This window comes from Oncorhynchus kisutch, linkage group LG1 (genome assembly GCF_002021735.2).
Source record: "Oncorhynchus kisutch isolate 150728-3 linkage group LG1, Okis_V2, whole genome shotgun sequence".
Taxonomy (NCBI): domain Eukaryota; kingdom Metazoa; phylum Chordata; class Actinopteri; order Salmoniformes; family Salmonidae; genus Oncorhynchus; species Oncorhynchus kisutch.
The window spans coordinates 62,974,232-63,046,320 of NC_034174.2; the positions used below are offsets into that span (position 1 = coordinate 62,974,232).

Sequence of the window (72,089 nt, forward strand, 5' to 3'; positions counted from 1 at the left end):
TCAATCAGCCTGACTAACCGGTGTCTGTATGTAGCCTCGCTACTTTTATAGCCTCGCTACTGTATATAGCCTGTCTTTTTACTGTTGTTTTATTTCTTTATCTACCTATTGTTCACCTAATACCTTTTTTTGCAATATTGGTTAGAGCCTGTATGTAAGCATTTCACTGTAAGGTCTACTACACCTGTTGTATTCAGCGCACGTGACAAATAAACTTTGATTTGATTAGAATCTAACACAAGGATCCAATGACGGGTGAACAATCCCAGGAATGAGTCAGGTGAACTCTAAATGAACTCCGGTGATGTAATAGGCGTATTACCCAATTCCCTTCTAAAGTCTCCAGTTGGGGGGGAGAGAGGAGAGATATTGGAGTCTGTTAGTAGACTCATGCTTGAAGTGACTTGATGTTGATTCCCTTCATTCGCACCCTGTGGATATCATAATGTCTTACTGCCTTCCTCGCTGCCACAGGATGGAGCATTACAGGCCTATCAAGCCTGCCTCATTAGCTCAATGTGAGGGGGAACTGAACACCATGAACAATGTGGCGTAAAGGAAGTTGACTCTGAATAGGGGCCTTTTTAAGCCTGGTTCACACTGCAAGCCTTAATGATCAAATCCATTTTGGAATATTGACTGTCCAAACAGCAAGTTACCAAATCAGATTTGTGTGTGTTCAGACAGAAGTAATTTGCTGACATGGCTACGCTAGTTGTCATAGTAACAATGGGTGTGTGTGTGCAGTGGTGTAGGCTGATTGGCGGTGGTGCTCCTACTGCCGATCACTCAGAAGTAATGTAGCAAGTTAAAGTGACAGCCATGGATGTTTCCCAGTCGCTTTGAATGTTCAAAATCATAGTGTGAGAACATGATCCAACTTTCAAAACGAGTCCTTTTTAGTTAACCACAGCAGTCAACTAGCTAGCGGTTTAGCTGTCTAGCGCATTCACTCATTTGTTTGTAAACAATTAACTAGCTAGTTGGCTACATGTTCTTGTCAAACTGTCAACAGAGTAGCTAGCAAGAAGCAAGATATTCCAAATAACAGTCTAAAACCCACTTGAGGGCAAATAAATCAGATTTGACCATTCAGACACAAGTCGCATGGCCAGGAATCAGATTTCTATCTGACTTCAAACCCCCTACAGAGGTGGTTAAAAATGTGGCCTGAACTATCCAATTCCATGTGCTTTTGGGCTGTTCGGGTCTTTAGTTTTCCAACACGTAAGGGAATTACATTTTCTCAAGATGCTGATCCAAGGTAAGTTTAGCATTTTATCCCCTCATGTTTAAGGTTAAGATTTTGGTACGCTGACGCTAGATCTGTGCCTATGGGCAACATCTACATGGGAACTTGCCATACACACAGTCCTCCACAGAAGTACATGATTAATAGGTAGACTCATAAACAACAAGACATAGCCTACAGTGTGATCTCATCTCTATTCGTGGACACTGATGACAGTCTTTATGGCATTAGATAAGATATAACACAAATGCTTTTATGTAATATACCTAATAGGTAATACTTCATAATGGTGTAAATTAGTTAATACCAACACAGCGTCCCAGAGCAAAATCAAAAATAAACTAAACACTCAATAAAGACAATGTACGTTTGATTGAAATAAATCTACTATTTACATTGATTGGAATGTTATTCATGAAAATGAGTTCAGTATTTCCATACATCCCTGTACTTATTTTCAATCTACAAAGGGTTAGTATTTGGATATTTACTAATAGTAAGAGTATGGCAGTGGGTCAGATAATAGTACAAACATACAGGTACACCAGTTCCCTCCAATACAAAGACCACAGAGGATAGATAGATGAGTATCACATAACAGTTGGAGAGAAGGATTAGAGTTACAAAATTCCAGTAAGTTTACCAAAATTCCCCGGTTTTAGAAGAACATTTGCTATCTAGGACCGAAAAGGGTTCTTCAGCTGTCCCCATATGGGAACCCTTTGAATAACCCTTTTTAGTTCCAGGTAGAACCTTTTGGGGTTTAATGTATACTGAACAAAAATATAAAACGGAACAATTTCAACGATTTTACTGAGTTACAGTTCATATAAGGAAATCAGCTAATTGAAATAACTTCACTAGACCCTAATCTATGGATTTTACATGACTGGGGCACAGGCATGGATTGTCCTGGGAGGGAATAGGCCCAACCACTGGGTAGCCAGACCCAGCCAATTACAATGAGTTTTTCCCCACAAAAGGGCTTTATTACAGACAGAAATACTCCTCAATTTCATCAGCTGTCCAGATGGCTGGTCTCACACGAATCTGCAGGTGAAGAAGCCGGATGTGGAGGTCATGGGCTGACATGGTTAGATGTGGTCTGCAGTTGTGAGGCCAGTTGGACGTACTGCCAAATTCTCTAAAACGTTGGAGGCGGCTTATGGTAGAGAAATTAACATTAAATGATCTGGAAACAGCTCTGGGGGGACATTCCTGCAGTCAGCATGCCAATTGCACACTTCCTCAAAACTTGAGACATTTGTGGCATTGTGTTGTTTGACAAAACTGCACATTTTAGAGTGGCCTTTTATTGTGTCCAGCACAAGGTGCACCTGTGTAATGATCATGCTGTTTAATCAGCTTCTTGATATGCCACATCTGTCAGGTGGATGGATTATCTTGGCAAAGGAGAAATGTTCACTAACAGGGACGTAAACAAATTTGTGCACAACCTTTTAGAGAAATAAGCTTTTTGTGCGCATGGAACATTTCTGGGATCTTTTATGTTCATATTTTTTATTCAATATAGAACCCTTTCCAGTTCTACCCGAGTTCTACCCGGAACCAAAAAAGGGTTCTGCTACAGCCAAAACAACTATTTTGGAACCCTTTGTCTAAGTGTAATCAGAATATTTAAAGTGTATTGAAAGTGTATAGCACCAGTTACAATGGCAAAACCCCTCAAGTGAGTTTTATCACTTGACAACATCAAAACAACAAGATATGAATACCATTTGTTGAGGGGTATGCAAAACACTATCATGTATCACAAAAGCATTGCTACTAAAGGTCTGTAGGTCTTTCTGTAGTCTTTTGTAAATGGACTTATATTAGCTTTACCAAAGGTTTTCGTAATAAACCTTAGGTAAGGTCCCATTTCTCCTCCACATCCAAACGAATACAGACAGCAATTTGTTATACCAAAGAAAAGAGCACACTCCATCATATGAACTATGACCTTTCAATATGGAAGATGGTCTGGGTTTTGTAGCGGCATCAATGATCCTGGGTCTTGTGCTGTCCAGCTGTTTCCTTTACAGTTTTGTGAAGTCTCCTGTATCCTTCCAAGTTCAGAGATGCGTTCCAACTCTCACACGGGAGTCGTTCTCCTGTTCACACCCTCCTTCAGATCTTTCTGGAAGCAGTTGTGGACCTGCAGGAAGCTTGAGTCACGCTCTGGACTACAGTACCCAGCTACCCCACTTTTCATAGTGTCCCTGCTGAGGGCGTACATGGAGATCCCACCCATGGGCATCCCAAAGCTTGCTCCACTTCCTACGCCTGCTCCTCCTCCTCCTCCCATCTTCACCCCGACAGGTGAGGTCTCTCGGGACGGGTCGGTGGAGCGGGAACTGGAGCGTCGCCGGCGGTAACGGTAACTAGGGATACGGGAGTAGGGCGAGGTGGTTTTGATGAACTCCCGCCTCGCCCGGCACCGCGTCTCCTTGTTCTTCTCGATGTAGATGTTGACAGCGAGAACGCCGACGGACTCGGCCACAATGAAGGACAGAGCTCCGAAGTAGAAAGACCAGCCGTATCCATAGCTGCCCTTATTGTTCTCGTCCTTCTTGTCGCTAGGGTCACCGGCATTACTGGAGATGTAGACGATGATGCCGATGATGTTGCTTAGACCTGAGGAGATACATAGAGAGGTAGAAATGAGAGGTGCTTGGAGGGCCTTGCCCATAGAGTAGCTTAGTGTTTTCAAAAGTACATACAGTATATGTAAAATTAGTGGGTAATGTCTACTCCAAGGCAATGCTAAATATGCAGGGAATCGCCACCATTGCAATATTATTAATAGCTGTGTGACGTCACCTACCTGCAGCCACAAACAGGATGCCGGCGCTGAGCAGGATGTTGTTCCTACTGCTGTAGATCCTCCCAGCCCCGACACACAGTCCTCCCAGCAACAACAAGATGTTGCTCAGGATGGGGAAGAGGCTGGAGGCCCGCACTATACCTGTATAGTACACAGCAGTTAGGATGGTTAGCATGTTTGCAACGTTAGCAAGACTACAACATTAGTATGTTTAGGATGATTAGCATGTTTCAGCATTAGCACGTTCAGCATCGTCACAACTCTGTACATTTTCTGCTGTTATTGCATTATGGATGTACAGAGAAGTGCGCTAGTACTTAACATTGTTGTTAACGCACCAGTTTGGCTGCTATTACATTACATGCATGTAGCCAAATGTAAAGGACAAGACATTTTTGGCATCATCACTAACACACAGTTGAAACTATGACACAAGCCATTTTTTCTTAGTTCTTAGCATTGTTTTAGAAATATATATTTTTAAGGTTGTTGCCAATACACAGCAGGCCATGTGCTAGCAGCGGTTAGCACACCCTAAATTTCTATTTATTTTTGATACTTACGTACAGTATATTTAAAACCAAATGCTTTTAGACTTACTCAAGTAGTATTTTAACTGGGTGACTTTTACTTGAGTCATTTTCTAGTTATGTAACTTTACTTTTCCTCAAGTATGGAAATTGGGTACTTTTTTCCACCACTGATGGCTCTATATAAACCCAGCACTTATGCCATCGGTCTCTCTCTCCATAGCTCCAATTACTGTCATGACATCATGCTGTTATGGACCAGGGACAAGGGAGTATTGACAGATAAAGCACACCTTGTCCACCGACTACCATTGAGTATCTATGGGCAACTATTGAGTATCTACGGGCATTGTGTGCTTTTACACACAATGATAAAGGAGGAAAAGACATCTGGATGTGGTGGCGGGAGACAAGCACTTACGTAAGATGTATTCCGAGCTGTCTGTGTCATAGTTGTTATCTTCTGGGAAGTGATTGATCCGAAGACAGCTTCCTTTGTTGATCCCTGTGGAGTCCAAAGAACCACAGAAAGTCTTGTTAGAAAAGAGTGCACACTTCACAGAGAAGGGTCGAGACGTTGATTCCAGCTCATGCAGGTTAGTGGACATTTTTATACAGTACCAGTCAAAAGCTTGGACACACCTACTCGTTAAAAGGGTTTTTCTTTATTTTTACTATAATAGTGTAGACATTAAAACAATGAAATAACACATATGGAATCATGTAGTAACCAAAAAAGTGCTAAACAAATCCAAATATATTTGAGATTCTTCAACGTAGCCACACTTTGCATTCTCTCAACCAGCTTCATGAGGTAGTCACCTGGAATGCATTGCATTTAACAGGTGTGCCTTGTTAAAAATAATTTATTTCCTTCTTAATGCGTTTGAGCCAATCAGTTGTGTTGTGACAAGATAGGGGTGGTCTACAGAAGATAGCCCTATTTGGTAAAAGACCAAGTCCATATTACGGCAATAACAGCTCAAATAAGCAAAGAGAAATGACAGTCCATCATTACTTTAAGACATGAAGGTCAGTCAATGCAGAACATTTCAAGAACTTTAAAAGTTTCTTCAAGTGCAGTTGCAAAGAACATCAAACGCTATGATGAAACTGGCTCATGAGGACCTCCACAGGAAATTAAGACCAAAAGTTACCTCTGATGCAGAGGATAAGTTCATTAGAGTACCAGCCCCAGAAATTGCAGCCCAAATAAATGCTTCAGAGTTCAAGTAACTGACATCTCAACATCAACTGTTCATAGGAGACTGCGTGAATCAGGCCTTCATGGTCAAATTGCTGCCTAGAAACCCCTACAAAAGGACACCAATAAGGAGGAGAGACTTGCTTGGGCCAAGAAACCAGAGCAATGGACATTAGACAGGTGGAAATCTGTCATTTGGTCTGATGAGTCCAAATGTGAGATTTTTGGTTCCAACCACCCATGTCTTTGTGAGACGTAGCGTAGATGAACAGATGATCTCCGCATGTATGGTTCCCACCGTGAAGCATGGAGGAAGAGGTGTGATGGTGCTTTGCTGGTGACACTGTCAGAGATTAATTCAGAATTCAAGGCACACTTAACCAGCATCGTTACCACAGCGATACGCCATCCCATCTGGTCTGCGCTTAATGGGACTATCATTTGTTTTTCAACAGAACAATTACCCAAAACACACCTCCAGGCTGTGTAAAGGGCTATTTGACCAAGAAGGAGAGTGATAAGTGCTGCATCAGATGACCTGGCCTCCACAATCACCTGACCTCAACCAAATTGAGATGGTTTGGGATGCAGAGTGAAGGAAAGGCAGCCAACAAGTGCTCTGTATATGTGAGAACTGCTTCAAGATTGTTGGAAAAGCATTCCAGGTGAAGCTGGTTGAGAGAATGTCAAGAGTGTGCAGTGCTGTTATCAAGGCAAAGGGTGGCTACTTTAAAGAATATAAAATATATTTTGATTTGTTTAACACTTTTTTGGTTACAACATGATTACATGTGTTGTTTCATGTCTTCACTATAATTCTACAATGTAGAAAATAGTAAAAATTAAGAAACCCTTGAATGAGTTGGTGTCTCCAAACTTTTGACTGTGTGTGTGTGTGTGTGTGTGTGTGTGTGTGTGTGTGTGTGTGTGTGTGTGTGTGTGTGTGTGTGTGTGTGTGTGTGTGTGTGTGTGTGTGTGTGTGTATGTTAAACAATCTGCATCAATGCTCAGTTTGAGTTAACAGTCACATGTACAGAGTTGCAGGTGCGATTGCAGGGCACAGTGAAAATCTTAGGCTTCGAGCTCCAACACGCAGGGGAGCAACAGGAGAAAGAATGTCCATTGGGGGAGTAGCAGGTAAGGTAAGTGAGAGTTGAGACAACACTACGCAACACTATACTAATCCAATGGTTGTACATGAACAATGTCTGCTCATTAGAAACATATACACTGCTCAAAAAATAAAGGGAACACTTAAACAACACAATGTAACTCCAAGTCAATCACACTTCTGTGAAATCAAACTGTCCACTTAGGAAGCAACACTGATTGACAATAAATTCCACATGCTGTTGTGCAAATGGAATAGACAACAGGTGGAAATTATAGGCAATTAGCAAGACACCCCCAATAAAGGAGTGGTTCTGCAGGTGGTGACCACAGACCACTTCAGTTCCTATGCTTCCTGGCTGATGTTTTGGTCACTTATGAATGCTGGCGGTGCTTTCACTCTAGTGGTAGCATGAGACGGAGTCTACAACCCACACAAGTGGCTCAGGTAGTGCAGCTCATCCAGGATGGCACATCAATGCGAGCTGTGGCAAGAAGGTTTGCTGTGTCTGTCAGCGCAGTGTCCAGAGCATGGAGGCGCTACCAGGAGACAGGCCAGTACATCAGGAGACGTGGAGGAGGCCGTAGGAGGGCAACAACCCAGCAGCAGGACCGCTACCTCCACCTTTGTGCAAATAGGAGCAGGAGGAGCACTGCCAGAGCCCTGCAAAATGACCTCCAGCAGGCCACAGATGTGCATGTGTCTGCTCAAACAGTCAGAAACAGACTCCATGAGGGTGGTATGAGGGCCCGATGTCCACAGGTGGGGGTTGTGCTTACAGCCCAACACCGTGCAGGACGTTTGGCATTTGCCAGAGAACACCAAGATTGGCAAATTCACCACTGGCGCCCTGTGCTCTTCACAGATGAAAGCAGGTTCACACTGAGCACATGTGACAGACGTGAGTCTGGAGACGCCATGGAGAACGTTCTGCTGCCTGCAACATCCTCCAGCATGACCGGTTTGGCGGTGGGTCAGTCATGGTGTGGGGTGGAATTTCTTTGGGGGGGCCGCACAGCCCTCCATGTGCTCGCCAGAGGTAGCCTGACTGCCATTAGGTACCGAGATGAGATCCTCAGACCTCTTGTGAGACCATATGCTGGTGCGGTTGGCCCTGGGTACTCCTAATGCAATACAATGCTAGACCTCATGTGGCTGGACTTTGTCAGGTCTGGGAGGAGATCCCTCAGGAGACCATCTGCCACCTCATCAGGAGCATGCCCAGGCGTTGTAGGGAGGTCATACAGGCACGTGGAGGCCACACACACTACTGAGCCTCATTTTGACTTGTTTTAAGGACATTACATCAAAGTTGGATCAGCCTGTAGTGTGGTTTTCCACTTCAATTTTGAGTGTGACTCCAAATCCAGACCTCCATTGGTTGATAAATTTGATTTCCATTGATCATTTTTGTGTGATTTTGTTGTCAGCACATTCAACTATGTAAAGAAAAAAGCATTTAATAAGAATATTTCATTCATTCAGATCTAGGATGTGTTATTTTAGTGTTCCCTTTATTTTTTTGAGCAGTGTATTATATCTCATGCCATGTCACAGTGGAAGTGAAACTAAAATGGCTCCCAATACACAATGCACTTCTGTGTTGAGCTGTAAATCTTAAGAGATTGCAGTCATACATTGGGGTTTCTTAATTGTCATAATTAAAAATAACAATACAAATGTATTGCCAAAGAAGACATGCCTATTATAATGCAGACTATTTTGTTACCCCACTGATTTTCATACAAAACAAACAATTTAACCTGTGAATTATTAATTTATATCAAATGATTGTCAAATCTGCAAGGGACATTTTCTATCACTGCCAGGAAATGATGTATTCTAGTGGTTAGGGTGTACCACAGTTAGACAGTTCATTTTCAATATACACCTCCCACCACTAGGGGCAGCAGCGGCAGACCAGATGATTTTTAAGTGCCAACAGGGTTAAGAAAGAGTAATTGCTTACAGGCAGGGGTTGGAACCAAAACATTTTTTCCAACCATTTCGTTCTGAACAGAACCATATTTTTTTCCCCTTTCCGTTCCACTGTTCCACCCTGTAAAATAAAGTTCTGAACCGGTTCTAACCCCACACAAGTGATGGTTTATATTGTTCCTTTCTGTTTCCTTTTTAAACCTCTGATTTGTTTACATTTAGCTCAACATTAAATTAATTCACCAATCTGTGAGGATAAAGCAGCTTGCTATGGAGTGTGATGGACAGACAACTGTAGGGCTTGAGATGACAACTGAAATTTTGCGTATTGGGAAAGAGCGAGAGAGGTTGGAGGAGGCTTGGCTTGAAGAGCTTATTGACATGCATTATCTGAATTAGGCCCACAGAATTATACATTCAGAGGAGCGGCTTCTATGGAGGAACTTTGAATGTCTTTGAACTTCAGAGAGTTGGCTAAACGTTCAACCCGAGCTAGCTAAGAAGCTGTGTGTGCAGAGCGGCACCAGAATTAAAAACACAACTTATCTTTTTGAATGTTAATAAATCCAATGTGAAACGTGATAACATTAGTATCCTTAACTAGCATTGAAAAAGTTAATTCTAATTAAATAAATAACTTTACCCTAATTTCTGAATCCCGCTTGTAACGTCAGTAGGCTACAGTAGTTTAGGAAGGGGAGGGGCAGGTAGCCTACACAAGCACACACACATTGGCAGAAATGTTCAGATGGCACGTAGACACCTGAGTGACAGAGTAAGGGCTTTGTTGCATTTTTTTGTGGGACTGCAAAAAAATGCCCGGAACTTAAAACTGTGTTACATGCGCCAAATACAACAGGTGTAGACCTTACTGTGAAATGCTTAATTACAAGCCCTTAACTCTATTTTCTTAAAATTGCATTGTTGGTTAAGTAATTAAGTAAATATTTACTACATAAACTAAAGTTGAAAAAAAGTTGAAAAATAACTCAATAAAATAAGAATAATGAGGCTATATACAAGGGATACCGGTACCGAGTCAACGTGCAGGGGTACCGGTTAGTCAATGTCATTTTTTACATGTAGGTAGGAGTAAAGTGATTATGCATAGATAATAAACATCGAGTAGTATTGGGGATTTTCCAGTACCTATACTGTTTTCTTCAAATATTTCTACGACAGTGGCAGCAGTGTGAAAACAAAAGAGGGGGGTGTCAATGCAAAGATTTCAGGTGGCCATTTGATTAATTGTTCAGCATTCTTATAGCTTGGGCGTAGAAGCTGTAAAAGAACGTTCTTAACTGGTTCCCAAGCTTTAAAAAGAACGGTTCTGTTCCCAGAAGAGTATAGATCACTTTCGTTTTCGGTTCTGATTCTGTTACTACAAATGTTTTATTTTCTGTTCTGTTCCCTGAACTGGTTCCAACTCTTGCTTACAGGTACAGTTGAAGTCAGAAGTTGACATACATTTAGGTTGGAGTCATTAAAACTAGTTTTTCAACCACTCCACAAATGTCTTGTTAACAAACTATAGTTTTGGCAAGTCAGTTAGGACATCTACTTTGTGCATGACAAGTCATTTTTCCAACAATTGTTTACAGACAGATTATTTCACTGTATCACAACTCCAGTGGGTCAGAAGTTTAAATACAATAAGTTGACTGTGCCTTTAAACAGCTTGGAAAATTACGGAGAATTATCTCATGGTTTTAGAAGCTTCTGATAACCTAATTGACATCATTTGAGTCAATTGGAGGTGTACCTGTGGATGTATTTCAAGGCCTACCTTCAAACTCAATTCCTCTTTGCTTGACATCATGGGAAAATCTAAAGAAATCAGACCTCAGAAAAAAATTGTAGACCTCCACAAGTCTGGTTCATCCTTGGGAGCAATTTCCAAATGCCTGACGTTACCACGTTCACCGGTACAAACAATAGTACGCAAGTATAAACACGATGGGACCACGCAGCTGTCATACCGCTCAGGAAGGAGACGCGTTCCGTCTCCTAGAGATGAACATACTTTGGGGTGAAAAGTGCAAATCAATCCCAGAACAACATCAAAGGACCTTGTGAAGATGCTGGAGGAAACAGGTACAAAAGTATCTATATCCACAGTAAAACGAGTCCTATATCGACATAACCTGAAAGGCCACTCAACAAGGAAGAAGCCACTGCTCGAAAACCGCCATAAAAAAGCCAGACTACGATTTGAAACTGCACATGGGGACAAAGATCGTACTTCTTGGAGAAATTTCCTCTGGTCTGATGATACAAAAATAGAACTGTTTGGCCATAATGACCATCGTTATGTTTGGAGGAAAAAGGGGGATGCTTCCAAGCCGAAGAACACCATCCCAACCGTGAAGCACCAGGGTGGCAGCATCATGTTTTGGTGGGGCTTTGCTGCAGGAGGGACTGGTGCACTTCCCAAAATAGATGGCATCATGAGGACAGAAAATTATATGGATATATTGAAGCAACATCTCAAGACATCAGTCAGGAAGTTCAAGCTTGGTAGCAAATGGGTCTTCCAAATGGACAATAACCCCAAGCATTGTTCCAAAGTTGTGTCAAAATGGCTTAAGGACAACAAAGTCAAGGTATTGGAGTGGCCATCCAGAAAGCCCTGACCTCAATCTTATAAAACATTTGTGGGCAGAACTGAAAAAGCGTGTGAGTGCAAGGATGCCTAAAAACCTCACTCAGTTACACCAGCTCTGTTTTTTTATTTCACCTTTATTTAACCAGGTATGCTATTTGAGAACAAGTTCTCATTTACAACTGCGATCTGGCCAAGATAAAGAAAAGCAGTGCGACACAAAACAACTGAGTTACACGTGGGATAAACAAGCGTACAGTCAATAACAATAGAAAAAAAGAGTCTATATACAGTGTGTGCAAATGGCGTAAGGAGGTAAGGCAATAAAGACCATAGTAGCAAAGGAATGACAATTTAGCAAATTAACACGAGTGATAGATGAGCAGATGATGATGTGCAAGTAGAAATACTGATGTGCAAGAGAGCAGAAAAGTAAATAAAAACAATATTGGGATGAGGTAGGAAGATTGGGTGGGCTATTTACAGATGGGCTATGTACAGCTGAAGTGATCGGTTAGCTGCTCAGATAGCTTATGTTTAAAGTTAGTGAGGGAAATACAAGTCTCCAGTTTCAGCGATTTTTGTAATTCGTTCCAGTCACTGGCAGCAGAGAACTGGAAGGAAAGGTGGCCAAATTAGGTGTTGGCTTTGGGGATGACCAGTGAAATACACCTGTTGGAGCGTGTGCAACGGGTGGGTGTTGTTATCGTGACCAGTGAGCTGAGATAAGGCGGAGCTTTACCTAGCATAGACTTATAGATGACCTGGAGCCAGTGGCGATGAATATGTAGCGAGGGCCAGCCGACTAGAGCATACAGGTTGCAGTGGTGGGTGGTATAAGGGGCTTTGGTAACAAAACGGATGGCGCTGTGATAGACTGCATCCAGTTTGCTGAGTAGAGTATTGGAAGCTATTTTGTAGATGACATCACCAAAGTCGAGGATCGGTAGATAGTCAGTTTTACTAGGGTAAGTTTGGCAGTGTGAGTGGAGGCTTGTTGCGAAATAGAAAGCCGATTCTAGATTTGATTTTGGATTGGAGATGTTTAATATGAGTCTGGAAGGAGAGTTTACAGTCTAGCCAGACACCTAGGTATTTGTAGTTGTCCACATATTCTAGGTCTGAACCGTCCAGAGTAGAGATGATAGTCAGGAGGGCGGGTGCGGGCATTGAACGGTTGAAAAGCATGCATTTGGTTTTACTAGTGTTTAAGAGCAGTTAGAGGCCAGGGAAGGAGTGTTGAATGGCATTGAAGCTCGTTTGGAGGTTAGTTAACACAGTGTCCAGAGAAGGGCCAGATGTATACAGAATAGTGTCGTCTGTGTAGAGGTGGTCAGGGAATCACCTGCAGCAAGAGCGACATCGTTGATATATACAGAGAAAAGAGTCAGCTCCTGTCAGGAGGAATGGGCCAAAATTCACCCAACTTATTGTGGGAAGCTTGTGGAAGGCTACCCGAAACGTTTGACCCAAGTTAAACAATTTAAAAGCAATGCTACCAAATACTAATTGTGTATGTAAACTTCTGACCCACTGGGAATGTGATGAAAGAAATAAAAGCTGATTACAATTATTCTGACATTTCACATTCTTAAAATAAAGTGGTGATCCTAACTGACCTAAGACAGGGAATTTTTACTAGGATTAAATGTCAGGAATTGTGAAAAACTGAGTTTAAATGTATTTGGCTAAGGTGTTTGTGAACTTCCGACTTCAACTGTAGGTGCAAGTGATTGACAGGCAATGGTGGAGTGAGAGGTAAATTGAGTAGCCTCCCATCCCGGAAGGGTTTTCCTGTGTTTGTTTGGACACTTTTAATTTGATATGCCCGTTTGTAAAAAAATTTAGATTGCCATTTAGGTCACTATCGGTGAACATTGAAAAACTGCTTGGGCTGGCAGATCAAGCTTAACCTGAACCCTGGCGCGTACACAGTCTGCCATAAAGACACATGCATTGCTTAACCGACTTTCATGTGAAATGCACACATTTATATCAGATTATGAATGATTTAGGTAAACTTAGGTCCCCTAGACGTAGCAAGCTTAGTTTCACCTCCATATTTGAAACCAACCGGACAGGAAAGTCAGTCTGCACACCCACAAAAGAGTTCTGATGTTCTTCAGCCCCAAGGCACCTTCCATTGAAAGAGTTTGACTCTTGGTTAAGAAAATGTTCTCTGCACTTTTAAGGGAATAAAACATGGCGGTGACATGAATATTGAAACGTTTCTCAATTTTCCACTGAAACTGCTGCCTCAACCAGAGGTTGGGAAGTCAAGTGTGTGAATGAACAGAGACTTACTTCACGCTTGGACTTAATTCACTCTAAAACAGATAATCATTTATGAGACAAGATAGTAATGTAAACATGCCTTTTAAGTGGTTTATTTGTCTGTGTGTGGTGATTCTATTTTTCTATGACTGGTATCTCTAAGGCAGATTTGTATTCTTCCCCTCTAATCAGGAACTGATTCAGGACACCAGGTGAGTGGAATCTATGGGCAATCAGTGCATTTAATAGCTAACCGGACTATTGCATTGAACCTTTTTTACACTGCCTCATTGCAAACTCACTGTACTCTACCCACACTGACACACACAACACACTCTCCACATACACTGTTGCTACTTTGTTTATTATCTATCCTGATTGCCTCGTCACGTTTACCCCGACCTACATATTCCCATCAACTACCACTACCTAATTTGCTCCCAAGTGGCGCAGCGGTCTAAGTGCATCTCTTCTTTTTGTGTGTGTGTGTTTTTTGTTGTTGAATTTTACCCCTTTTTCTCCCCAATTTCGTGGTATCCAATTGCTGTCGTAGCTACTATCTTGTCTCATCGCTACAACTCCCGTACGGGCTCGGGAGAGACGAAGGTTGAAAGTCATGCGTCCTCCGATACACAACCCAACCAGCCGTACTGCTTCTTAACACAGGGCGCATCCAACCAGGAAGCCAGCCGCACCAATGTGTCGGAGGGTACACCGTGCACCTGGCAACCTTGGTTAGCGCGCACTGCGCCCGGCCCGCCACAGGAGTCGCTGGTGCGCGATGAGACAAGGACATCCCTACCGACCAAGCCCTCCCCAACCCGGATGACGCTAGGCCAATTGTGCGTCGCCCCACGGACCTCCCGGTCGCGGCCGGTTACGACAGAGCCTGGGCACAAACCCAGGGACTCTGATGGCACAGCTGGCGCTGCAGTACAGCGCCCTTAACCACTGCGCCACCCGGGAGGCCAAGGCAGTGCATCTCAGTGATAGAGGCGTCACTACAGACCCTGGTTCGCTTCCAGGCTGTATCACAAGTGATTGGGAGTCCCATAGGGTGGCGCACAGTTGGCTCCGCATCCTCCGGGTTATGGTTTGGCCGGGGTAGGCAGTCATTGTAAATAATAATTTATTCTTAACTGACTTGACTAGTTAAATAAAGGTTCAATAAATAAAATCAAAAATACCCCTGCACATTTATTCGGTACCAGGACTCCTTGTATACAGCATCATTATTATTATTTATAGTGTTACTATTTATATTTTTATTTGAAAATGTTCTTACTTTTTAACTCTGCATTGTTGGGAAAGGGCTCGTAAGCATTTTGCGGTACGGAGCAACTACCACCAAACAGTCTCCACTGTCACAATGGAAATCAATGAGAAAGCTACGACCAGGACACCCAACTTAGAACGCCTCGAAAATGGACCCCCTGGTCTGGGCACAACCCCCACATTGTGGACCACTGCCCCAGACACGCCCTGGGCCCAAAAGCAGCCAACACTCCAATTTGAAACGCACATAAAACAGCTGGAGTGCACCGCTCTCTAACACATTGTATAGCCCATGGGAGAACAGTGACACAGTCACCCAACAGCACTGGGAAAATAGAAAAACACCTCACAGGAACAAAACTCTGGGCTGGTTACAACCCCAACATAGGAGACTTCTACCTCCTATAGCCCCAGGACTCTAACTCACACTCACGAGGAACCAAGGCCAACAGAACACAACAAGAGCCCACCGCTCTCTATTGCTACAATGGAAGTCTATGGGAAAATCGATAACATAGACGGCTGAATTCACAGACATCCTAAGAACTTCAAAATATTTCCAAAATGGACCCCCTGGTCTGGGCACATATCTAACATGGTAAACCACTGCCCCAAACACCCCCTGGTCCTGTCTGTAGTCAGTGCTAATGTGAGTACCCCCAATAGCTGTCTGTAGTCAGCTCTGATGTGAGTACCTCCAATAGCTGTCTGTAGTCAGCTCTGATGTGAGTACCTCCAATAGCGGTCTGTAGTCAGCTCTGATGTGAGTACCTCCAATAGCGGTCTGTAGTCAGCTCTGATGCGAGTACCTCCAATAGCGGTCTGTAGTCAGCTCTGATGCGAGTACCTCCAATAGCAGTCTGTAGTCAGCTCTGATGTGAGTACCTCCAATAGCTGTCTGTAGTCAGCTCTGATGTGAGTACCCCCAATAGCTGTCTGTAGTCAGCTCTGATGTGAGTACCCCCAATAGCTGTCTGCAGTCATGGCATAGACTATTTCCCTCTGGCTCATAGTGAATGTCAGCTCAGGTGTTAATTACATTTACAAGTCAAGTATAATGCGTTTGTCGACAATCCCGGTCAAGCTGATCTCAAATAGCTGTTGTAATGACAGCCTGGCTACTGAGCATGGAGAGAGAGAGACCAAGTTACCCAGACTGCACTGGTCTCTCTGGGCCTCCCAACGCCTCTGTATTTGTCTGTCTTACTGATAATATGGGATTGAAGAGACACACACTCCTTAATGCTTGTAGTGGGTCAGAAGCCATTAATTGCAATTGAAATGACTGGTTAGGGTGTTCAACTCAGGGATGCAGACTGGTGAGGGCCCAAAAATAATACTTTTTTTTGCATGCAAAACATCTGTGTGAAGCTGTTAACATCTCTGTTAGCCCCGTCTCTCAGGACAAAAATCTGTCCCTGATATTCACTCCTATACTCAATATAACACATTTAACTTCACACCGTTTACTGTATAATACACACTGAACAAAAAATATAAATGCAACATGCAGTTACAGTTGATATGGAAATCAGTCAATTGAAATAAATAAATTAGGCCCTAATCTATGGATTTCACATGACTGGGAATACAGATATGCATCTGTTGGTCAAAGATACCTTAAAAAGGGTGGTGGATCAGAAAAAACAGCCAGTATCTGGTGTGACCACCATTTGCCTCAGAGTTGATCAGGCTGTTCATTGTGGCCGGTGGAAGATTGTCTCACTCCTCTTCAATGACTGTGCAAGGTTCCTGGATATTGGCGGAAACTGGAACACGTGGTTGTGCACGTCGATCCAGAGCATCCCAAACATGCTCAATGGGTGACATGTCTGGTGAGTATGCAGATCATGGAAGAACTAGGATACTTTCAGCTTCCAGGAATTGTGTATATATCCTTGCAACATGGGGTCGTGCATTATCATGCTGAAACATGAGGTGATGGCACGACAATGGACCTCAGGATCTTGTCACGGTATCTCTGTGCATTGCCAACAATAAAATGCAAGTGTGTTCATTGTCCATAGCTTATGCCTGCCCATTCCATAACACCACCACCACGAGGCACTCTGTTCACAACGTTGACATAAGCAAACCACTCGCTCACACCACGCCATGTGTTCTGCCATCTGCCCAGTTCAGTTGAAACCAAGATTAAATATGTGAACAGCACACTTCTCCAGCGCGCCAGTGGTCATCGGCGGTGAGTATTTGCCCACTGAAGTCGTTTACGAAGTCGAACTGCAGTCAGGCCAAGACCCTGGTGAGGAAGACGAGCACACAGATGAGCTTTGCTGAGATGGTTTCTGACAGTTTATGCAGAAATTCTGGATGTGGAGGTCCTGGGGTGGCGTGGTTACACATGGTCTGCGGTTGTGAGGCCGGATGGACGTAACAACATTGGAGGCGGCTTATGGTAGAAAAATTAACATTCAATTATCTGGCAACAGCTCTGGTGGACATTCCTGCAGTCAGCATGTCATTTGCATGCTCCCTCAACTTGAGACATCGGTGGCATTGTTGTGTGACAACACTGCACATTTTAGTGGCCTTGTATTGTCCCCAGCACAAGGTGCACCTGTGTAATGATCATGCTGTTTAATCAGCTTCTTCATATGCCCCACCTGTCGGGTGAATGGATTATCTTGGCAAAGGACAGACGCTCACTTACATAACTGTTAACAAATGTGTGCACAAATTGAGAGAAAAAAGCTTTTTGTGCGCATGGAACATTTCTGGGATCTTTTTATTTCAGCTCATGAAACAAACACGTTACATGTTGCGTTTAGATTTTTGTTCAGTATAGAATAGGCTATGCCTACTGCAGAAAATAGCTGATTTGCTCATATCCATAGGCAGGAGGAATGTAGTAAGGTCCGGAATATACAGTTGGAAGTCGGAAGTTTACATACACCTTATACATTTAAACTCAGTTTTTCACAATTCCTGACATTTAATCCTAGTACAAATTCCCTGTCTTAGAAGTAGTTAGGATGACCACTTTACTTTAAGAATGTGAAATGTCAGAATAATATTAGAGAGAATTCTTTATTTCAGCTTTTATTTCTTTCATCACATTCCCAGTGGGTCAGAAGTTTACATACACTCAATTAGTATTTGGTAGCATTGCCTTTAAATTGTTTAACTTGGTCAAACTTTTAACTTCGGGTAGCCTACCACAAGCTTGCCACAATAAGTTGGGTGAATTTTGGCCCATTCCGCCTGACAGAGCTGGTGTAACCGAGTCAGGTTTGTAGGCCTCCTTGCTCTCACACACTTTTTCAGTTCTGACCACAAATTTTCTATAGGATGAGGTCAGGGCTTTGTGATGGCAACTTCAATACCTTGAGTTTGTTGTCCTTAAGCCATTTTGCCACAACTTTGGAAGTATGCTTGGAGTCATTGTCCATTTGGAAGACCCATGGGGCGGCAGGGTAGCCTAGTGGTTAGAGCGTTGGACAAATTCATATCCCCGAGCTGACAAGGTACAAATCTGTCGTTCTGCCCCTGAACTGTTCCTAGGCCGTCATTGAAAATAAGAATTTGTTCTTAACTGACTTGCCTAGTTAAATAAAAGGTAAAATTTAAAACATTTGCAACCAAGCTTTACCTTCCTGACTGATGTCTTGAGATATTGCTTCAATATATCCACATAATTTTCTGTCGTCATGATGCCATCTACTTTGTGAAGTGTACCAGTGCCTCCTGCAGCAAAGCATCCCCACAACATGATCCTGCCACCCCCATGCTTCATGGTTGGGATGGTGTTCTTCGGCTTGCAAGCCTCCCCCTTTTTCCTCCAAACAAAACGATGGTCATTATGGCCAAACAGTTCTATATTTGTTTCATCAGACCAGAGGACATTTCTCCAAAAAAGTACGATCTTTGTCCCCATGTGCAGTTGCAAACCGTAGTCTGGCTTTTTTTAATGGCGGTTTTGGAGCAGTGGCTTCTTCCTTGCTGAGCAGCCTTTCAGGTTATGTCAATATCGGACTCGGAGCGGCAGGGTAGCCTAGTGGTTAGAGTGTTGGACTAGTAACCGGAAGGTTGCAAGTTCAAATCCCTGAGCTGACAAGGTACAAATCTGTCGTTCTGCCCCTGAACAGGCAGTTAACCCACTGTTCCTAGGCCGTCATTGAAAATAAGAATTTGTTCTTAACTGACTTGCCTAGTAAAATACATTTTACAGTGGACATAGATATTTTTGTACCCGTTTCCTCCAGCATCTTCACAAGGTTCTTTGCTGTTGTTCTGGGATTGATTTGCACTTTTCGCACCAAAGTACGTTCATCTCTAGGAGACAGAATGCGTCCCCTTTCTGAGCGGTATGACAGCTGCGTGGTCCCATGGCGTACCATTGTTTGTACAGATGAACGGATTTGCAATTTGGCAATTGCTCCCAAGGATGAACCAGACTTGTGGAGGTCTACAATTTTTTTTCTGAGGTCTTGGTTGATTACCTTTGATTTTCCCATGATGTCAAGCAAAGAGGAATTGAGTTTGAAGGTAGACCTTGAAATACATCCACAGGTACACCTCCAATTGACTCAAATTATGTCAATTAGCCTATCAGAAGCTTATAAAGCCATGACATCATTTTCTGAAATTTTCCAAGCTGTTTAAAGGCACAGTCAACTTAGTGTATGTAAACTTCTGTTCCACTGGAATTGTGATACAGTAAATTATAAGTTAAATAATCTGTCTGTAAACAATTGTTGGAAAAATGACTTGTGTCATGCACAAAGTAGATGTCCTAACCGACTTGACAATACTATAGTTTCAGTGGAACGACATTTATTGGATATTTCAAACTTTTTTAACAAATCAAAAACTGAAAAATTGGGCGTGCTAAATTATTCAGCCCCTTTACTTTCAGTGCAGCAAACTCTCTCCAGAAGTTCAGTGAGGATCTCTGAATGATTCAATGTTGACCTAAATGACTAATGATGATAAATACAATCCACCTGTGTGTAATCAAGTCTCCGTATAAATGCACCTGCACTGTGATAGTCTCAGAGGTCCTTTAAAAGCGCAGAGAGCATCATGAAGAACAAGGAACACACCAGGCAGGTCCGAGATACTGTTGTGAAGAAGTTTAAAGCCGGATTTGGATACAAAAAGATTTCCCAAGCTTTAAACATCCCAAGGAGCACTGTGCAAGTGATAATATTGAAATGGAAGGAGTATCAGACCACTGCAAATCTACCAAGACCTGGCCGTCCCTCTAAACTTTCAGCTCATACAAGGAGAAGACTGATCAGAGATGCAGCCAAGAGGCCCATGATCACTCTGGATGAACTGCAGAGATCTACAGCTGAGGTGGGAGACTCAGTCGTATATTGCACAAATCTGGCCTTTATGGAAGAGTGGCAAGAAGAAAGCCATTTCTTAAAGATATCCATAAAAAGTGTTGTTTAAAGTTTGCCACAAGCCACCTGGGAGACACACCAAACATGTGGAAGAAGGTGCTCTGGTCAGATGAAACCAAAATTGAACTTTTTGGCAACAATGCAAAATGTTATGTTTGGCTTAAAAGCAACACAGCTCATCACCCTGAACACACCATCCCCACTGTCAAACATGGTGGTGGCAGCATCATGGTTTGGGCCTGCTTTTCTTCAGCAGGGACAGGGAAGATGGTTAAAATTGATGGGAAGATGGATGGAGCCAAATACAGGACCATTTTGGAAGAAAACCTGATGGAGTCTGCAAAAGACCTGAGACTGGGACGGAGATTTGTCTTCCAACAAGACAATGATCCAAAACATAAAGCAAAATCTACAATGGAATGGTTCAAAAATAAACATATCCAGGTGTTAGAATGGCCAAGTCAAAGTCCAGACCTGAATCCAATCGAGAATCTGTGGAAAGAACTGAAAACTGTTGTTCACAAATGCTCTCCATCCAACCTCACTGAGCTCGAGCTGTTTTGCAAGGAGGAATGGGAAAAAATGTCAGTCTCTCGATGTGCAAAACTGATAGAGACATACCCCAAGCGACTTACAGCTGTAATCGCAGCAAAAGGTGGCGCTACAAAGTATTAACTTAAGGGGGCTGAATAATTTTGCACGCCCAATTCTTCAGTTTTTGATTTGTTAAAAAAGTTTGAAATATCCAATAAATGTCGTTCCACTTCATGATTGTGTCCCACTTGTTGTTGATTCTTCACAAAAAAATACAGTTTTATATCTTTATGTTTGAAGCCTGAAATGTGGCAAAAGGTCGCAAAGTTCAAGGGGGCCGAATACTTTCGCAAGGCACTGTAAGTACTGGAAAAATCGGCAATAGTAATCGCTGTTTATTATCTATGCATAATCATGTACTCCTTGATGCCCTTCTAGATATATATATACTTAAATTCACACAGGACACCGGATAAGACAGGAGAAATACTCCAGATATAACAGACTGACCCTAGTCTGTCTGCCTGTCTGTCTGACTATCCTGTCTGACTGTCCTGTCTGACTATCCTGTCTGACTGTCCTGTCTGTCTGTCTGACTATCCGGTCTGTCTGTCTGTCTGACTATCCGGTCTGTCTGTCTGTCTGACTATCCTGTCTGTCTGTCTGACTATCCTGTCTGTCTGTCTGACTATCCTGTCTGTCTGTCTGACTATCCTGTCTGTCTGTCTGACTATCCTGTCTGTCTGTCTGACTATCCTGTCTGTCTGTCTGTCTGTCTGTGGACCTGAGCCCTAGGACCATGCCTCAGGACTACCTGGCATGATGACTCCTTGTTGTCCCCAGTTCACCTGGCCATGCTGCTGCTCCAGTTTCAACTGTTCTGCCTGTGGCTATGGAACCCTGACCTGTTCACTGTGATTACTATTATTTGACCATGCTCTTCATTTATGGCCATGTTCTGTTATAATCTCCACCCGGCACAGCCAGAAGAGGACTGGCCACCCCTCATAGCCTGGTTCCTCTCTAGGTTTTGGCCTTTCTAGGGAGTTTTTCCTAGCCACTGTGCTTCTACACCTGCATTGCTTTCTGTTTGGGGTTTTAGGCTGGGTTTCTGTACAGCACTTTGATATATCAGCTGATGTAAGAAGGGCTATATAAATATATTTGAATTACTCCTACCTACATGTAAAAATTACTTCGACTAACCTGTACCCCCGCACGTTGACGCAGTACCGGTACCCCCTGTATATAGCCTCATTATTGTTATTTTATTGTGTTATTTTTTTAACCTTTAGTTTATGTAGACATTTCTGTCAATGTGTGTGTGCATGTGTAGGCTACCTGCCCCTCCACTTCCTAAACTACTGTAGCCTACTGACGTTACAAGCGGGATTCAGAAATTAGGGTAAAGTTATTTATTTAATTAGAATTAACTTTTTCAATGCTAGTTAAGGATACTAATGTTATCACGTTTCACATTGGATTTATTAACATTCAAAAAGATAAGTTGTGTTTTTAATTCTGGTGCCGCTCTGCACACACAGCTTCTTAGCTAGCTCGGGTTGAACGTTTAGCCAACTCTCTGAAGTTCAAAGACATTCAAAGTTCCTCCATAGAAGCCGCTCCTCTGAATGTATAATTCTGTGGGCCTAATTCAGATAATGCATGTCAATAAGCTCTTCAAGCCAAGCCTCCTCCAACCTCTCTCGCTCTTTCGCAATACGCAACATTTAGTTGTCATCTTGAGCCCTACAGTTGTCTGTCCATCGCACATGTAAACAACTATAGATTGCCCACTCCATAGCAAGTCACTCTATCCTCACTGATTGGTGAATGAATTTAATGTTGAGCTAAATGTAAACATTTCAGAGGTTTAAAAAGGAACAATATAAACCATAACTTTTTTGGGGTTAGAACCGGTTCAGAACTTTATTTTGCAGGTTGGAACAGTGGAATGGAACAAAAAAAAAATGGTTCTGTTCAGAACGAAATTATTAGAAAAAAATTGTTGATTCCAACCCCTGCCTGTGAGCAATCACACTTTCTTAACCCTGTTTGCACTTAAAAATCATCTGGCCTGGCCGCTGCTGCCCATAGTGGTGGGGTGTGTTTTTTGAAAATTGACTGTCTAACTGTGGTACACCCTAACCACTAAAATACATCATTTCCTAGCTGTGATAGAAAATGTCCCTCGCAGATTTGACAATCATTTCAAATAAATTAATAATTCACAGGTTAAATTGTTTGTTTTGTATGAAAATCAGTGGGGTAACAAAATAATCAGCATTATAATAGGCATGTCTTCTTTGGCAATCAATTTGTATTGTCATTTTTAATTATGACAATTAAGCAACCCCAATGTATGGCAAAACTGCAATCTCTAAGACTGAGTGAGTGCCTTCACAGCTCAACACAGAAGTGCATTGAATATTGGGAACCATTTTAGCTTCACTTCCACTGTTTATTTTATTTCACCTTTATTTAACCAGGTAGGCAAGTTGAGAACAAGTTCTCATTTTCAATTGCGACCTGGCCAAGATAAAGCAAAGCAGTTCGACACATACAACTACACAGAGTTACACATGGAGTAAAACAAACATACAGTCAATAATACAGTAGAAAAACCAAGTCTATATACAAAATGAGGTGAGATAAGGGAAGTAAAGGCAAAAAAAAGGCCATGGTGGCGAAGTAAATACAATATAGCAAGTAAAACACTGGAATGGTAGATTTGCAGTGGAAGAATGTGCAAAGTAGAAATAGAAATAATGGGGTGCAAAGGAGCTAAATAAATAAATGAATACAGTAGGGGAAGAGGTAGTTGTTTGGGCTAAATTATAGATGGACTATGTACAGGTGCAGTAATATGTGAGCTGCTCTGACAGCTGGTGCTTAAAGCTAGTGAGGGAGATAAGTGTTTCCAGTTTCAGAGATTTTTGTAGTTCGTTCCAGTCATTGGCAGCAGAGAACTGGAAGGAGAGGCGGCCAAAGGAGGAATTGGTTTTGGGGGTGACCAGAGAGATATACCTGCTGGAGCGCGTGCTACAGGTGGGTGCTGCTATGGGGACCAGCGAGCTGAGATAAGGGGGGGACTTTACCTAGCAGGGTCTTGTAGATGACCTGGAGCCAGTGCGTTTGGCGACTAGTATCAAGCGAGGGCCATCCAACGAGAGCGTACAGGTCGCAATGGTGGGTAGTATATGGGGCTTTGGTGACAAAATGGATGACACTGTGATAGACTGCATCCAATTTATTGAGTAGGGTATTGGAGGCTATTTTGTAAATGACATCGCCAAAGTTGAGGATCGGTAGGATGGTCAGTTTTACAAGGGTACGTTTGGCAGCATGAGTGAAGGATGATTTGTTGTGAAATAGGAAGCCAATTCTAGGTTTAACTTTGGATTGGAGATGTTTTATGTGAGTCTGGAAGGAGAGTTGACAGTCTAACCAGACACCTAGGTATTTGTAGTTGTCCACATATTCTAAGTCAGAACCGTCCAGAACAGTGATCCTGGACGGGCGTGCAGGTGCAGGCAGCGATCGGTTGAAAAGCATGCATTTAGTTTGACTTATATTTAAGAGCAGTTGGAGGCCACGGAAGGAGAGTTGTATGGCATTCAAGCTCGCCTGGATGGTTGTTAACACAGTGTCCAAAGAATGGCCAGAAGTATACAGAATGGTGTCGTCTGCGTAGAGGTGGATCAGAGACTCACCAGCAGCAAGAGCGACATCATTGATGTATACAGAGAAGAGAGTCGACCCAAGAATTGAGTGCTGTGGCACCCCCATAGAGACTGCCAGAGGCCCGGATAACAGGCCCTCCGATTTGACACACTGAACTCTATCAGAGAAGTAGTTGGTGAACCAGGCGAGGCAATCTTTTGAGAAACCAAGGCTATCGAGTCTGCCGATGAGGATGTGATGATTGACAGAGTCGAAAGCCTTGGCCAGGTCATCGATGGCGGTTAAGATATCGTTTAGGACCTTGAGCGTGGCTGAGGTGCACCCATGACCAGCTCGGAAACCAGATTGCATAGCGGAGAAGGTGGGGTGGGATTCGAAATGGTCGGTAATCTGTTTGTTGACTTGGCTTTCAAAGACCTTAGAAAGGCAGGGTAGGATAGATATAGGTCTGTAGCAGTTCGGCTTAAGAGTGTTCCCCCCTTTGAAGAGGGGGATGACCGCAGCTGCTTTCCAATATTTGGGAATCTCAGACGACACGAAAGAGAGGTTGAACAGGCTAGTGATAAGGGTTGCAACAATTTCGGCAGATAGTTTTAGAAAGAAAGGGCCCAGATTGTCTAGCCCGGCTGATTTGTAGGGGTCCAGATTTTGCAGCTCTTTCAGAACATCAGCTGACTGGATTTGGGAGAAGGAGAAATGGGGAAGGCGAGGGCGAGTTGTTGTGGGGGGGCGCCGTGCTGTTGAACGGGGTAGGGGTAGCCAGATGGAAAGCATGGCCAGCCGTAGAAAAATGCTTATTGAAATTCTCAATTATGGTGGATTTATCGGTGGGGACAGCTTTTCCTATCCTCAGTGCAGTGGGCAGCTGGGAGGAGGTGTTCTCATTCTCCATGGACTTTACAGTGTCCCAGAACTTTTGAGTTTGTGTTGCAGGAAGCAAATGTCTGCTTGAAAAAGCTAGCCTTGGTTTTTCTAACTGCCTGTGTATATTGGTTTCTAACTTCCCTGAAAAGTTGCAAATCACGGGGGCTGTTCGATGCTAATGCAGAACGCCATAGGATGTTTTTGTGTTGGTTAAGGGCAGTCAAGTCTGGAGAGAACCAAGGGCTATATCTGTTCCTGGTTCTAAATTTATTGAATGGGGCATGCTTATTTAAGATGGTGAGGAAGGCATTTAAAAAAATAACCAGGCATCCTCTACTGACAGGATGAAGTCAATATCCTTCCAGGATACCCGGGCCAGGTCGATTAGAAAGGCCTGCTCGCTGAAGTGTTTCAGGGAGCGGTTGACAGTGATGAGTAGAGGTCGTTTGACCGCTGACCCATTAAGGATGCAGGCAATGATCACTGAGATCTTGGTTGAAAACAGCAGAGGGGTATTTAGAGGGCAAGTTGGTTAGGATGATATCTATGAGGGTGCCCGTGTTTACGGCTTTGGGGTGGTACCTGGTAGGTTCATTGATAATTTGTGTGAGATTGAGGGCATCAAGCTTAAATTGCAGGATGGCTGGGGTGTTAAGCATGTCCCAGTTTATGTCACCTAACAGCATGTGCTCTGAAGATAGATGGGGGGCACTCAGTTCACATATGGTGTCCAGAGCACAGCTGGGGGCAGAGGGTGGTCTATAGCAGGCGGCAACGGTGAGAGACTTGTTTTTAGAGAGGTGGTTTTTAAAAATAGAAGTTCAAATTGTTTGGGTACAGACCTGGATAGTAGGACAGAACTCTGCAGGCTATCTCTGCAGTAGATTGCAACACCGCCCCCTTTGGTCGTTCTATCTTGTCTGAAAATGTTGTAGTTAGGGATGGAGATTTCAGAGTTTTTGGTGGTCTTCCTAAGCCAGGATTCAGACATGGCTAGGACATGGGGGTTGGCAGAGTCTGCTAAAGCATTGAATAAAACATACTCAGGGAGGAGGCTTCTAATGTTAACATGCATGAAACCAAGGCTATTACGGTTACAGAGGTCATCAAAAGAGAGCGCACTATGACATGGCATGAGGCATAATATATTTTTCTAATGAGCAGACATTGTTCATGTACAACCATTGTTGGATTAGTATAGTGTTGTTGCGTAGTGTTGTCTCAACTCTCACTTACCTTACCTGCTACTCCCCCTATGGAAATTCTTTCTCCTGTTGCTTCCCTGCATGTTGGAGCTCGACGCCTAAGATTTTCACTGTGCCCTGCAATCGCACCTGCAACTCTGTACATGAGACTATTAAACAATCTGAATCCATGCTCAATAATAATCAATAATTGAGATCAATAATCTGTCTGTAAACAATTGTTGGAAAAATTACTTGTGTCATGCACAAAGTAGATGTCCTAACCGACTTGCCAAAACTATAGTTTGTTAACAGGAAATTTGTGGAGTGGTTGAAAAACGAGTTAATGACTCCAACCTAAGTGTATATGTAAACTTCCGACATCAACTGTAAATGCATCTGTAAATGCATATTGATCTGCACATCATTGTGGCAGTAAGGGGAAAACACACCATCTTTAGCTTACCTTTCAGATAACTTTACGTGGTATATTTCCACACATACTTACTCTACCTCCCTGTCTCACACATATCCTCTCTCTCTTACACACAGACTCACATCACTCTCTCTTTCTTGACATGAATTGTAGCCCAATGTTCTAACAAAACCCTAAGAAGGTATCACTCAGCCTATAGAAGTCAGCTAAGCACACAGACTCATGATTTACCCAGGATATTTACAGGGAGATATCATTAGCATTGGTTCTGGTGTACGCTGTAGCATTGGATACAGGGCAGTACTCAATCTAAAATTGCCTCAAGGTCTCGCTCACACACACACGGCTCCCAACTTAGAAAAGTTAGGCACCAAACAGAATTGAAGGAACACCAGAAAAATATAGATTTTTGATTTAAGACACAGTTTAGAATTATTTATATAAGGCATATGCATCTTACCTTTGAAGCACCATCTCTTTGAGTAGGCTATCATTTCCTTTTTCATTCTTCCTGTGCAATCCACATTTGTGCATAGCCTATTGGTCAAGTTACCAGGTTGTTTAGGTAACAAGGTAGTTTATCAAAACAACAATCAGCGGCCTGAGTAGTTTAAAATGGCACGCAACGTGGTTTATGAAATTATATAAAACGTGAGACGTGGTTTTCAACGACATAAAAGGTGCAAGCATGACTGTCACTGTGCTCCGCTTTCCCTCTATGGCACTGGGGCTGCGTGACTAGCTTGACCTCATTGACTAGAGGTAACAAAATAAGCTAAATCCGGGACACTCAAATTAGTATATGTGACGTTTGGTATGGTTATATAAGACCGATAGTTACTTAAGGCAAAAACAAAAGTAGGGTGGTTGGGCGGGCATATAACGAACGTTCTAGCAAACCAAAGGTTGCGAGTTCGAATGTCATCACGGATAACTTCAGCATTTGAGCAACTTTTCAACTACTTACTACTTTTTAGCTACTTTGCAACTTCTTAGCATGTTAGCTAACCCTAACCTTAACCATAAACCCTAGCCTAGCTTCTGTTAGCAAGCTAGCTAATGTTAGCCACCTAGCTAGAATTTGTAACATATACACTGCTAAAAAAAATTAAGGGAACACTTAAACAACACAATGTAACTCCAAGTCAATCACACTTCTGTGAAATCAAACTGTCCACTTAGGAAGCAACACTGATTGACAATAAATTCTACATGCTGTTGTGCAAATGGAATAGACAACAGGTGGAAATTATAGGCAATTAGCAAGACACCCCCAATAAAGGAGTGGTTCTGCAGGTGGTAACCACAGACCACTTCTCAGTTCCTATGCTTCCTGGCTGATGTTTTGGTCACTTTTGAATGCTGGCGGTGCTTTCACTCTAGTGGTAGCATGAGACGGAGTCTACAACCCACACAAGTGGCTCAGGTAGTGCAGCTCATCCAGGATGGGACATCAATGCGAGCTGTGGCAAGAAGGTTTGCTGTGTCTGTCAGCGTAGTGTCCAGAGCATGGAGGCGCTACCAGGAGACAGGCCAGTACATCAGGAGACGTGGAGCAGCAGGACCGCTAACTCCGCCTTTGTGCAAGGAGGAGCAGGAGGAGCACTGCCAGAGCCCTGCAAAACGACCTCCAGCAGGCCACAAATGTGCATGTGTCTGCTGAAACGGTCAGAAACAGACTCCATGAGGGTGGTATGAGGGCCCGACGTCCACAGGTGGGGGTTGTGCTTACAGCCCAACACCGTGAGGACGTTTGGCATTTGCCAGAGAGCACCAAGATTGGCAAATTCGCCACTGGCGCCCTGTGCTCTTCACAGATGAAAGCAGGTTCACACTGAGCACATGTGACAGACGTGACAGTCTGGAGACACCGTGGAACGTTCTGCTGCCTGCAACATCCTCCAGCATGACCGGTTTGGCGGTGGGTCAGTCATGGTGTGGGGTGGCATTTCTTTGGGGGGCCGCACAGCCCTCCATGTGCTCGCCAGAGGTAGCCTGACTGCCATTAGGTACCGAGATGAGATCCTCAGACCCCTTGTGAGACCATATGCTGGTGCGGTTGGCCCTGGGTTCCTCCTAATGAAAGATAATGCTAGACCTCATGTGGGTGGAGTGTGTTAGCAGTTCCTGCAAGAGGAAGGCATTGATGCTATGGACTGGCCCGCCAGTTCCCCAGACCTGAATCCAATTGAGCACATCTGTGACATCATGTCTCGCTTCGTCCACCAACGCCACGTTGCACCACAGACTGTCCAGGAGTTGGCGGATGCTTTAGTTCAGGTCTGGGAGCCACCTCATCAGGAGCATGCCCAGGCGTTGTAGGGAGGTCATACAGGCACGTGTAGGCCACACACACTACTGAGCCTCATTTTGACTTGTTTTAAGGACATTACATCAAAGTTGGATCAGCCTGTATTGTGGTTTTCCACTTTAATTTTGAGTGTGACTCCAAATCCAGACCTCCATGGGTTGATAAATTTGATTTCCATTGATACTTTTTGTGTGATTTTGTTGTCAGCACATTCAACTATGTAAAGAAAAAAGTATTTAATAAGAATATTTCATTCATTCAGATCTAGGATGTGTTATTTTAGTGTATATTTGAGCAGTATATATATATATATATATATATATATATATATTAATTTGTGGATATCCCATTTTGTATGATATACACATTTTAATTTGTAACATATGTTACAAATTTGCAACATATGTTACAAATTAAAATGTGTATATCATACAAAATGGGATATCCACAAATGAATACATACCATGCAAAATGTAACATATCATACTAAATGGTGTGTCTCAGTTTTACATACAGAAGAATATACGAAATGCTCTGAGACCAGGTTGGCTTGATAGCCAGACTGGCCTGTATTCTTGGTTCTAACAATGAAAAGATACAATGTATCCACTTTGCTCCCACTGTGAGCTACTCCAATAATTAAACAAATGTAACACCAGAAGATTCCTCAATGTCTGCACAACCACAGCTCACATCATCATTTCATTTGTTTCATTTTTTGGTACTTTTACAACCTTTTTCTCCCCAATTGGTAGTTACAGTCTTGTCCCATCGCTGCAAATCCCGTAAGGACTCGGGAGAGGCGAAGGTTGAGAGCCATGCGTCCTCCGAAATATGACCCTGCCAAGTCACACTACTTCTTGACGGACTGCTCACTTAACCCAGAAGCCAGCCGCAGCAATGTGTCAGAGGAAACACCATACAACTGGCGACCGTAGGTCAGCTTGCAGGCGCCCGGCCTACCACAAGTAGTCGCTAGAGCGCGGCGGGATAAGGAAAATCCCAGCCGGCCAAACCTTCCCCTAACCTGGACGATGCTGTGCTGCCTCATGGGTCTCCCGGTCACAGCCGGCTGTGACACAGCCTGGGATGGCACTCGGGCTGCAGTGACACCTCAGGCAATGTGATGCAGTGCCTTAAACCGCTGCTCCACTCGGGAGGCAATTATTGACTTATTTTTTACTGATGGAGATGTGCAGAAAGAGCTAACAGAGAAAAGCAGGTGAATAATGGCTGGTAGGGGATGCGGCTGGCTAATCACAGCTGTCACAGGTGATACTGGATGAAGCACTCATTCTGATGACATATCTGTCATCACCCCCCCCCCCCCCCCACACACATATTTTCAGATCACTGATCAAAGAGATTGTCTAAGATAGGAAGCCATCTTAGACAATTGGAACACAGCTGATATGTTTGACCCGTTGGCCTAATAAAGTTGGTGATGAGAGAGATAAACAGTCATTACTAGTTACCACAGCCACAAAGTCATAAACCCTGCCTATTTCTAGAATTTCTCGTCATAAAATGTGATTTTAAATCTAAACACACTACTAACCTAAGCTTACATTTTTACGATATAGACCATTTTGACTTTGTGCCTGTGGTTACTAGTGGAAACTCTGTCTGTCTGCCTGGGAGACAACAGTGCATCCTTTATTACTCAGCATAGCTTTGCCATGGCAACCTCCTCCTGGTGCCCAAGAAGCACATTTCATGCCTACATCTCAGAGGAGCCCTTTGACATCCTACTAACTCATTCATACAGGGACTGGCGGGTGTTCGCATAGACGTGCGTACACACAGCACAATGTTTTGAAACCCCCAAAATGTGTTTTGCCAGCTATAAACAGTCTCTCACAGCCCCCCTTTGCTTATTACAAACATCATTCAACGATTACCTCACATTTCAAAACACCCAACAAGACCCATGTACCATCTTCATTATCATCAAGAAGTCTTTCTTATTCAGTCTGGCAAGCAACAATAGCCATTCAATAACACAAAGAAAGAACACCTCAGAGCGAGATTGACAGTCATTCAACAGGTGTCTATCTACTTAGACGGAAGGAAATAAGACCCCTCTCACTCTCTTTGAAGCACGTCATCTCGTCTCCCGTCGACACAGGAAGGAAGCGCTAGTTAGGTGGGAGTTCTTGTTTGATTTAAGGCGAGCTGGGAAGAAGGCTCAAATTGTTCCGTGCGCGTCTTAAACGCCTCCCCTATGCTCTCACGCAGCGAAGAACATGTTTTTCAAGGCACTAAATAAAGAGCTTTACATTTGGAACACTTCGTTAAAGAGGAGAGTAGTGTGAGGGCAATTTAGTAACTTATGGTTTGCTACATACATGTTGTGTCACGTTAGGGGTTGGAGAAAAGGTAGGGAAAGTATAGATGGTTGAGAAAGGGAAAGCGGATTGGGTTGGTAATGTTGCCACTTGACATTGTGTTGCCCAGCTGTGGACATGCATGGAATAGCAATGATTGAGAAATGTATTTTTTTGGTCCATCTTGACTTCTCTCGCTCTCTCTCTCTCTCTCTCTCTCTGTGTGTTAGTATTCTTCTTTTCCAATGAATAATTTCATTTAGCAGTCTGTAGCTTGTAATTCACGCTGTTAACTCAAAACATATTGACGGTGGAAGTTGAAATGGTCTTCTCCAGTTGCGTTAGTTCTCTCATCGCTTTCCGCCGCGCTTTCTGAAGACACGTTTCAGCGCCACGCACAATGGACAGCACCAAATCAGCCGGCTAGACTTTCAGACACTTCATGCGCACTTGATTCGACTTTGAAGAAACGCGTTTTATGCAATGCTTCACTTACTAGCCTACAGAATAAACAACGCCAAATAATATTTACCTAACAAATCACTTTTGTATCATATAGCAAGGTTTGATAATAAAAATCTTAAGTGGAAGTGTCCATTATACCCCGGCACTTCACTTCGCTAGAGAATAATTTCTCAATCTCAACACTACAGCGGTTAGCTGCGGCATATTTATTAACGTAGTTGATACGCAAGTAACATGGAAGAGCTGGCTAGTGGCTACTTCAATGGAGAATAGTAAATAATTGGGGTTTGGTAGGGAAAAGTAGAGACCCAAAATCCAATAATTATCCATCATGTCATTTATATGCTATATTGATCTGGATGTGACCAAATCGAAGGACACCACTTAACAGATGGATCGTATTGATTAAGATGTATTGATAGATACAAAGCTCAGCACCTGGCTCAAATGGATAGACATGATTAATTTTAGCAAAGATTTGAATTTGATCAAAGTTAAACCTATTTGCAGATAACTCTATTTCTAAATCTCACCCGTGTTTCCATAGCAATGTCTTAGGTGTAGTTGCCAAGCAACAGCCTCACATACACTGAACTGGATGGACAAAGAACCGCCGTTTGGAGAAGCGCATCTAAACAATCTGAAGTTGAACTCGTAGTTGTGCACTCTTAAAAGTAACAGACATGGATTATAAACGGGTTGAGTAGGCTATGAACTAGTTCTATTGCACATTTCCATACAGCCATGCATTATGCGTGTACAGTATAGGGTAACGAGGCCACGTCATATCCCAAGCAAAACCAAAAAGTAGGTCTAATACGTTGCATTACGCACAGGGATACATAATGGTATAACGCGCCCACAATTATAGCCTACATCTCCAGCTATACTACGCGCTCCAAGACCTCTGTTCTATCAAAACGTCCTAACAACTTTTCACTCTGTGCATGGACAGTTTATTTCAGTATAGGCAAGGTTGTTTTTCCTCAAACGCCCCCAACAAAGTCTTATCATAATACACTATGTTAACTAAAAACTGGTTTCACAAACTAAACATGTACTACTTTTACGCACTTCAATGATTCATTCATAAGATACTTTCCTATATTAACCAAATGAAAAACTCAAAAGTAAAGACCAGAAAGCTGACAAAGTACCTTCTATACAACAAATCCGCCACAGCCCGGAGTGCGTCAGGTCGCCTCTAGTTTTCTTGGATTGCATGTCCTCCGTGGTGACATTGGTGGCGTTACATATGTACGCCCGAGAATAGAGCCAGTAGTCGGTCCCAATAGCTATTGTCATCAGACTGAAAGCTGCAAAAGCGCCCACGATGGTCAACAGTATCTGACACCCACGGTCACACCACGCCATGGCGCCTCATAATAATCCACAACGGGCTACAAACACACTAAAGAGGCACGCAGCAGAATATGGCTATCGTTTGTGGTTTTTTTTCTAGAACATCACTTTCATGTAAACTTCAACTGGAGTGCTTCTTAATGAGTAAGTTCAGTAGCTTTTTTCTTTGCACGCTTCTCGAGGATTTAATTCCCCAAAGTTCACATTGCAGAAGTCGTTGATTCCTCCACAGGTTGAATTTGATAAACTTGCACGTTTCTTGACGAAGGATGTTTTTCGATGTGCGATTAGTTTTCACTTCTCAACTGAATTGATTTGCCAAGAGCGCAAGATCTTCTACCAAGACCACACCTTCTATTCAACTAACCAATGAGCGACGACAATGATCGGTCTCGAGTCGACATCAGAAAGATACTACATAACAACTGATATCTAATAAGGCAAACACCCATATCCCATTGAAGAAGAAAAAATGAAAATATACTGAAATAAATAAACGCAACATGCAGCATTTTCTAAGATTTTACTGAGTCACAGTTCATATAAAGAAATCTGTCATTTTAAATACATCAATTAGACCCTAATCTATGGATTTCACATGACTGGGAATACAGATATGTGTCTGTTAGTCACAGATACCTTTTCAAAAATGTAGGGGCGTGGATCAGAAAACCAGTCAGTATCTGGTGTGACCACCATTTGCCTCATGCAGCACAACACCTCTCCTTTGCATAACGTTGATCAGGCTGTTGTTTGTGGCCTGTGGAGTGATGTCCCACTCCTCTTTAATGGCTGTGCGAAGTTGCTGGACATTGGCGGGAACTGGAACATACGTCGATCCAGAGCATTCCAAACATGCTCAATTGGTGACATGACTGGAACATGAACTGGGACATTTTCAGCTTACTGGAATAGTGTACAGATATTTGCTACATGGGGGCGTGCATTATCATGCTGAAACATGAGGTGATGGCAGCGGATGAATGGCACTACAATGGGCCTCAGGATCTCGTCACGGTATCTCTGTGCATTCAAATTGCCATTGAAAAATATGCAATTGTGTTCGTTGTCCGTAGCTTATGCCTGCCCATACCATAACCCCACCGCCACCATGGGGCACTCAGCAAACCACTCGCCTACACGACACCATACACGCGGTCTGCGGTTGTGAGGCCAGTTGAATGTGCTGACAAATACTCTAAAACAACGTTGGAGGCAGGTTATGGTATAGAAATGAACATTCAATTCTCTGGCAACAGCTCTGATGGACAGTCAGCATGCCATTTGCACACTCCTTCAAAACTTGAGACATTTTAGAGTGGCCTTTTATTGTCCCCAGCACAAGGTGTACCTATGTAACGATCCTGCTGTTTAATCAGCTTCTTGATATGCCACACCTGTCAGGTGGATGGATGATCTTGGCAAAGGAGAAATGCTCACTAACAAGGATGTAAACAAATTTGTACACAAAATTTGAGTTAAATAAGGTTTTTATGTGTATGGAACATTTCTGGGATCTTTTATTTCAGCTCATGAAACATGGTACCAATATGTTGCATTTTATATTTTTCTTCAGTGTAGAAATGGTCAGAAAATGACCATAAATTTGACCACAAAAAATGTGAGATTAATTCACAAAAAAAGAGTGCAGATAATTCACGGCTGAATTTAAGCTTGTCATCAAACCTCCAACTCCCATTTATTGGAATTGTGGTCTGCAGACTTGAGACCACTTTTGAGAGTTATGTCCAATTTAACTGTAATTTCAGGGGGTGAACAGTCTCTTTAAGGTCCGGGCGTTTCGCCTTTTGCAGAGCGTTTCCCTTTCACAGACACACAGAGCGAGAGAGAGCCTGCTGGGCTTGGCTACCTCGCTGTCGTTTATGTCCCATCCCTTTGAAAGAAAGCCCCCAGCCGCTCTCTGATTCACTTCCTGTCTGTGTGTGTGTGTGTGTGTGTGTGTGAGAGAGAGAGAGAAATGGGCCACTTGATGGGGTTGAAGCATATCCTGAACTGCTCCAGTGAATGGGAGTGGGGACATCCTCTGTGAGGAGACATTACAGTGGGAGACATGTCGGTGTTGTTTAGATAGGACATGAAGGTACTCAGGGTTGAGTTGTTTTCTCTTTGTAAGTATGTTAGTGGGTTTATCTCAGTATGATTACAGTTTTAGAACATAGAGCATTAGAGAAAGCCTTGTGGTTTTAGTTCATCACTTTCCTCTTAATAGCTAACTTTGTATTGCACAGAGGGAAAGACAAAGACCAGAAAAAACAGAAATGTAATGTGTGAGACAAAGAAGAGGGAACAGCAAAAGGTTATTTTCATTACTGCTAGTCTTTGGCATCTTGAACTCATGCAGACAGCAATATTAGAGACAATCTGCATAACCCCCTCCAAGGGGATTACGCTGGTCGGCAATGAGCTTGAACTGAAATGGCATGGATGCCATCTGTTTCAATCATAGGCCTCCTTGGTATCAGTATGACGTGTTACATACAAATGTATAGTGCATTCGGAAAGTATTCAGACCCCTTGACTTTTTCCACATTTTGTTAAATTACAGCCTTTTTCTAAAATGGATTAAATATGTTTTTCCCTCATTAATCTAAACACAATACACCATAATGACAAAGGAAAAACAATTTTTTAGAATTGTTTGAATTAAAAAAAAATCTTATTTACATAAGTATTCAGACTCTTTGCTATGAGACTCAAAATTGAGCTAAGGTGCATTCTGTTTACATGTATTATCCTTGAGATGTTCCTACAACTTGTTTGGAGTCCACCTGTGGTAAATTCAATTTGACATGATTTGGAAAGGCACACACCTGTCTATTTAAGGTCCCACTGTTGACAGTACATGTCAGAGGAAAAACCAAGCCATAAGGTTGAGGGAATTGTCCATAGAGCTCCGAGACAGGATTGTGTCGAGGCAGAGATCTGGGGAAGGGTACAAAATAATGTCTGCAGCATTGAAGATCTGCAAGAACACGGTGCCCTCCATCATTTTTAAATGGGAGAATTTTGGAACCCCCAAGACTTCCTAGAGCTGGCCGCCTGGCCAAACTGAGCAATCAGGGGAGAAGGGCCTTGGTCAGGGAGGTGACCAAGAACCCGATCGTCACTCTGACAGAGCTCCAGAGTTCCTCTGTGGCGATGGGAGAACCTTCCAGAAGGACAACCATCTCTGCAGCACTCCACCAATCAGGCCTTTATGGTACAGTGGCCAGACAGAAGCCACTCCTCAGTAAAAGTCACATGATAGCCCGCTAGGAGATTGCCAAAAGGCACCTAAAGGACTCTCAGACTATGAGAAACAAGATTCTCTGGTCTGATGAAACCAATATTGAACTCTTTGGCCTGAATGCCAAGCGTCATGTCTGGAGGAAACCAGGCACCGCTCATCACCTGGCCAATACCATCTCTATGGTGAAGCATGGTATTGGCAGCATCATGTTGTGGGGATGTTTTCAGGGGCAGGGACTGGGAGACTAATCAGGATCGAGGGAAAGATGAATGGAGCAAAGTACAGAGAGTTCCTTGATGAAAACTTGCTCCAGAGCACTAAGGATCTCAGACTGGGGTGAATGTTCACCTTCCAACAGGACAAAGACCCTAAGCACACAGCCAAGACAACGCAGGAGTGGCTTTGGGATGGGGAGCGTATACCAGCTAAATTGCTTACTGACTATACGCTAACGTTACTGCATGATTGTAGCGGGTTTACTAACACGTTAGTCCTTGAGTGGCCCAGCCAGAGCCCGGACTTGAACCCGATTGAACATCTCTGGAGAGACCTGAAAATAGTTGTGCAGCGACGCTCCCCATTCAACCCGACAGGGCTTGAGAGGATCTGCAGTGAAGAAGGGGAGAATCTCTCCAAATACAGGTGTACCAGGCTTGTAGCGTCATACCCAAGAAGACTTGAGGCTGTAATCGCTGCTAAAGGGGCTTCAACAAAATACTGAGAAAAGGGTCTGAATGCTGATATTTCAGTTTTTTATTTGTAATAAATTTGCTAACATTTCTAAACACCTGTTTTTGCTTTGTCACTGTGGTGTATTGTGTGTAGATTGGTGAGGGGGGAAAAACAATTTAATCAATTTTAGAATAAGGCTGTAACGTAACAAAATGTGGAAAAAGTCAAGCGGTCTGAATACATTCCGAGTGGACTGTATCTGTGAGCGTAGCACTTCCAAGAATGCTATGTGCAAGTGGATATCTTAAAGATGGCTTCTTTTGAAGCTAATATGATGTCCAGTTATTTGAAATAATGACATTGATTTTGTTGGAGTGACTCCAATAATTTGTAGAACTTTCTTCTGGTACATCTCACCTAAAAATCATATTATTTACACGCTTAGAAAAAAAGATGCTATCTAGAGCCTTAAAGGGTTCTTCGGTTGTCCCCGTAGGAGAACCATTTGAAGAACCTTTTTTGGTTGCAGGTAGAACCATTTTGGTTCCAGGTAGAATGCTTTTGGGTTCCATGTGCAGTAGAACCCTACAGAGGGTTCTAGATGGAACCCCAAATGATTCTACCTGGAACCAAAAAGGATTTTACATGGAACCAAAAAGAGTTCTCCTATGGGGACAGCCGAAGAACCTTTCTGGAATCCTTTATTTCTTTACAAGAGTCGAGGGAATAGGGTGTCATTCAGGTCCAGTATGGTCCTGGGTATAGAGATGGCTTCCCGCTATGATGCCTGAGGAGATAGTGAGTGTCTAGACGGGGCTTGGAGCAGAGGAGAGGAGGGGAGGAGAGAAAGAAAGAAAGGAACAAAGGAAGAGAGAATAAAGAGAACAAACCAATCCCTCAGGCTGTGGTAAGCTGCTTAGAAACAGAACTCTGTACTCAAACTTCACTAATGTAGCCTTGTGTGTTGTTAATGATGGACACCTCCACCATACAGGAAAAAGTGTCAAGTTGCAACATTTAGGATCTTTTGAAGGGAAACTTCACCACTTCACCATATTCGTTAAACGTGGTGACGTTTCCCTCGACCATTGACATAAAACCGTGCAGGAAAGATTACCCTCGGTAGGCGATTGCCTTTGAAAAAGTCCTGCTACAGAGAGACTCAGTGATGTGCTATTATTTAGTCATAGTGTTTTGGAGGTTTGAAGACGAATGGGGTTGAAGTGGAAGCCTGATTTTCAAAGGGCTGAGTCTCCACTCCCCAGAGTTGAATCAGCTTGAATCCTGTAGAGGTACACCAATGATTAAAAGCAAGATGCTCTTTTTAAATATTTCAAGCAGGTACCCAAGCTGTTATACCTTGATACAAATTAGCTTTTTGATAATTGCCCGGGCAACAGACAGGGAAGGCAGAGGGAAGGAGGCACGGATGAACACGCACGCACGCACGCACACACGCACACACACACACACACACACACACACACACACACACACACACACACACACACACACACACACACACACACACACACACACACACACACACACACACACACACACACACACACACACACACACACAAATACAAACAAACATTTTGTTCACAACATTCTATATGCATCAAGTTTTTTTCTTCATTTCCTCAGTTGTATTACACACTATAACACGCAGGACATGAATTGTATTCCAATGTTCTAACAAAGCAGGAGGCATCGCTCGGCCAATAGAAATCTCAATAGAAATCTCTCTGTGCATTTCAGCTTAGGATACACAGGCTCATGATTCACCCAGGCGATTTCATTTGCCCGTGTGCTGATGTGCATCATGTTGGAGACAGGGCAGTACTCTGAAACTATTATGCTGGCTGTCTGGCTGGCTGTCTGTCTCCCGCTCTCTCTCTCTCACTAACAAGAGGGATAGGAAACAGAGGAATAGAAAAACAAAGGAAACAGATCAAACCGTTTTCTGCCAAGTTCCCAAGGTATGAGAGGGAACGGCTAACCTGATATAACATTATTATATTGTAGCTATGGTTTGTGCCATTTAATTCTGTGGTACACACAACGTCTGGGTGTCTGTGTGGATTAGGAGTGAGTGCTATTTGGTTGATGTTGTAATTTCCTGTCAATTTCCTGTCAATCATTTCACAATTTCCAAATCAGTCAATTGTTATGTACGCACCATTTGGATTTGTTATCAGTGAGTCACTTCGTAATGCACTTAACCTACGCCAAGCTACCGACTGGGGTCATTTTTAAAAATCATAGCCCAAAGGTAGTTTATTAATTAAATTCTTTTTCATAACTTTGTCAATCAACCTGTTCTTAAAAAATCTGAATAATTTCTCTATCAATATGGACTTAAAAAAGAAAACCCAATTCTGGTCCTTTGGGGTCTTGACCCCAACCACAAACACCAAATTCCGCCTATAGTAATTTGATAAATACACTTAGTATACCAAAAGTGAAGGACACCTTCCTAATATTGAGTCATACTGGTCCTCCATGGGAATCACACCCACAACCCTGGCGTTGCAAGTGCCATGCTCTAGCAACTGAGCCACGCGAGAGACATGGGGTCATTTTAACAAGTGACAATAAGCGATCATGGCTTTCACCTGGATTAACCTGGTGAGTCTATATTAGCGTTTCCGATAATGGACAAAATTGCCTAGGACATATGCTTAGTTGCAGTCAAAACAGCTCATAAAAGTCTCAGTGGTATGAATACTTGGTAGAACCGTACAACAAATACCCTCTGATTGTACACATAGTGCTGTATTTGTGTGTATTATATGAACAAATATACAGTGCCTTGCGAAAGTATTCGGCCCCCTTGAACTTTGCGACCTTTTGCCACATTTCAGGCTTCAAACATAAAGATATAAAACTGTATTTTTTTGTGAAGAATCAACAACAAGTGGGACACAATCATGAAGTGGAATGACATTTATTGGATATTTCAAAAAAATTTAACATACCAAAAACTGAAAAATTGGGCGTGCTAAATTATTCAGCCCCCTTAAGTTAATACTTTGTAGCGCCACCTTTTGCTGCGATTACAGCTGTAAGTCGCTTGGGGTATGTCTCTATCAGTTTTGCACATCGAGAGACTGACATTTTTTCCCATTCCTCCTTGCAAAACAGCTCGAGCTCAGTGAGGTTGGATGGAGAGCATTTGTGAACAGCAGTTTTCAGTTCTTTCCACAGATTCTCGATTGGATTCAGGTCTAGACTTTGACTTGGCCATTCTAACACCTGGATATGTTTATTTTTGAACCATTCCATTGTAGATTTTGCTTTATGTTTTGGATCAATGTCTTGTTGGAAGACAAATCTCCGTCCCAGTCTCAGGTCTTTTGCAGACTCCATCAGGTTTTCTTCCAGAATGGTCCTGTATTTGGCTCCATCCATCTTCCCATCAATTTTAACCATCTTCCCTGTCCCTGCTGAAGAAAAGCAGGCCCAAACCATGATGCTGCCACCACCATGTTTGACAGTGGGGATGGTGTGTTCAGGGTGATGAGCTGTGTTGCTTTTACGCCAAACATAACGTTTTGCATTGTTGCCAAAAAGTTCAATTTTGGTTTCATCTGACCAGAGCACCTTCTTCCACATGTTTGGTGTGTCTCCCAGGTGGCTTGTGGCAAACTTTAAATGACACTTTTTATGGATATCTTTAAGAAATGGCTTTCTTCTTGCCACTCTTCCATAAAGGCCAGATTTGTGCAATAAAGACTGATTGTTGTCCTATGGACAGAGTCTCCCACCTCAGCTGTAGATCTCTGCAGTTCATCCAGAGTGATCATGGGCCTCTTGGCTGCATCTCTGATCAGTCTTCTCCTTGTATGAGCTGAACGTTTAGAGGGACGGCCAGGTCTTGGTAGATTTGCAGTGGTCTGATACTCCTTCCATTTCAATATTATCGCTTGCACAGTGCTCCTTGGGATGTTTAAAGCTTGGGAAATCTTTTTGCATCCAAATCCGGCTTTAACTTCTTCACAACAGTATCTCGGACCTGCCTGGTGTGTTCCTTGTTCTTCATGATGCTCTCTGCGCTTTTAACGGACTTCTGAGACTATCACAGTGCAGGTGCATTTATACGGAGACTTGATTACACACAGGTGGATTGTATTTATCATCATTAGTCATTTAGGTCAACATTGGATCATTCAGAGATCCTCACTGAACTTCTGGAGAGAGTTTGCTGCACTGAAAGTAAAGGGGCTGAATAATTTTTGATTTGTTAAAAAAGTTTGAAATATCCAATAAATGTCATTACACTTCATGATTGTGTCCCACTTGTTGTTGATTCTTCACAAAAAAATAAAGTTTTATATCCTTATGTTTGAAGCCTGAAATGTGGCAAAAGGTCGCAAAGTTCAAGGGGGCCGAATACTTTCGCAAGGCACTGTATGTGCAACTTGTTATGATATTGTTTCACTAGAAGCGATGCTGATGCTGGCTGTGGGGTAAGTAAATAAAGAAAACGAAGGCATGTTTCTGGTCAATGTCTCTCAGGATCACTTTCTTAAAGTGAATTGAATCACTTTTTGCCAGTAAAATTAAGAATTTCAAATGTTGGTGTACTGCCCCCTTAATGGAAGTTTATTTTACCACATAAATATTACAGGCTGATATTTACTTCAAATTGATCACTAACAGGGATGTAAACAAATTTGTGCCCAAGATTTGAAAGAAATACATATTTTATACATATATACATACATACATAACATTTCTGGGATCTTTTATTTTAGCTCATGACACATAGGATCTTTACATGTTGCATTTATATTTTTATTCAGCATAGTACTAATGTAGAGTGTACTTTAGAAAACAAAGTTCACATTACATTAGGAAAAATGTGTATTTGTATTTGACAGAATGTGCTAATTTGTGTAATTTTGCAAAAATAAGTCTGTTTGAGTCATGCTTTGCTACGACTGTTGATTTCCCCAATAGTTTCTTCTTGGGGTCAAAATTACCCCAGTTGGTAATAGATGTCAAATATGTTGGTAGCTTGATGGTTAATCAACCTTACCCTCTTTCACAATGTTCCCATTGCTGGAAGTTCTTACATTCAAGTATGTAGCTTTAGTTAGCCTGTAACATATAGTCTCAGGGCCTTCACGTACAGTGATATACAGTGGGGTTATGTAAGGCTATTGAGGAAGAGGGCATCCAGGGCCATAGTAATCATAATAGTCCTTGTCTAATGAGGTCTATCTCAGCGTTCTTATTTTTCTCCCCAACGGGCTCAGGAGAGGCAAAGGTGGAGTTATGCGTCCTCCGAAACATGACCCGCCTAACCTCGCTCCTGAACACGCACGGCACCAATTTGTCAGAGGAAACACTGTTCAACTGGCGACCGGGGTCAGTCCGCAGGCACCCGGCCCACCACAAGGAGTCGCTAGAGCGTGATGAGCCAAGTAAAGCCCCCCCCCCCCCAGCTAAACCCTCCCCTAACCCGGACAACGCTGGGCCAATAGTGCGCCTTCCTATGGGACTCCCAGTCACGGCCGGTTGTGGCACAGCCCGGGAAGGAACCCAGGTCTGTAGTAGCGCCTCGAGCACTCGGTAGGCCTCTATCTCAGAATTCCTGATCAATAGCTGGTTTGGGCGAAGTAGAGTTGAATAATGCACCCGCCCTCTCCTTTAGCCATCCCTCTCTCTTCCTATCTTCCCTCATCCCCCTCTATTTCTCGCCCCCTCTCCTCATTCCCTCACTCCCTCTGCAGACTGTTCTGAGACCTGTTAGCTCACCTCGGCAGACTGTTCTGAGACCTGTTAGCTCACCTCGGCAGACTGTTCTGAGACCTGTTAGCTCGCCTCTGCAGACTGTTCGGAGACCTGTTAGCTCACCTCGGCAGTCTGTTCTGAGACCTGTTAGCTCACCTCGGCAGACTATTTGGAGACCTTCAGTTCACCTGTGCCTTTTGGTGTTGAGAAAGTAAACAGAAAGCTGATCACCATCTATTCCAGATGGAAGGCCATGGTGGCGCTGACAGAGGGCCACAATGTCCCCACGGTGGCGCTGACAGAGGGCCACAATGTCCCCACGGTGGCGCTGACAGAGGGCCACAATGTCCCCACGGTGGCGCTGACAGAGGGCTACAATGTCCCCACGGTGGCGCTGACAGAGGGCCACAATGTCCCCACGGTGAAGCTGACAGGTGTATGTACAGGGTCCTGACATCGTTGTCACATTGATGATTACTGTGTTTTTTTTCTATGTGTGTGTGTGTGTACATGCACGGCAGGTTTATGCTAAACATGTTTCAACATTAGTGTTAGAGATTAGTGTGAGTATCCTCAGTTCTCCTGTCACCCAGAGGCTAGGACTGAGGCGTCACAGATGAAGACGGACTCAGCGGAGAGACATAACTTTTCTGTGTAAAAAGATCTCGTTGTAATAATCACTCAGTTGAAAGTTTGATATTTCACCCAAGATGAATGTTTTTTCCTCCATGGTCCCCAGTTGATATGTTTTGGACAAATATTTGAATGTCTTTGTTGAGACTGTTTTTTTTAGTAGATGAAATAACGTGTTTTCAGTGACACTGAATGGTGCTTCTATAGATGAAGCCCTGACCTGTCTTTCTACACTAGATGGCATTGTAGTACAGTGCCACAGCTCCCCATCTTCTGCATGTCATCACATTTGGATCTCAAAAAGGTGGATGATGTTCGCTCTGTTTATCCACACAGGGTACATCCCAAATAGCACTTTATTCCCTACTTAGTGCACTACTTTCGACCAGCCCTGGTCAAAATTAGTGCACTATGTAGGGAATAGGGTGCCATTTGGGACGGACTACCTGAATTGATGACAGAGGGGTGATAACACTGCAATAATCTTTAAAAAGGGTGCATCTCAAAAATGCTGACATCTCAATACCTTAATACACCACTTAATGTAACATTTCTAGTGTTGATTCAGGAGTTACATTCACTCTGTACATGTGAAATTTACACTAAGTGGTGTAAAATAACCCCCCAGTGCTGGTGTTAATAACCAGAGTTATTGTTTTACACTGTGGCGAGTAAAACAGTCCTATCAAAACCACACCCATTATTATAATATTTGCCAGCATGCTCTACTGCACGTTTTTAGGATTGTTTTTAACATCTGTGTTTGCATGTACATTGATCGATTAACTACACAAAGATAAATAACTGTCATGACGTTGCCCTGTTGGCGAGGTTTATGACCCCCATACATACCCTCCTCCCTTTCCTCTCTCTACTCTACAGATGGGAATGTTGGAAGCCCTTTCTTAACATGGAGAGAGTCTGGTATCATCAAAAGGGGTGGGGAACAGAACCATATTTCGGTAATCCAACCAGCTGAAAATATGCGTTGGTACATAAAGAATATGATGTCAGATCCGTTGTCGTCTGAGACATTATTACTGATGATAGGATGACAAACTGTATCTTGGAAATATTGTGTAATATCATGGAATTGTTGTGCAATTTAAATGTTTAAATATTAAACTATTTGTGAAAAGATGAAATGTAATTTTAGCTTCTAAATGAGAGAATGGTTTTCATAAAGTAAAAACTCTGCTCACTCAGTGGCCCCGCCCAAGTGAACAGACATTGGTTGTAAACTATGAAACACGCCCTTCTCTCCCACCACTACATAAGCCCCTTTACGAAAATGTAACTTTGTGTTCCCGAGGACGTGAGGACTGCTGTCCATACGTTAAAAGGGCTAATATCAACTCCACAACTAAGCCAACCTCAGCGTGAGCTCTGGTTGAACAACTACAACCTAATGAAATTAGCATCGTGTTCCCGGTGACGTGAGGACTGCTGTCCATACGTTAAAAAGGGTCAATTTCAATGTGGAAGTGACGATCGACACACTGTAAGGATGAATGTCGACTACACCAGCCAGAATATAGCATGAGCTTGAAGTATGGCAACTTGGTATGAACTTTTAACTCTTATTCACTAAAGAAGTGATACCTCCTAGCCGTTGAGTTAGCAGCAGCAGCTGTAAAAGTGGGCTAGGATAGGACGGACAATCTCTTCAGAAAGACAGGATTCTACAACGTATCCGTTCTACCACACGACGACGGTACAACAACGTATCCGTTCTACCACAAGACATATTCTTCAAAGGACAAAAGAGATCCCATCTACGACCAACCTATCGAAGCGCAGCTCAGAGTAAATATTTCTTGCATTTTCCTTTTCCAAATGGGCGTTTTTTTTAGAATGCATAAGATTCTGTATTTAAGATAGCAAAACTGCATTTGGTCCGATAGAGACCCAAACCTTTTGTTCCTCAGTCTTCCCGCGCTTTCATTCAAACCCAACCCCCTTTCTTTGTGTAACCAGCCGTCATATTGGTTCCGTCCACCAGGGACGTTTTCTTGTATGACATAATTAGTATCCATCCTGTGTATATGTAGTTCTGTGTGATTATTTAGGTATTTAGTAAATAAATAATTAAACCAAATTTTGTAATGCTGATTCAACTTGTTAGCCAGGGTTCGTGAAGATAACCAAGAATTTACGACGTTCAGATGAGACTGAATATGGTGATGATTAATGATGGACTGCTATTGAGGTAAAAGATTACCAGGTCTTTAAGAGTTTATTCGGAAGATAACAGCTCTATAAACATTCTTTCGTGGTGCCCCGACTTAGTTTAATCAGGTAATGTTCATTACAAATAAATGATTTTATAGAATAGCATGTCATATCACTTAATCCGGCATAGCAAAGACACGACATAACATACAGTACATTTTTATTTATTTAGTATGTTACCCCCTTTTTCTCCCCAATTTCGATCTTGTCTCATCGCTGCAACTCCCCAATGGGCTCGGGAGGCGAAGGTCGAGTGATGTGTCCTCTGAAACATGACTCGCCAAGCTGCGCTTCTTAACACCTGCCCACTTAAACCTGGAAGCCAGCCGCACCGTGTCAGAGGAAACACCATTCACCTAACAACGAGGTCAGCCAGCAGGTGCCCGGCCCACCACAAGGAGTCGCTAGAACGCAATGAGCCAAGGAAAGCCCCCGCGGCCAAACCCTCCCCTAACCCGGACGACGCTGGGCCAATTGTGCACTGACCTATGGGACTCCCGATCACGGCCGGTTGTGATACAGCCGAGGATCGAACCCGACAGACAGTACATTTAAAACAAATAATCCAATCAGTTAATTTGATTTATTGCACCTATTACTGAAATGTTTGTTCCGGTTTAAATGGTTACGGTAGTTTTTTTTAAATGAAGTCTCCTCTGGACAACATCCTCTCTGGACAGATTTAAAAATAAAGTCAAAATATGTTTGATGTCTTCGGTGCCCATATGAATAACCCCTATGATGGAATGATGAGATAGATGTTCTTCTCCTCTGTTTTTGTTTTATTATTTCACTGCCAGACTGTGTTCCATCTTGTCTAGCCATCTTGTCTCAAGAGGACCACAATGGAAATAAGTCCCAGACTTTATTGTGCGTTATCCTCAATGATTTTATTCATGTATGGCTTTTAAGTTTTATGTGTGCTTGTTTTTTAAAATGGCCGAATTAATAAACTAAACTAACAGTCATTCTGAATGCAGCTTGCGGGTGAATAAAAATTCCAACTCTAGCTGGATTCCAATAGGAATTAAACATCACTTTGCAAGCCAGCATAATGTGACTTGCAGGCCTGATGTGGCCTGTAAACAAGGGGTTTCCTAACACCACTTTGTGAGGGTTAAATTAGATCATCAACTAGGCCAATAAGTAAGACCTTATGATACATGTAATATATTGTCAGAGTATAATTTTAACGATAACATTCACCCAGGAACTCACTTGGGGAAAGTCAGAGGCCTTTAAAAGGAAAGAGTTCAACAATCATGTCTCTGTCACAAACAAATACAGTCATGGGTGTTAACTTAATTTATTCAAAAAGAAAATGCAACCTGAGAAATATGCAAATTAGGCTTTACACCATACAGTGTTAAAACACCCCAAAAAAGTATTTACTGTAACACTACAAGTGTTAATTTCTTACACTGAGAAAGTGTCACAGCGTCAGCACTAAGCGAAGTGAGTCCAGTGGATTGGCTGTGTGCGTTAAGTTCACGGTCAGAATACACAGAGAAATGTGCATGAAAAGGGAATTATGTTACATTTAGGTACGCATCACTCGGGTCTGAATCAGCCCCCATTATGTGTTACAAAGAGTGCAAGATCTCAATACTCAAGGGTACATCTCAATACTCTTAAAATGGGCACATCTCAATACCCTAAAAAGGGGGATATCTCAATAGTCTAAAGGGAATTCTTCATCAATTACTATACTAGTAAAGAGCATTGGCCATGCAGTGTACAAAATATACGGCACTGTACTGTACTGCTAGACCAGCGGTTCCCTACTTTTTTTGGTCACTGAAGTTCTCTCTGCCCGGAGTACCCCTGAAGTACCCCCTCATGTGTATTTTACCAGTAGTCCTGCGGTCTCACGAATCTTACCCCTACGGATAGGCCAAGTACCCCCACAGGAGTCCTAGTATCCCTGGAACCACTATACTACAGGGAGACCATGTGCAGCACATCACACAAATCAACAGATAATCCTTATCATTTCTCTCTGCGTTGCTGGGAAGTAAGCATTTCACTGTTAGTATACACCTGTTGTTTACCAAGCATGTGACAAATAACATTTGATTTGAGATAATCTGTCTCTTGAGGTAGTGCAGTATAAAGTGGACACATTCATTTATTTTAAGAGGAGACAAGAAGTTCCACCTTGAGGTACCTCATCAAATACAGCAGTTATTTATTTATTTTCAACAGAGATATAATACAGTAGATTGCACATCGAACATCATGAAAATTACTCTTTGTAAAAATAAAAAAAATTACATTTCAACATCTCCAATGACTTCTTCTCTGACTTGAATATTTTCTAAATATTATGCGTATTACAACAAATGCAAAAGCTCACATTTTGAATATGCGATGCATGAGGCAAAGCAGCTGTAACCACAGGCATAATATATATACTGCATAAATGAATGGTTCTATGGCTTACCATGGCTACAAATGAGTAGAATATCCAGACGGTTATAACTTACACGTGTAATAGTCTATACAAAATGTATTTCAGTCTATGTACATGTTTATGATTAAATATATACAGTGTTAACACAAATACATTGTAACGAGAAGACCGTTCTAATCTGAAGAAACAACTCAAATAGTGTTTGACAATGTGGAGATAGTTCATATTTGTTTGGCAGTTTTAACAAATTTGATTTTTTTCTCAAAATATATGACTTATCCTTCAAACTGAACAAAGCTATCAAGTGGAAACATGCCGTATGTATTTTCTGGAGATCCAATGTAGAAATGTTGCCTGTTGAACAACCACAACACTATTGGATGTTTTCAGACTGAGCCACACGCTTCTCCTTTTTTGCTATTCTCTCTCCCCCCCTTTGCGCACTGTGGGTAGAAACTTCTAGGCTGTCAATGAGACCACTTAACAAGAAAAAACATAGTAATTGTTATTTATTAACAATATTAACATCAGTCGCAACATTGAACATCGACAATAGTTGTGTCCTCTAGATTGATAATTGACTTTAAAATATACAAAGATTGAACAAATAATGAGGTCTTACTATGGCATAAATACTATAACTTAAATATATGTATATGAGACAAGATGTATTTTCAAGTTAGTCACATTTAACACAGTAAGATTTTTTTCTAACAGGGTCTCTCCTTAATCAATGTCAAATTCCTAATGGCACCCTATTCCCTACATAGCAAACTACTTTTGGCCAGGGCCATGGGGTGCCATTTGGGACACACACAACAATCCAAAGACAAACTGCTTACATTTATTTTGATTTAATTTAGTATTTAACCTTTATTTATCTAGGTAAGCCAGTTAAGAACACATTCTTATTTACAATGATGGCCTAGGAACAGTGGGTTAACTGCCTTGTTTAGGGGCAGATGACAGATTTCTACCTTGTCAGCTCAGGGATTTGATCTAGCAACCTTTCGGTTACTGGCCCAACTCTCTAACCACTAGGCTACCTGACCCCCCTATGTAACTATGCATATGCAATCTACATTTTACATTTCCAGTGATTTACTCCATTGCCAAAAAGCAGATTCTTTTACAGGTACACTACCGGCCAAACATTTTAGAACACCTACTCATTCAAGGGTTTTTCTTTAAATTTTCTACATTGTAGAATAATAGTGAAGACATCAAAACAATGAAATATCACATATGGAATCATGTAGTAACTAAAAGTGTTAAACAAAATATATTTTATATTTGAGATTCTTCAAAAAGCCACCCTTTACCTTGATGACAGCTTTGCACACTCTTGGCATTCTCTCAATTATGTCAAGAACAGCTCGAATAAGCAAAGAGAAACAACAGTCCATTACTTTAAGACATGGCTACCACAGCATTCTGCAGCGATACGCCATCCCATCTGGTTTGGGCTTAGTGGGACTATCATTTGTTTTTCAACAGGACAATAACCCAACACACATCCAGGCTGTGTAAGGACTATTTGAACAAGAAGGAGAGTGATGGAGTGCTGCATCAGATGACCTGGCCTCCACAATCCCCCGACCTCAACCAAATTGAGATGTTTGGGATGAGTCGGACCGCAGAGTGAAGGAAAAACAGCCAACAAGTGCTCAGCATATGTGGGAACTCCTTCAAGACAGTTGGAAAAGCATTCCAGGTGAAGCTGGTTGAGAGAATGCCAAGAGTGTGCAAAGCGGTCATCAGCAAAGGGTGGCTATTTGAAGAATCTCAACTATAAAATATTATTTTATACATGATTACATATATGATGTTTCATAGTTTTGATGTCTTCACTATTATTCTAAAATGTAGAAAAAAGAAAAAAACAAAAGAAAAACTCTTGAAAGAGATGTTCTAAAACTTTTGACCAGTAGTGTATATGTGCCTGGTGCACTATTAACAGCAAAATCAGGATTAGCTTATATCAACTTTGCATTCTTCATCAGCTACATTACATTCAAACTGGCTCTCCATATCTGATGGTCACAATGACCATCAAACCATGTTCTGAGGCTATACACACACTATTCTCCTTTCTCTCTCCTTTAGCTTCATCATCCCTTTATCCCCCCCCCCCTTTCCACTGCATTATGTACATCCTGTAATTCTGCAGGGACTCCATTTGGACTCCATGGATGTAGTAGTAGCTTCCTGGTTTCTTTCCATTCAAACATATACAAACATTATCTCTGTCTTTATTAACAGTACAACAGTGCTGAGCGTGAGATGGACGATGAAAAAAAAGAATTAAATTGATAAATGACGTGTAATGAACATCCTGCTCTCTGACGGGATGATTAAACCCACAGTCAAAATAAATAGATAATAAAGAGAGAAACGTTTCACTTTCAATCTACCCACTTATAGTATATTATCTTACAAGTTATACAGTTGACAGAAGACCTACGTGGGTTACCGGGGAGATATCGGGTTCTATATTGACCAAGATGGAGAACGTACTGTACGGCGAAGGTGAACAAGGTCTGATTGAGAATCACTACTTCTACTGTACTTTGAGTAAAACCAGAGATGGAAGGTCGGCTGTGGGGGTCGCCATCTCCCAAATGTGTCAAAATTCAGAAAACTGCACTACAAGAGGACTTCAAAAGAGGTCGTCACACACATGGAAAAAGATACGCCCCCCCTCTCTCACAAAACGCAGCCTAGGCGCCTCCCCATCAGCCCTCTCAATCGCCCTCCTCCAGAACCGAACAACCTAGTCTACCACCTCAGTCAGACTCTCCCTTCCTGGGGATGTGTGTACAACCCACTGCCCAGGCTCCAGGGCTTCACGCAGGCCTCAGCATGGGGAGGAGGACATGCGGTCATACTCGGGACACTTGAGGAGCGCTGGGTAGTTGGAGTGGAGGGAGTGGTTCATCTGGAGCGAGGCTTCGCTGGAGATGCTGGAGGGGCTGCGGCCGTGCTGGTCCCAGGTGTCCGGGTGGAGGAACTGACCAGAGTAGTCGGAGCAGTTGCTGTGGCGCGGCCCGTATAAGCCCGGGTGGGGTCTGTACATCTCCTCGGCCGTGTAGCGCTTCATGAACAGGTAGACGGACATTACGCCGGCCGTCTGGAGATACATGACAGATGCAAGGGTGTAGGATAACATACAGTATCCTCTTCAACAAATGATATCACAACTGCAGGGTTGTGCCTTGAGGAACAGTTAATTGCCCAATCAACCTAGATGTCCCCTTATCTGTATCAGACTTAAGAATATGGGTATCATTGCGCAAAATATTTGTTCTACATAGACCCCATGTCGGCATTTCCCAAACTCTGTCCTCGGGATGCCACATTTAGTTTTTTCCTTAGCACTATACAGGCGATTCAAATAATCAACTAATCATCAAGCTTTGATTATTTGAATCAAATGTGTAGTGCTAGGGCAAAATTAACCAAAAGGTGCAGTTTGGGAAATGCTGCCCTATGTACTACTCTACATTGACAAGTGTAAGCAAAATGCATAGGCTCTAGGGGTAGGTTAGGATATGGGGGTGGATTTGGGATTGGGCCCACAATGTAATGAAGAAGCAAGGAGGAAGTTACCTCAGTGAGCAGGAAGGAGATGGCAGCGAAAGCGAAGGACCAGCCATACTGGTAACTGAAGTAGGCCTCGTTGGTCTTGGTCCTGTTCAACATCTCATCATTAATACTGGAGATGTACAACACCAGGCCCACCACCAGAGACAGACCTAGCAGAGAGAGAGGAGGGATGGAGACAAAAAATATATAAAACTATAAATATAAAACTGTATTTTTTTGTGAAGAATCAACAACAAGTGGGACACAATCATGAAGTGGAACGACATTTATTGGATATTTCAAACTTTTTTAACAAATAAAAAACTGAAAAATTGGGCGTGCAAAATTATTCTGCCCCCTTAAGTTAATACTTTGTAGTGCCACCTTTTGCTGCGATTACAGCTGTAAGTCGCTTGGGGTATGTCTCTATCAGTTTTGCACATCGAGAGACTGACATTTTTTCCCATTCCTCCTTGCAAAACAGCTCGAGCTCAGTGAGGTTGGATGGAGAGCATTTGTGAACAGCAGTTTTCAGTTCTTTCCACAGATTCTCGATTGGATTCCGGTCTGGACTTTGACTTGGCCATTCTAACACCTAGATATGTTTATTTTTGAACCATTCCATTGTAGATTTTGCTTTATGTTTTGGATCATTGTCTTGTTGGAAGACAAATCTCCGTCCCAGTCTCAGGTCTTTTGCAGACTCCATCAGGTTTTCTTCCAGAATGGTCCTGTATTTGGCTCCATCCATCTTCCCATCAATTTTAACCATCTTCCCTGTCCCTGCTGAAGAAAAGCAGGCCCAAACCATGATGCTGCCACCACCATGTTTGACAGTGGGGATGGTGTGGTCAGGGTGATGAGCTGTGTTGCTTTTACGCCAAACATAACGTTTTGCATTGTTGCCAAAAAGTTCAATTTTGGTTTCATCTGACCAGAGCACCTTCTTCCACATGTTTGGTGTGTCTCCCAGGTGGCTTGTGGCAAACTTTAAACGACACTTTTTATGGATATCTTTAAGAAATGGCTTTCTTCTTGCCACTCTTCCATAAAGGCCAGATTTGTGCAATATACGACTGATTGTTGTCCTATGGACAGAGTCTCCCACCTCAGCTGTAGATCTCTGCAGTTCATCCAGAGTGATTATGGGCCTCTTGGCTGCATCTCTGATCAGTCTTCTCCTTGTATGAGCTGAAAGTTTAGAGGGACGGCCAGGTCTTGGTAGATTTGCAGTGGTCTGATACTCCTTCCATTTCAATATTATCGCTTGCACAGTGCTCCTTGGGATGTTTAAAGCTTGGGAAATCTTTTTGTATCCAAATCCGGCTTTAAACTTCTTCACAACAGTATCTCGGACCTGCCTGGTGTGTTCCTTGTTCTTCATGATGCTCTCTGCGCTTTTAACGGACCTCTGAGACTATCACAGTGCAGGTGCATTTATACGGAGACTTGATTACACACAGGTGGATTGTATTTATCATCATTAGTCATTTAGGTCAACGTTGGATCATTCAGAGATCCTCACTGAACTTCTGGAGAGAGTTTGCTGCACTGAAAGTAAAGGGGCTGAATAATTTTGCACGCCCAATTTTTCAGTTTTTGATTTGTTAAAAAAGTTTGAAATATCCAATAAATGTCGTTCCACTTCATGATTGTGTCCCACTTGTTGTTGATTCTTCACAAAAAAATAAAGTTTTATATCTTTATGTTTGAAGCCTGAAATGTGGCAAAAGGTCGCAAAGTTCAAGGGGGCCGAATACTTTCGTAAGGCACTGTATTTGCGTACTTGTACAGTATGTTAATGATATGCAACATTCCATTAGAAATAGAAAGTATAGCTGACATGTTGTGATCACTGATACAGGACCCCAATTTCCTGTTACTACGCAACAAGGGCTGCATTCTATGGTAATGCCAGTAACAATTGTGCATGCAAATCACTACTAGATGAAAAACCAAATAATGCGTCCTGGGGATTTAAAATTAAACCATATTGAGCCAGTTTCCTTGACACAGATTAAACCTAGTCCTGGACTAACACACATTGTCCATGGAGATCTGTCACATCTGCTCCTGCTACGCCCACGTGTTCATCCGGTGTCTCCTTGACCTGCAGCCACTCCCCCAGCACACTCTCTCCCTCTCTGTGTGTGATTGTGTGGTTGGAGACAGGTGTGCTGGAGATCCCCCACCAGCTGCAATCCGTTCCAGAATCAAGACCTCTACAAATACTCAGTCCTGCCACTTCCACTCTGCCAGAACATAATCTCTGCTCATTTTGCTGCTCTGACTCTGGCTCCTGTCCCACATCTCACCACCCTGCTACCCTGTTCTGGATTCACCACACCACCACTCCATTGGATTCCCCTCTGGACCCGTTTACCCTGTCCCAACCCAGCTCACTCCAACCTCAGCCTCCACATCTAGTTTCCTACAACTCATCCGAGCTTCCCCGGATCTGCACTCCATATCTCCCTGTGTTACACTAAATACCTCGGTTCATTTCATCCCCGTTTCTTCGTCTGAGTCTGCTCTTGGGTTCCCCTGTGCCGCGATTCTCCATTTAAATAGTTTATTAGTCCAGGACTAGGTTCAATATGTGTCCAGGAAACTGGCACTTAAACTCAATAAATAATGTGAAGGATCTCTTGTTTCAACAAAATGCATTCACAGAAGTGATATGTCATTTACCTGAGAGGATGAAGAAGATTCCGGAGATGAAGGCCAGGATGGTGCGGTGGGGCCGGATATGTCCGATGTTGCTCAGGACAAAACCAATGAACAAGAAGAAGAGACTAACCAGGGGGAAGGGAGTGGCTGAACGGATCATCTCTGGAACAGGGAAAGGAGAAAGAATGGATGATACATTTAGTAAGTTTGTTCGTTTGTTCATGAGCTTGTTCATTCATTTATTCAGTCAATTGTGTCAATTCATCCAAGTCAATCTATTGTGATGAGTCTGTGTTCTGCGAAGAGTTTAAATATACGAGTCAATTAAATGTGTTATCTAACCACTGAGATAAAGCACAACATGTGATTTGATTGACTCAGTAAAATAACCCTAAAGCAGTGAATAGCATATAGCAAACACTAGATTTGTTTCCTGGTTTTTTCAAACTTCCCACAGTTGATTACTTTTCTCTCTTGAGGTCTCTGACAAACAAGGAGCAATATAGCAACCTCTGTTCCTGGTGTCATTCCATTTGCACACACCAAGGGTTGGTTCCACTGCCTGGGATGTCTCCACAGGCATCTCAACTTAAGGAGATGTTGCTGGGACCCCCACTGTGAGAATGGTTTCTCCCTGGATTCTCCATTAACCATAACAATATAACTGCAAGCCCCAATTCTGACTTGTGCTCTAATATCCGCTTCACTGACTTCTGCTCTCATAAAAGCCTGGGTTTTCTGCACGTTAACACTAGAAGCTTATGACCTAAAATGGATCAATTGAAAGTGTGGGTTCACAGCTCCAATCCAGATGTGTTGGTCATTACTGAGACGTGGTTAAGAGAGTGTTTTGAATACTGATGTTTTCTGGTTATAACCTTTTTCAGCGAGACAGATCTTCCAAAGGTAGGGGAGTGGCAATCTTAACCAAGGATCACCTTCCATGCTCGGTTGTCTCCACCAAGTCTGTCCACAAACAATTTGATTTGCTGGTCTTAAGTATTAAACTTTCAAATAGCTCTTTGTTGACTGTTGCTGGGTGCTATCGTCCTCCATCAGCACCGGCCTGTACCTTACCTGCCCTAAGCTCTCTCCTGGCACCCTACACCAAGTCTGAATTTGTCCTGCTAGGTGACCTAAACTGGGACATGCTTAAACCACCTGACCAAGTCCTAAAGCAATGGGACTCCCTAAATATTTCTCATATTATTACCAATCCCACAAGGTTTGACTCCAAACATGCAGAAAAGGCTACTCTTCTTGATGTTATCCTCACAAATAATCCTGATAGGTATCAGTCTGGTGTTTTCTGTAATGACCTCAGTGATCATTGTTTTACAGCATGTGTTCGTAATGGCTGCTCAGTGAAACGACCTGTCCTGATTTTTCATAGACACTTGCTAAAATACTTTAATGAGCAAGCCTTCCTTCGTGAACTGGCCTCTGTAAAATGGTATAGAATCCGCTTGATCCCCACTATCGAAGACGCTTGGACCTTCTTTTTTTATATTTTCAGTGGTATTGTAAACAAACACGCCCCCATAAAGAAAATGAGAATTAAAAACATGTTCAGCCCCTGGTTCGACTGTGATCTTTTAGAGTTACTCCACCTCAAGAATTCCATTTGGTGAAAGGCTCGGCATACGCATACTCAGGCTGACTGACTCTCATTCAGGCAAATGAGAAATAAGTGCACTCAGGCTATCCAGAAGGCCAAAGTTAGTTTAGGGAGCAGTTCTCTCTCTGTGGGTCAGACCTCAATAAGTTCTTTAATCACCCCTTCATTAAGACTCAGCCATGCCTCCTTGCCCATCCAACATTTCCTCATCTCCCACCCCTTTAATGTGACTATCCCCGATGTTTTGCCTTCTTTTTCCCCTGCCCTCTTTTTCCCCTGGCTTTCTTGATGTCTATAGTATTCTCTTGGGTATGCAATCTGGTTTCTGCCCAGGTTATGGTTATATCACCATTGCGCTTGATTCTAAGCAATGTTGTGCTGCTATTTTTATTTACTTGGCCAAAGCTTTTGATACGGTGGACCATTCCATTCTAGTGAACACCTCCAAATGTGGTTTGGTTTGGTTAGAAGAATGCCCTTCTCCCCACAGGTGTGATTACTACCTCTGAGGGTTTAGAGCTTAAGGTAGTCACCTCATACAAGTACTTGGGAGTATGGCTAGACTGTACACTGCCCTTCTCTCAGCATATATCAACGCTGCAGGCTAAAGTAACATCCAGACTTGGTTTCCTCTATCGTAATCGCTCCTCTTTCACTCCAGCTGCCAAACTAACCCTGATTCAGATGACCATACTACCCATTCTAGATTACAGAGACATAATTTATAGATCTGCAGGTAAGGGTGCTCTCGAGTGATTTGATGTGCTTTACCATTCGGCCATCAGATTTGCCACCAATGCTCCTCATAGGACACATGACTGCACTCTATACTCCTCTGTAAACTGGTCATCTCTCTATACCCGTCGCAAGACCCACTGGTTGATGCTTATTTATAAAACCCTCTTAGGCCTCACTCCCCCCTATCTGAGATATCTACTGCAGCCCTCATCCTCCACATACAACACCCGTTCTGCCAGTCACTTTCTGTTAACGGTCCCCAGAGCACACACATTCCTGGGTTCCTCGTCTTTTCAGTTTGCTGCAGCTAGCGACTGGAACAAGCTACACAAAACACTCAAACTAGACAGTTTTATCTCAATCTCTTCAAAGACTCAATCATGGCAAAGACACTCTTACTGACAGTTGTGGCTGCTTTGCATGATGTATTGTTGTCTCGACCTTCTTGCCCTTTGCGCTGTTGTCTGTGCCCAATAATGTTTGTACCATGTTTTGTGCTGCTACCATGTATCATGTTGTGTTGCTGCCTTGCTATGTTGTCGTCTTAGGTCTCTCTTTATGCAGTGTTGTCTCTTGTCGTGATGTGTGTTTTGTCCTATATTTATATTTTATTTATTTTTGTATTTTTAATTCCAGCCGCCGTCCCCGCAGGAGGCCTTTTGGCAGGTCATCATAGTAAATAAGAATTTGTTCTTAACTGACTTGCCAGGCTAAATAAATACATAAACAACTATGCTATGAAGCAGGAGCAGACCATAGGTCAAATTTCATAGCCTGGGTAAAGAGGCAGGTCTATGCTACAGCTGTAATGAACACGATGGGAGACAGAGAGCTGATTTCAAGCACAGGGCGCAGCAGGTGTTTATTGTAAAGGACCACAGGAGGAGCCAGGTAGCTGGGTCCAGGGGCAGGCAGAAGGTCATACACAGGGGCTTGTAAATGGCAACAGTACAGTCAGGGAAAAGGCTAGTAACGTTGTCCAGGAGATCAGGAAATCCGACAGGCAGGGAATAGTCAAAAGGCGTTGTTAATGAGGCAAGCCAAAACTATCATGCACAGGAGGATTAAATCATGGGAAAAATAGAGCTCCGAAGTGTGTCACAAAACAAACAAGACCTCACAATGATGGGGTGCAAAGAACTGAACTAAATAGTGTGTGATCATTACAGACAGGTGTGTGAACAGGTGATCAGAAATCAGGTGATTGGGATCTGGAGAGTGCGCTGTGTTCAGGGGATCTATGTGTTTGAGAGTGTGAGCTGGAAAGTGGGCTGGAAAGTGAGCTGCGTTCAGGGGATCTACGTGTTTGAGAGTGAGTTGGAAGCAGACGTTACAGTACCCCCCTCCATGGGCGGCTCTTGACGGCTTAGGAAGCTGAGCAGGGGGCCTTCCCTGGGGACGTGGAGCTGGGCGGTCAGGACGGTTACGGTAGAAAGCCAGGATCATAGCTGGGTCGAGGATGTCCTGGGCGGGGATCCAGCACCGTTCTTCAGGTCCGTACCCCTCCCAATCCCCCAGGTAGTGGATGCGACCACCCAGGCGCTTGGAGTCAAGGAGGACTTGGCGGAATAAGCCGGTGCACCGCCGACATCAAATGGAGAGGGTGAGCCACTGTACCTCACAGGCTTGAGATGGGACACATGGAAGTACGAGGAGATCCGGTAATGGCGGAGCAACTGGAGACTGTAGGTGACAGGATTGATGCATTGTGTAATTTTGAAAGGACCAATGAACCGGGGACTGAACTTTTTGCAGGGGTCACGAAACTGAATGTCCCGGGTAGAAAGCCACACACGTTGCCCAGGTTGGAAGAGTGGAGTAGGTCGGCGAACCGTTTCTGGGAGAGGGAAGCTTGATGTAGGTGCCGATGTGCTGTCTCCCAAACCTGCTCACACTGTCGAAATCTGCTCACACTCATCGATGTCAGGCACAGTTCCGGGCTCTGTCTCCCATGGGAACACGTGGGTTGGTGTCCGAGGACAAACTGAAAAGTAGTGCGATGGAGTGAGGAATGCACCCGGGAGTTCTGTGCGTATTCGGCCCAGGCTAGACAGCGACTCCACTCGTGTGGTTGGTGGGTGCAGTGTTGGCGAAGGTACTTCCCTATTTCCTGATTCAGGTGTTCCGTCTGCCCGTTGGCTTGGGGATGGTATCCGGAGGATAGGTTGATGGAGACTCCCAGCCGGTCGCAGAAGGCTCGCCACACCCTGGAGACGAACTGGGATCCCATACAGACGAAACACCTGTTGGAACATGCACTCGGCCATTTCCATGGCATTAGGTAGATACGGAAGGGGGATGAGTCGGCCCACCTTGGAGAACTGGTCCACTACAACTAAAATAGTAGTGAAGCCCGAAGAGTTTAGCAGATCAGTGAGGAAATTCATGGTGATGTGGGACCATGGTCTGTGTGGTGTAGGTAAATGCTTGAGTTTACCGGTAGGTAGTTGGCGAGGGCTCTTTGCCCATGTACAGACGGGACAGGAAAGCACGTAATCTCTGACGTCTGCTGTTAGGGATGACCACCAGAACTTGCGTGTCAGTAGCTCCATTGTCCGGCTGATCCTGGGATGGCCAGAACTCAGCGAGGTATGGTACCACTGCATTAGCTGGGGTCTGACGGATGCCAGAACGTAGGTCTTGCCTGCAGGGGTGTCGGGAGGTGCTGGGTCGTGGCTTAGGGCCTCTTGGATGGCTGATTGGATTTCCCACTGTATGGGTCCCACGACACAAGACGGAGACAGGATGGGTTCGGGAGCTGGGTTAGAGGAAGGGGAGTCAAATAGACGGGATAAGGAATCGGCCTTCACATTTTTCTTGCCAGACAGATAGGTGACGGTGAAGTTGAAGTGGGTGAAGAAGAGCGCCCAGTGAGCCTGTCTGGGGTTGAGCCTCTTAGCACTTCTTAAGTACTCCAAATTTCGGTGGTCGGTAAGGACAAGGAATTGGTGATGAGCTCTCTCTAAACAGTGGACCCACTCTTCGATAGCCAGCTTAAATGGCGAGGAGTTCTCGGTTCCCGTCATCATAAACTCATCAAAAAAAGAAAACACCCCTTTCTCAGGACTTTCAAAGATAATTCGTAAAAATCCAAATAACTTCACAGATCTTCATTGTAAAAGGTTTGTTTCCCATTTTCCCATGCTTGTTCAATGAATACAATTGTGTCTGGTAGTATATTGGTCTGGTCTGTGGGTTTTTGCAAATTATTTAAATTGTGAGACAGAACCCCACTGGTCTTATTACTGCTTTCTGAGTTTTGTAAATCTTCATTCTCCCCTTCTTCACTTTAGGCCTTATGGGAATCTCTCGCACTGTATTTTACATATACTCAAACTGCGTCTCCTCTGACAGTGTGTCTCCAGGGTCCTAGTGCCTGTCTGAGCATTACCCATCCTGTGTGTATCCATCTGCATTTGGCCTGAGGGACATCTCTCGCAAAAGAAATTGCACATTGCATTTTTCATATCTCCCTCCCTATCCCTTGTTAGAGTGGAATGAGCCATGCCTCAGAGGCAAGTCAGGAATAGCATAAACATACATCTATATGGGGGGAGATGTGTGGATTCTGTGGATGTGTGTCAGTTGGGACCACTGTAGCACTACTCTACTTTACATCCATTCAGTCCATCCCAAGCCTGTGCCGTATGGATCTACATTTTCTCTTACACCGAGCATACGGTAGGGGTTGGCAACATTCAGCAAAAAAATTGTTTAATTTACCAAATCTGTTCAAGTATTTCCACTAAAAAGACAATCTCAGCAAAAAAAGAAACGTCCCTTTCTCAGGACCCTGTCTTTCAAAGATAATTAGGAAAATCCACAGATCTTCATTGTAAAGGGTTTAAACACTGTGTCCCATGCTTGGTTCAATGAACCATTAACAATTACTGAACATGCACCTGTGGAACGGCCGTTAAGACACTAACAGCTTACAGACAGTAGGTAATTAAGGTCACAGTTATGAAAACAGTACACTAAAGAGGCCTTTCTACTGACTCTGATAAACACCAAAAGAAAGATGCCCAGGGTCCCTGCTCATCTGCGTGAACGTGCCTTAGGCATGCTGCAAAGAGGCATGAGGACTGCCGATGTGGCCAGGGCAATAAACTGCAATGTCCATTCTGTGAGAAGCCTAAGACAGCGCTACAGGGAGACAGGCCAGGAAAGGACTGGCAAAAAGTGCTCTTCACTGACGAGTCAAGGTTTTGTCTCACCAGGGGTAATGGTTGGATTTGTGTTTATCGTCGAAGGAATGAGCGTTACACCGAGGCCTGTACTCTGGAGCGGGATCGATTTGGAGGTGGAGGGTCCGTCATGGTCTGAGGTGGTGTGTCACAGCATCATCGGACTGAGCTTGTTGTCATTGCAGGCAATCTCAACGCTGTGTGTTACAGGGAAGACATCCTTCTCTCTCATGTAGTACCCTTACTGCAGGCTCATCCTGACATGACCCTCCAGCATGACAATGCCACCAGACATACTGCTCATTCTGTGCGTGATTTCCTGCAAGACATGAATGTCAGTGTTCTGCTATGGTCAGCGAACAGCCCGGATCTCAATCCCATTGAGCGTGTCTGGGACCTGTTGGATTAGAGGGTGAGGGTTATTCCCCCCCAGAAATGTCCAGGAACTTGCAGGTGCCTTGGTGGAAGAGTGGGTAACATCTCACAGCAAGAACTGGCAAATCTGGTGCAGTCCATGAGGAGGAGATGCAATGGCCACACCAGATATTGACTGTTACTTTTCTGTGGAACTTGTTCAGTTTATGTCTCAGTTGTTGAATCTTATGTTCATACAAATATTTACACTTTTTATTTTTTTTAACCTTTTTAACTAGGCAAGTCAGTAAAGAACAGATTCTTATTTTCAATGACGGCCTAGGAACAGTGGGTTAACTGCCTGTTCAGGGGCAGAACGGCAGATTTAAGTTTGCTGAAAATAAATGCAGTTGACAGTGAGAAGATGTTTCTTTTTTGCTGAGTTTATGTGATCGTGTCTCAATGTAATGAAGGTATGAAATTGTTATTTTCAAATTCAAAATCTATTTTTGGGCTTGTGGTCAATTTGCATAATTATTATAAATCAACCATCCGCTCAGACAAAAATTGTCCCGCGGCTGAATCTAGTTACCTACCCCTGGCATACACCATGCATACCATGAGTACCTTCGGTCTCTCTGGGGGAATGACATAAGTATATGACATACAGTATGTGCATCGCATCATTGTCCAGAGAATTCACTATTTGTCATGATGATAATTCAACATGCCTTTTGTTTGACATTATCAGAATGGACCCTGTGCGATTGACAATGAAGCACATTCTTCCTCTCCTCAGGCATACCCCTCATCTATCACTGAACTTATGTCAAAGTTTTTTTAAATTGATTTTAACAACAGAAATATCTCGAGGCCTAAAGTGACAGCAGTCTGTCTGGCGGCCTAGGAGTTAGGCCAGGAGCTCTTCCTGACCATGTGATCTGATCTGGAAAAACTCTGGGCTCTGGTTATATGATCGTTAATGACTTGCCAGGTCATACAGTCAGGAAAAACTCTTGGCCCTACCTTTATGCCCTCCCACAACAGAACAGGTGTGTTTGTGCTCGGGACCAGAGTCCGTATTCCTAACGTATCCGCCTGTCCATGTTATCTCATACTGTACATGGAGATCTAAAAAGGTCAAACTGATCCTAAATCAGTACTCCTACTCTAAGACACTTGATATGTCCCCGGAACAGAGGAAGATGACACTGAGTTGAGCGTATGACAAGTCTTCACTTACTCAGCACACTAACTGTAGACTCCGACGTCAGCTGCACGTTGGTGGGCATCACATACTCAATGGTGAAACAACGGCCCTTCTCATCTCCTACAACACAAGCAAAGGAGAAGGCATTTATTAACCCTTTACGACACCTTTAACGTGTGAATACAAAGCCCACACACTTGGGGCTCATCGCTAAAAAAAGGGGGTAAGTAGAGTTAATCAATGGAATTGTGCAGGAATGAAATGGCATGAATGTAGATGAATAGATATAGGAGAGAACTGTTGCATAGAGTTGGGAATAGACATAGGAGAGAACTGTTGCATAGAGTTGGGAATAGATATAGGAGAGAACTGTTGCATAGAGTTGGGAATAGATATAGAAGAGAACTGTTGCATAGAGTTGGGAATAGATATAGAAGAGAACTGCTGCATAGAGTTGGGAATAGATATAGGAGAGAACTGTTGCATAGAGTTGGGAATAGATATAGAAGAGAACTGTTGCATAGAGTTGGGAATAGATATAGAAGAGAACTGCTGCATAGAGTTGGGAATAGATATAGGAGAGAACTGTTGCATAGAGTTGGGAATAGATATAGGAGAGAACTGTTGCATAGAGTTGGGAATAGATATAGGAGAGAACTGTTGCATAGATTTGGGAATAGATATAGGAGAGAACTGTTGCATAGAGTTGGGAATAGATATAGAAGAGAACTGTTTCATAGAGTTGGGAATAGACATAGGAGAGAACTGCTGCATAGAGTTGGGAATAGATATAGGAGAGAACTGCTGCATAGAGTTGGGAATAGATATAGAAGAGAACTGTTGCATAGAGTTGGGAATAGACATAGGAGAGAACTGCTGCATAGAGTTGGGAATAGATATAGGAGAGAACTGTTGCATAGAGTTGGGAATAGATATAGGAGAGAACTGTTGCATAGAGTTGGGAATAGATATAGGAGAGAACTGTTGCATAGAGTTGGGAATAGATATAGGAGAGAACTGTTGCATAGAGTTGGGAATAGACATAACAGAGAACTGTTGCATAGAGTTGTGTTAATGGATTTAAACAGACAGACACCAGGGTTGTTAGATCAGGAAAGAGGAAGATGTGTTTGTGCCAACACCCAGCCATGACATTTTATCACCCTGTCCTGTGACGAAAGAGTGTTTATTTTAATTTCACCCTACCCACAGGTGATGGTGTGTGTGTGTGTGTGTGTGTGTGTGCATGTATGCATGCATGCGTGGGTTTGAATCTCTCTCTCACGCTGCAGAATCTTAGCAGTAATTAACCCTCTTCAATAAGTGAGTCTTTACTGACAGTCTGGTATAATTTAATTACTAGAGGGCTAATGAAGAGCCATGGGATCCCTCGCTGCCTTATTAAGCCATAATGGCCTGTCCCAAATGGCACCCGATTCCCTAAATAGTGCACTACTTTTGACCAGGGCTCTGGTCAAAATTAATGACCTATGTAGTAAAAAAGGGGGCATTTGGAACGCATGCCATATTGTGTCAACGATGACAAACACCATTAACAGTAACACTAGACAAGTCACAATTATATAGAGATGGCAGCAAATGGATTTATAATGATGTTGCACAACTATTGCTGTGGCGATGATGGACTGCAGTAAAATGTATTACATAATAAAAGGAATCAAATTAGACTGCAACTTTTAGACATACTACAGTATATATGTTCATAAATACTATTCAGCTCTGCCCAGAAAAACAACATTCAAATTAAAGCACCCAGCATTGTACCTGGTTAGGCCAGGAGGAGGACTTGGTGAACAGGTGAACCATGGTTAGATGGTTTGGTGGAATGAAAGAAAAGGACATGTATTTGTACTTGTGTACAGTACCCCTACATGTCCAAAGCAGGGCCCCAGTTTCTGGTCTGGAGTGTGAAGTAACAAGCTCTGCTGGTCGTCTACTTCGTAGCAACCTAGCGGTGCCAAAAGCCCTGGTTTGTCCAAGAAAGCCTACATAAATTCTAAATCGCCAGAACGCCCCTAAAATTTTGAGGGAGGTTTTGGTCTCTAAGATTAGTTTATTATGATCAAGTTCGAACCCAATGTGAATTATTTGAAAGTTTGCTACAAATCAATAGATTGAATTATACAGTGATCCATTCTGACAACTACATTTGTTGTCATACAGGACCATGTACTGAAACAGACCAATCACAGGTGGGCAGGCTACGAGGAAGTGCCATTCAGCAATATGGCGCCCTTCAAATTTTCCATTCGGAATGCATGGATGACATTAGCACTATCTACTGGTTTTAATGTCTATGGTCCAAAGTCGATAGAACAAACTGAAATAAGCCACCTAACTCAATATAACAAATCCCCTTCATTTTTCTTACTCACCATGAGGTGGTTTACTGGACTCATATTAGTCATACTCCTGGACTAAAAAGCATGTTCAATGGAAAATCTCCTCGAAAAGTGTCTTCCAGTCCAGGAAACTGGTCTTATGTGCATGTTGATCAACCAGTGACCTGTTTGCCATTTCTAAACTACTATAGCACCCTAGTCAGAACATCTTCTTCCCAGTCTCATGGACATGAGAGAAGTGAGCTTTTATACATCAGTGGATTGACCAGAGTCAATACAAGCACAAGTCAAACAGACTGGAACCAACAGCTGCATTTAACACTACCACTCAACGGACGGACCGCAGCATCAATACTGGGCATAACACAGCCCATTCACTCTTTATGTTGTAATGATGTATCATAACAGTACTGAGTCAGATAGGCCCAGTGTGTCTGTCCCTAACTAAACATAAGCCTAGAGTTTCTGGGTCAAACAGACAGTTAGCTGGGGCAGTTTAGTAACAAGACCATTAAATTGCCACTAAAACACAAATAATGGCTCCTTAGTCCTGCATTGGAAGTTGGTCTTTTGGACCAAGGCAAAACATTGGCTATTTAATCACCACAGAAACATGTCATGTTGACAGTGTGTTACTTGAGAACATGTGGAGGTCAGGATGGACACGGAGGGCTAAAAAAGACATGTTTACATGGAAGTACCTAGTAATGAGCTTTGTACCATCATGTCACTTTGTGATACTTCCTGGAAAGTATAATGCTGGTGAGGGGAGAAATTAGCCCGTCCTCCCCATTTCTACCTCCACCAGCCGTCACTGGTATAATGGCAATATAGAAACAAATCCTGTTTATTGTCCTGACAAATATTACTTGGAAAGTTCATGCATTTTAAATACAGTACATGTTAGCTCATTAGTTTCATTCTAAGGCACTGGCTTCATTTGATTGCGTCAGCCTCAGTATCCAGAGGCTACCTAAGGGAGAGACGACAGTACATCAGAGAGGAAGTGAACACCTGGCTTACTGCTTGGAAACACTTTGAAAGATAGCGTCGCTCAGAGAGAAAAGGGGTGGCGTCTCAGTGCAGTGAGGGGGTGGGGCCGGAAGGGGTAGAGCTCCCCTGTGATAGGGCAAAAGGTAACCATGCGGGGTGGAGAAAAGCCTGTGTTAGTTCCCCTTGAAACAAGGCTTTTCACAGTCAGAGTAGAAGGAGAAGGTGAACAGGGGTGTTGGGTTAGCTTGGCTAGTAGGGTCACTACTGCGTCTTCAGAAAGTGGGACAGTTTATGGGCCTGGATAATAATGCAGGTGTTGTATGCTGGAATGACGAGCGTGGCATTGGCCAGCGCTGAGGAACACGTCAGCAATGGGACACATGGGGTAGTGACAAAGGAAAAAGAGAATGGAGAAGAGCAAGATTTTTTTCACCGTCAGCGGCCTAGAGCGAGAGAGCATCCAGGCTGAGTTGATAGGACATGGTAATAACCCAACATGGGGAGACAGGGTAACTCAAGGACAGGTCACTGGGACGCAGCCGAGAGGGAGTGGAGAGAGAAGAGGATGAACATTTGACTCTCAAGAGTCTAGTGAACCAGCCTGCAGTGCCAGCCTGTTTCTCCTCCTCGCCAACTCCTGTCATCACTTACCAAAACAGAAACAGACTGGCACAGAGGCCAGCTAGAAGCTACCAGTCATCAGACGTAGAAACGTCAGATACTGAAGTAAACAATGGTCCGTGTCCCTGAATGGTTATGATGATCTCGGGACACCTAAGGGGCAGACTCTACCTTGATCCTAGATTTGTGCCTAAGGGTAAGGGGCAACATCTAGGGTGGCAGGTAGCTTAGCGGTTAGAACGTTGGGCCAGTAACCGAAAGCTGGTTCTAATACCCGAACCGACAAAGTAAAAATCTGACTATGTGTCCTTGAGCAAGGCACTTAACCCTAAATTGCTACAGGGGCGCCGTACTACTAAACTCAACTCTTAGGGAAAAAAAGGTGTTATCTAGAACCTTAAAGGGGTATATGGCAGTCCCCATAGAATAACCTTTCTTTGGTTCCAGATATAATCCTTTTTGGTTCCAGGTAGAACCCTCTGTAGAAAAGGTACATACAACCCAAATGGTTCCACCAAAAGGGTTCTTTGGCTGTCCCAATAGGAGAACCCTTTTAAGTTGTATGTTCCAAAAGGGTTCTACCTGGAACCAAAAAGGGTTCTCCACGGGGTCAGTGAAAAACCCCTTTTTTCTAAGAGTGTATGGCTGATCCCGTAAAACCACACATTTCACTATACCTATCTGGTGTTGGTGACAAAGCATATGTATTTTTTTTCAGCTCTGACTGCAGGGACATAATCATCTCTAATCTGAACTGATCCTAGATCTGTAATTAAGGGGCAACGTCTACCCCTAACCAGAAACTTACCAGCTGTGAAGCAGACCCTCCAGAGGCCCGAGTGCAGGGACATGCGTAACTCAGTGCTCTGATTGAGGGGCAGGATGACGCCCTCCTCCAGATAGAGCCAGTAGTCAGTACTGACAGCGATGCCCAGCAGGCCCAGGGCGCACACAGCGAACACGCTGCTTAGCACTGTCAACACCTTCCTGCCACACAGGGTCATACCACATCCACAACTGCAGGGGGCGCCGCCGGCAGAAAGAGGAGCTGCAGGGAGACAGAGAGGATGGAGTTAATAGAAAAAGGTAGTGGTCGGTGTCACAGTAGTCAATGATAAGGCCATGTCTATGTCCTAATGGTCAATTGTAAGACAATGGCTAAGACCTAATGGTCAAGTCTGCGTCCCAGTTGTCAATTGCCAGACAAACTTACGCCATGAGCGTTACCTGGGAGGCAGCTCTGCCTGCCAGGCATGTCTCAATATGTAAAAAATGTCCCAGTAATCCTCCCTGCTCTCCTTTCCATCCTGACATCTAAATCGGTGTATCATAGTTTACTGTACTTTTATATTAGTGTATTACTTTGTCAGTTGTTTAGCTGTATTTTATTTTTTTAAGAACGGAAAATCTAGTCTAGTGCCCTGATCTCTCAAAATACTTTTAGAAGAGCCATACAGTGTATCCTGCTTCATGAACATTGGGCTGATTTTGAAAAAGCTGAACTTTGAACTGCAGTTGTAGGTCTGTCTGCCCTCGCTTTGCCTCAGGCCAAAACCACACACCACTAATAGTGCTGGGGAGGCCTGTGAATTACTCCTCATATTCCATAATTCAGCCCATCTGATTAACACAACATGATCCAGTCAAGACCCATCTGATTAACACAACATGATCCAGTCAAGACCCATCTGATTAACACAACATGATCCAGTCAAGACCCATCTGATTAACACAACATGATCCAGTCAAGACCCATCTGATTAACACAACATGATCCTGTCAAGACCCATCTGATTAACACAACATGATCCAGTCAAGACCCATCTGATTAACACAACATGATCCAGTCAAGACCCATCTGATTAATACAACATGATCCAGTCAAGACCCATCTGATTAACACAACATGATCCAGTCAAGAACCATCTGATTAACACAACATGATCCAGTCAAGACCCATCTGATTAACACAACATGATCCAGTCAAGACCCATCTGATTAACACAATATGATCCAGTCAAGACCCATCTGATTAACACAACATGATCCTGTCAAGACCCATCTGATTAACACAACATGATCCAGTCAAGACCCATCTGATTAACACAACATGATCCAGTCAAGCAAAAGTCCAGCAGTCTTACAGTTTGATGGTGTGACATATGCAACAGCATATTGATGTTGATGCTCATCAGTCATAAGCAACACTGATCACTTGGTTGCAGGAGCTGTTGCCCACACTAGCTGGAAGCCTGATTTCTGGGCATGCATGGGGATATGTGTTGAAAAGGCAGTCCTTTTACATAATGAGTTGTCTGTTTACTGTCACTGGCTGTTTTTGAGTGGGAGTGTGTGTGTGTGAGAGAAATACCAGTCTATTCAGGCTTTGTTTTTCTCTCTTTGCAACGATTTGCATGGCTTCACGTTAGAGGTCGACCGATTATGATTTTAACGCCGATACCGATTATTAGAGGACCAGAACGGCCGATACCGATTATTAGGAGGACCAAAACAGACGATACCGATTATTAGAGGACCAAAGCAGACGATACCGATTATTAGAGGACCAAAGCAGACGATACCGATTATTAGGAGGGCCAAAACAGACGATACCGATTATTAGGAGGACCAAAACAGACTATGCCGATTATTAGGAGGACCAAAACAGCCGATGCCGATTATTAGGAGGGCCAAAACAGACGATACCGATTATTAGAGGACCAGAACAGACGATACCGATTATTAGAGGACCAGAACAGACGATACCGATTATTAGAGGACCAGAACAGACGATACCGATTATTAGAGGACCAAAACAGACGATACCGATTATTAGAGGACCAAAACAGACGATACCGATTATTAGAGGACCAGAACAGACGATACCGATTATTAGAGGACCAGAACAGACGATACCGATTATTAGGAGGACCAAAACAGACGATACCGATTATTAGAGGACCAAAACAGACGATGCCGATTATTAGAGGACCAAAGCAGACGATACCGATTATTAGAGGACCAAAACAGACGATACCGATTATTAGAGGACCAAAACAGACGATACCGATTATTAGAGGACCAAAACAGACGATACCGATTATTAGAGGACCAAAGCAGACGATACCGATTATTAGAGGACCAAAGCAGACGATACCGATTATTAGAGGACCAAAGCAGACGATACCGATTATTAGAGGACCAAAACAGACGATACCGATTATTAGAGGACCAAAACAGGCGATACCGATTATTAGAGGACCAAAACAGACGATACCGATTATTAGAGGACCAAAGCAGACGATACCGATTATTAGAGGACCAAAGCAGACGATACCGATTAATCAGCCTTTTTTTTTTTTTTTTTTTTACATGTATTTGTAATAATGACAATTACAACAATACTGAATGAACACTTATTTTAACTTAATATAATACATCAATAAAATCAATTTAGCCTCAAGTAAATAATGAAACATGTTCAATTTGGTTTAAATAATGCAAAAACAAAGTGTTGGAGAAGAAATTAAAAGTGCAATATGTGCTATGTAAGAAGGCTAACGTTTCAGTTCCTTGCTCAGAACATGAGAACATATGAAAGCTGGTGGTTCCTTTTAACATGAGTCTTCAATATTCCCAGGTAAGAAGTTTTAGGTTGTACTTATTATAGGAATTATAGGACTATTTCCCTCTATACCAATTGTATTTCATTAACCTTTGACTATTGGATGTTCTAATAGGCACTTTAGCATTGCCAGTGTAACAGTATAGCTTCCGTCCCTCTCCTCACTCCTCCCTGGGCTCGAACCAGCAACACAACGACAACAGCCACCATCGAAGCCTTATTACCCATGCAGAGCAAGGGAAACAACTACTAGAAGGCTCAGAGCGAGTGACGTTTGAAACGCTATTAGTGCGAGCTAACTAGCTAGCCATTTCACTTCGGTTACACCAGCCTCATCTCGGGAGTTGATAGGCTTGAAGTCATAAACAGCGCAATGCTTGATGCACAACGAAGAGCTGTTGGCAAAACGCACTAGTTAACTAGTGGTTATGATTGATTGTTTTTGATAAGATAAGTTTAATGCTAGCTAGCAACTTACCTTGGCTTACTGCATTCGCGTAACAGGCACTCCTTGTGGAGTGCAACGAGAGAGAGGCAGATCGGTCGTTATTGCGTTGGACTAGTTAACCGTAAGGTTGCAAAATTGGATCCCCCGAGCTGACAAGTTGAAAATCTGTCATTCTACCCCTGAACAAGGCAGTTAATCCACCGTTCCTAGGCCGTCATTGCAAATAAGTGTGATAAATGTGTTCTTAACTGACTTGCCTAGTTAAAGGTATAAAAATAAATAAATAAAATACTGATTTCCGATTGTTATGAAAACTTGAAATCGGCCCTAATTAATCAGCCATTCCGACCTCTACTTCACGTTGCCCCCTCTGTATCACGGTATGGATGACATGGCCTCCCGGCCCCCCTGTATCACGGTATGGATATGGATAACATGGCCTCACGGCCCCCCTGTATCACGGTATAGATAACATGGCCTCACGGCCCCCCTGTATCACGGTATGGATAACATGGCCTCACGGCCCCCCTGTATCACGGTATGGATAACATGGCCTCACGGCCCCCCTGTATCACGGTATAGATAACATGGCCTCACGGCCCCCCTGTATCACGGTATAGATAACATGGCCTCACGGCCCCCCTGTATCACGGTATAGATAACATGGCCTCACGGCCCCCCTGTATCACGGTATAGATAACATGGCCTCATGGCCCCCCTGTATCACGGTATGGATAACATGGCCTCACGGCCCCCCTGTATCACGGTATTGATCACATGGCCTCACGGCCCACTTGTATCACGGTATTGATCACATGGCCTCACGGCCCCCCTGTATCACGGTATTGATAACATGGCCTCACGGCCCCCCTGTATCACGGTATTGATAACATGGCCTCACGGCCCCCCTGTATCACGGTATTGATAACATGGCCTCACGGCCCCCCTGTATCACGATATTGATAACATGGCCTCATAACTGCATGTTCATCGTTTCAAAGGACTGAGTCAGAGCCATTGGTGTGACATTGGTAATATAAATATCTCATCTGACCTCTGACTGTGGATGCAACACATCTCTCCCACTACGGTTGACTCACTATGGTGCAGCTATGCGTGTAATGAGACTGGCCTATTCTATCATTACCAATTAACCACTTTATAATTTGGGCAATTAGAAAATC

General features: G+C 43.2%; 2 protein-coding genes across 2 annotated transcripts in view; both read right to left on the minus strand.

The window, feature by feature from the left end:
- Positions 1–1,453: 1,453 nt before the first annotated feature.
- LOC109894879 (voltage-dependent calcium channel gamma-4 subunit) lies at positions 1,454–33,861 on the minus strand. Its single transcript, XM_020488571.2, has 4 exons — positions 33,345–33,861; positions 5,031–5,114; positions 4,080–4,220; positions 1,454–3,889 (listed from the first exon to the last, which is right to left on the minus strand). The coding sequence occupies exons 1-4, from the start codon at positions 33,559–33,561 to the stop codon at positions 3,348–3,350; spliced, it is 984 nt and encodes a 327-aa protein (XP_020344160.2). The 5' UTR covers positions 33,562–33,861; the 3' UTR covers positions 1,454–3,347.
- A 14,383-nt stretch (positions 33,862–48,244) lies between these two features.
- Positions 48,245–72,089, minus strand: part of LOC109894776 (voltage-dependent calcium channel gamma-5 subunit) — a 32,790-nt gene continuing 8,945 nt past the window's right edge. The window contains exons 2-6 of the mRNA XM_031829417.1: positions 67,641–67,880; positions 62,889–62,975; positions 54,770–54,910; positions 52,103–52,248; positions 48,245–51,623 (exon numbers count right to left, since the gene is read on the minus strand). Coding sequence (XP_031685277.1) covers positions 51,351–51,623; positions 52,103–52,248; positions 54,770–54,910; positions 62,889–62,975; positions 67,641–67,836 — 843 coding nt within the window. The 5' untranslated portion in view covers positions 67,837–67,880 and the 3' untranslated portion in view covers positions 48,245–51,350. The remainder of the gene's footprint in view (positions 51,624–52,102; positions 52,249–54,769; positions 54,911–62,888; positions 62,976–67,640; positions 67,881–72,089) is intronic.

Bases quoted from the DNA above. Each gene is read 5' to 3' on its own strand.
- LOC109894879 (XM_020488571.2), bottom strand. From the start codon at position 33,561: ATGGCGTGGTGTGACCGTGGGTGTCAGATACTGTTGACCATCGTGGGC. The intron at 5,115-33,344 runs GTACTTTGTCAG...TGGACTCCACAG, and splicing joins GCGGATTTGTTGTATAGAAG to GGATCAACAAAGGAAGCTGT. The intron at 4,221-5,030 runs GTAAGTGCTTGT...TGTACTATACAG, and splicing joins CAGCTCGGAATACATCTTAC to GTATAGTGCGGGCCTCCAGC.